This window comes from Zea mays, chromosome 3 (assembly GCF_902167145.1).
Source record: "Zea mays cultivar B73 chromosome 3, Zm-B73-REFERENCE-NAM-5.0, whole genome shotgun sequence".
Taxonomy (NCBI): Eukaryota; Viridiplantae; Streptophyta; class Magnoliopsida; order Poales; family Poaceae; genus Zea; species Zea mays.
The window spans coordinates 93,012,823-93,084,911 of NC_050098.1; the positions used below are offsets into that span (position 1 = coordinate 93,012,823).

General features: G+C 42.7%; 1 pseudogene; it reads right to left on the reverse strand.

Moving 5' to 3' along the window:
• Window positions 1-32,885: 32,885 nt before the first annotated feature.
• Window positions 32,886-59,991, reverse strand: LOC103652100 (cytochrome P450 72A11-like; annotated as a pseudogene).
• Between the last annotated feature and the right edge of the window lie 12,098 nt (window positions 59,992-72,089).

Here is a 72,089-nt window from a genome sequence, read left to right on the forward strand (position 1 = left end):
ATTACCAACTCGTCGGCTTCGGGCAGAGGGACATTATTTTCCCCTCTAGCCCTCACAATTGAGATATCACGGAAGTACCTTCCCCTCATTGCATCAATTTTCCCTTGCTTGATAGTTGATTTCTTGGAGACAACATGGCTTGGTCTCCAGGGCCGATCTTCGACATCCTCATTCCCGCTTTCTACATCAAAGCTTTCACTATCACTGGAACCCTCAGATATCCTAGCTAACATCTCATGTGCAATCTTCTCTGCATTGGTTTTTTCCATAGCTTCATAAAACCTGAACAACACCGGGTCAACAATCTTCTTCTCGTCATCCATTAAGTCGATGGTCCTTGGAATGTCGATGCTTAAAATTCAACTAAACTCGACAAAGCAAGAAAGTTTAAAATGACAAGCACAATGCAAGCAACAGAAATGGCACAAGAAATACTTTCAATGCAAGCTCGTATTTATATTTCCAGCGCCCCACGGTTTGATGGGTCCCGCATGTCAGTGTCATTCGCTATTCTAGTGAAGGGAAGGTGTTTTTTCGTACCTTCGGCTAAAGGCCTTCGTTCACATCGCAGTCTAAATTTGTTGCTAAGAAACAAATCAATACTGCGAGGGGCTATTGGGGGCCTTCGTGTTCTGAAGGTCCTCAAAAAATGTGAATAATCATGTGTCTTCAGTATATGGATTATTACATGGGGGCTTTGGCTTCAGCATAAAGGTCTTCTCTTATGGTAAAGACATACGATGTGAAGATGTAACCCGAAGGTGATAATAATAGTCATCGAAGCTGTAGCTGGAAGAGCTTCGGCTTAATATGATGACGAAGACCAAATATGATGCTGACCAAATAGGGGAAGAAGACTATTTAGTCCTTGATGATTCATGTTATGATTATAAATAGATGTCAGGGACATAAATGTACTTTTACCCAGGCTGCGTCTCGTGCCTATAAATAGATGAACAGTAGCATCGTATTGTTCACGCTGGATTGTATTCACTCTCTCGCATCCTCACCTTCGAGCAGGCCGAAGGTATCAGTGTAATATGAACATTGTTATTATCCGTATGTGTTTTATGGAATGCAAGAATAAATGAATTATTAAGATATAATTATCATACTTATTTCTTCGCATTCCTATTCTAATATCGATATGATGAAGGTATGTCCTTCTTGACCTTCGTCTGAGAAGCATTATACCCGCAAGGAAATAACGCTTCGTAGGACGAAGGTCATTAATGATTAACAATTGTGTTGCCTTGTTCTTGACTCACATCATTTGAGAACAAGTAACCAACACTATTCAACTCTATCCTTCAAGAGTATTCTAAAGATTTCTCGAAGTTGAACCAAATACTCACATGAAATCACAAATCCTATGCTTGCTTGAAACTACTTGTTTGAACAAATGCGAATTTTGAAATTTAACCAAGCCTTCCCTTCTTGCTCAAACAACTCAATATCAACTCTACAACAAAAGTTATTAATGGTCCACGTCAACAAAATGTCGAGAAAATACTCTGATTGCCCTAAAATATAATTTGAAGCTTTATAACGATACAACATTGACCAATGTGGAAATTTAGTTTCCAAACAAGATATGAGGTTAGACCTTTAATAAACTTTGTACAATAGGTGATATACAAGAAATATTACAATTACACCTAGCCTTGATTTAATCTCTAAGTATCTCAAACAGTGTTCTCAAGATGGAATAAAAATCTGAGTTTAGGATTTGAAACCCTTCTAAGTCTGGAATAAGTGTCGATCGGGTTGACATCTCACATTCCCAAATTTTTGTTAAACAACTGAAGTTTCTCTAAATATAAAGGTTGTTAATAACTAATAGAGCCACAACATATAAAAATATAGCTTTCATCCGACCCATTTTGATGAGGTTGACATCCATTCTTTAGGTAAAATTTACCATGTGAAAGCACCAAGTTAGAGGCTAAATATCTCCTAAACCGTGAACCTAATGACCAAATGTAACACCCGAAAAACACATCTTGGTGATTTAGAGAATTCTCTAAAAAGATTTGACATAAAGTGTCTTCTAATAATGATTTCCCCCCTTAATATAAATATATCTCTCTAAAGTAAACTAAAAGTTGGAACAATAAATAAAAGAAACACTTTTAATTTATTTTCCCTTTTATAAACTATATAATTAAAACACTCTTTAAAAATATTTGAATTAAAATGATTCATGACAAAGATTATATACTAACCTCTCCTAAACTATTGAATTTATTTTAAAGATGACTACAATTTAAAAAAGATCCTTTCTTAAAATGTGTTTTGCATAATTAAAGCATTTGCATTATTAAGTGAGTAAAGTAATTAATATAAAGATATTGCATCATTCTGGATTTTGGTTGCGCATTTAAAATTAGAATCTCAAACTCAAAACTGAATTGAAATTTAAAACCTAAAAGTAAATCTGAAATAGAAAAGAAAATGAATAGAAAAGAAAAAAAAAACCTTCCCTCTATGGGCCGACACCACGCCCACAGCCCATCTCGCTTCAGCATTTCACACGCCGGCCCAACTCCATATCCATATCACAACCCGAGCCCTGGGTGTCATGCCGACTGGCGGGACCCGTGTCTCATCCTCTCTACCTGTCTCACACATTAGTTTGTTGGCCGACAAGTGGGCCCTAGAGGCATCTCCCGTTTTCCCCGTTGATTCACGTGCGCTGGGTTTTGATTCACTGACTCATGGGGTCGCCAAGCAGACCCGTCTCCCCCCAACTCCCGAGTTCATCGTTGATTCTTGTAATCGCCAGGATCTGAGATCCTCGCTATCGCTTGCTGAGCGTCCTAGCTCCAGGGTATAAATACCATCGTGTCTCGCCACCTCTCCATCGGGTCTTAGCCATGGACGACGGAGCTGAGGCCCTAAGTACTGAGAACGAAATAGAGGAGGAGCAGTGGCTGCCGCCGTTGTTGAATCATGTTTTCTTCTTCGCTCCGGCCTCGGCGTAGGGTCGTTGGGGCCGTCAGGGCTCGTGGATCCCGTATCATCCTCTGGGGAGCACGAGGATCATCGGTGGGTTCCGAATTTGTCGCCGGGCTTCGTCAAACGCCGCGGATCCGCCGAGCCGCGTGGGTGGGGGCCTCTGCGTCACCGTACTAGGTAAGAACCGTCCCATTTCATTTCGCCTTCATGCCTGCGAGATGTATCACCTTTCAAATTGGAATTTAGGGCACCAGTACTCAGTGTCGAGTTTTCTGGCATGGTTTCCGCCGTCGGCCAATAGGTACCGCTGTTTCCAGCTGATGAGGGAGGAAGACGATCGGTGAGCCAATGGATCCCAGCCGAACGGCAGTGATTAGATCATAACCTACCCTTTCGCCGATTCAATCTTGTCCGTAGATCCCTAATTGGATGGCTTCGAGTAGATCACAAGTTAATAAAATCGTGACTGTTGTGATGGCATCGGGCGGTGAGGAGAGAATACCGCTTCAGGCCCTGTTCGGTTGACAGGGTTTTAAATCCTAAGGGCTTGTTCGGTTCTACCCCAATCCATATGGATTGAGGGGGATTGAGGGGGTTTTAATCCCTAGTAAGTCAAAATTCCTCTCAATCCGTATCAATCCCCTTCAATCCATATGGATTAAAAATAACCGAACAAGCCCTAAAGGGATTCTACCCATGGAGGGATTGAGTGAATCCCTCTCATATCACTCAATCCCTTTATGGATGGATTCCTCTAGGGGTTTAATCCCTCTCCTAAAAAACATGTTCGGTTGTGGTAGAGATAATGAGGGAACAATAATTAGTTGCTACTTTTTTCATGGGCTTCCACTCCAATATAATACTATAAAACTCAGCAATACTAATGCATGGAATAAAAATTCAGCAATTGAGTGAAGAATAATCTTAATATAATGCTATAAAACAATGAGTAATTACATAATATTAGAAAACACAGCCTAATGCATGAAGTATAGGGTGGTTTCCTATACCTCCATGTTTTATTGCTATTGTCTAGCATTTGTAGCTACATCTAACAGCTAAAGATATACCATCAAAATGTTTAAGTGAGCATTGTTCCAAGGCAAAGCATAACCTATTTCAATTGGACATATGGAGCAGGTGAGTCATCTCTTTAAATACCGGATAGAACAATATGACCAAAGAAAATAAATTCAAGAAAATTACAATGTCGCTACATATCCATGTAGACTGAAACTGAATGAAATGTTTCTGGGTGTACATGAAATATTTCTGGGTGTACTCTGATAAGGGTTGGCAATGATCCACGAAAAGATCGATACTTTAGTATCCCAAAGCAACTGAGCCAAAAAAACTAACAATTTTTTGGAACGAAACTGAGAGATCCAAAGATAGAGAGAAATTAATTTTGTGAGACACAAAAACTAGAAATAAATTCAAGTTGGAAGGATTAATCGAGATCCAATAAACAACCAAAAAAACTCCATCGGCTATATCCATGTTCAGTTTCAAGATCCATGTTCACTTTGCTGGATCCATGTGGGTGTTCGTATATCGGAACAACCAACAGCGGTTGCACTAGCACTAGCACAGGGGAATAGTGATGGGTAGGTAGCACAATGGCTGCACTAGCACTAGCACTCGTTCTTGTTGTAGGTTTGGATCTGGGCACGGAATCGAGATCTGAACGCACCATGGACCAACCAGCTGGGACTAGGAGCTCACCATCGGCCAGAGCCGGCCAGCCATGTGGGGAAACTAGCGAGGGCCTTTCTAGTTCATAGTAGACGGAAAGGATTAGAGGAGGACGACGTCCGTACCGGCGAGAAGCAGCCTCCGAAGAGATTGCACAGATCAGCCAACAGTCGTTCTCCTCGCGGACGCCGGTCTATGTGTCGTACGTAGCTGACACCTCCGTGTCGTATGCAGCCGCCGCCTCGCACCGAGCGTATTGCGGATTCTTTCCACGACGCGGAGACGAGGGATGTTTCTCGGCCGGGTTGAGCTGGGAACCGTCGGGGTGGATCAGGATTGAAGCCCGAGCGGGATGAAACGAACACCTATTTCGTTGTGGGCCGGTATCTTTTACAGACCGGGTTGATCCAGGGGGGATTGGGCCTAATCCCGGCCGGGAATGGCTTAAACGAATAAGGCCTCAATGGGTGGCTGATCTAATCTAGACCATCGGGTCGAGATCCAACAGTTCCTCGGAAACCATACCCCTTCGGGGCTTGTTCGGTTCTACCCCAATCCATATGGATTAAGGGGGATTGAGGGGGTTTCAATTCCCAGTAAGGGCTGATTTGGTGATTAGGGATCCTTAGGGGATCCATGGGGGAGGAATCCCCTTGCAATTCAATTTTGAATAGCAAGAGGATTTCTTCCCCTCGGGATACCCGGTCACCAAATCAGCCCTTAAATCAAAATCTTCTTCAATCCGTATCAATCCCCTCCAATCCATATGGATCGAAAATAACCGAACAAGCCCTCACAGTGGCCTTTTCCTTAAAGAGACCCTCAGTTTCTTTAAAACTGACCCGCGGTCCACGTGAGCACAAACAACCTTGCAATCCAGTCCTATTTTCACGAGTTAGCCCCTAAACTCTCAAGAATTAGTGTCCATCATCCAACAGGGATAAAATAAATTGTGAATTGAATATAGAAATTGATTCTTAGCACAAAAGTAAACCTAGAAAGCTTAGATAATCTATGACTTTCTCGTTTTAACTCTGTTTTATTTCGTTCCAATTGTGTTAGCTTAATAATAATATTATCTACACGGTAACCGCACTAGTTGTATCATATCATACATTTTTATAATTAGATATGTTTAGTAGATTAATCTTGTTTAATCTGTTCATAATTAAAATATGACTAAGATATGATCTCTATTTAAGTTATAATGTAGATTAAAGCTTGTTGGGGTCTTCCTCTTCCGAAGGTCCTAAAAACGTGACTAACCATATGTTTTCAGCATAATTATGAATAGTTACAGGAAGCTTCAGCTTTGGGATGAAGAACTTCTCTTATGACGGAATGAAGGGAGATAAAGAGTGGGCGACGAAGCTAAAAGCCAAGGACCTTCGACTTAACATATTGACGAAGCTCAAGCATGAAGATGACTGAAAGGGGCTGAAGACCTTATAGTCCTCAATAATTCATGTTAGGATTATAGGCAGTTACCAATGACATAAATGTAATTTTATCCGGGCTACGTCTCGTGCCTATAAATAGATGAACAGTAACACCGTACTGTTCACGCTGGATTGTAATCGCTCTCGCGTCATTCTTGCCCTCTCACCTTTTGGCAAGCTGAAGGTACCATAGTAATATGAGTATTGTTAATGCTTATTCATGTTTGATGAAGATAATAATAAATGAATCATTGATATAAAACAATTATTATCTTCATTCATTTGTATTCCTTCATTTTCTTATTTATGTTCATGTTTATATGAAAAAATGATGAAGGTGTGTCCTTCATGACCTTCATCTGAAGATCATTATATCCGAGAGGAAATAATGCTTCGAAGGACGAAGGTCTTTAACCATTAACAATTGTGTTGCCTTGTTCTTGATTTATAGCATTTGAGAACAAGTGAACAACATTGGTGCCCACCTCCGGTGAACTCACTTCCACTACCTTCGGAAGAGCATCCATCTTCGACATGCCACCAAAGAAGGCAACGGTGCCAAGGGTTGCCCTGCAACCACTGGACACAAATCAAGATACTCTCTCTCTCTGCGAGAGGCCAGGAACCAAAAGAGAAAGGCCATCAGTCCATCTCTTCAGGAGGAGCAAATTGATCAGGAAATCAGGGACCTAGAGGCCATTCATCAACAAGTGCAAAGGAAAATGGAGAAGATGGCCTGGCTGGCTAACCTTCAGAAGAATGTTGACAAAGCCACTGAAGAAATGTGTCATCTTACTCAAGATGGCCAGGATCGAAGGCCTTAGCACAGGGAGCTTCGTCAGGAGAGCTCATTCAAGAAAGATGAATGGTACGATGACTTCTATGGTGGTAACTTTACTTTTGATGATGCTTCTTCTCTAGCAGCAGAACTACAGGCTATTCCATGGCTAGAATCCTACAAGCCACCCCAGTTGCCCATGTATAATGGGCACTCGGATCCAAAGCAATTCTTGATGAGCTATGAGGCAACAATATCCTCGTATGGAGGTAACGCTGCTGTCATGGCAAAGTCCTTCATCATGGCAGTCTGAAGCGTGGCCCAGACATGGTACTCTTCTCTTTGGCCAGAAACAATTACATCATGGCAGAAGCTCAAGGACATGCTAGTCACCAGTTTCCAAGGTTTTCAGACAAAGCCATTTACTGCTTAGGCCTTGTTTCAATGCACGCAAGACCATGAGGAATATCTTCAGGCGTATGTCCGAAGGTTTTTGCACCTAAGAGCACAAGCGCCCAAAGTGCCCAATGAAATTGTCATTGAGGCCATGATCAAGGGACTTCAGCCAGGACCTACAGCCCAATATTTTGCCAGGAAGCCTCCACAAACCTTGGAGAAGCTCCTTCAGAAGATGGATGAGTACATCTGGGCTGATAATGATTTTCGCCAAAGAAGGGAGGAAGCCTACAGGTTTTCTAAAATGACCAGGGGCTTCAGAGGGAGATTTCATCCCAGGCATGTCCGATCAATTCATAACTCCAATGCCAATGATGAAAGGGCCATCAATGTTCAGCATAGCCATGACAGTTCTTAGTCTTCGAGCATGCAACAGACTTCTTTCAGACCACCAGCTCCGAGAGGCAGAGGAGGAAGAAGTTTCAGTGGAGGAAGGTTCAGCAATCAACCCAGAAAGTTGTACTATCTTTTTTGTGGCGAGGACAAGGGCCACACAACAAGGACATGCCAGGTCACAATTCAGAAGCAGAAGGAAATTGCTGAAGCCGAGGCGCAGCAAAGTCAGCCGAAGCAAGTCCTCCACATTGCTTCATGTTATTCTCCATACATTCTAGAATACGTAGGCAATCGACAACCTATGGCTTCTGTTGCTTTGGCAAGCCATTCCCGAGCTTCCTGGCCTCAGTTGCCACCACCACCGCTGGTCCACAATCAGCAGCCAGAAGGGCACAATCATACTCAGCAACAGCGCGATCTTCAGGAGGAGTCCGAAGCTCGCACAATCAACAGCATTGTGCCTGAATCGAAGCACATTTACTAAAAGGACTACAGTGGCTCGGCCAAGCAACATGTTGATCTAATGTATCTTAACTCTTTCTGCCTTTTATATTTTCTTGAAAGAAAAACAATACATGAGGGATAAATTTTCAACTTGATGTAATAATATTGTCGTTACATCATCGAGTGTGATAGAATTAAGTTCCGAAGCTACAAAGTCATTCCTAAGGGAGCGCAGAGTAAGTTCCAAAGCTCAAAAGTCGTTCCTAAGGGAATGCAGAGCTAAAATACCACCTAAATCAAAGGTGAAGAAGCTCCAAAGTCGTTCCTAAGGGATGCAGAGCTTAAATACCACCTAAATCAGAGGTGAAGAAGCTCCAAAGTCGTTCCTAAGGGAATGCAGAGCATAGCTCTAAAGTCGTTCCTAAAAGGATTCAGAGCTAAAATACCACCTAAGTAAAAGGTGATGAGACTCCAAAGTCGTTCCTAAGGGAATGCAGAGTCTAGATGTGTTTTCGTGTGGGTGCCCATCTTCAACATAAACATCATATCATCACATCATTTCACATAGCATTACATCATATATCATTTCGCATCAGCAAGGAAATTGTGGAGAAGGAAAAATGCTCCTCCGAAAATATTTGATGGATTATGAAACAATGTGTTGAAGCACAAAGTATACCTTCGGCAGACACAATTTTACACAACAAGGAAATCTTCGTCAGCAATGTTATTATACAATAGTCGTGGCAAAGAATGAGGTATTCAATTGATAGAGGGGGCAATTTTTCTTTGTGAAGCATGAAAAGAAGGGAAGGTATTTTTTCGCCGAAGGCTCGAAAGTGGTATGTACACAAATTCCATGCATCACAAAGAAACATAATTACATTAATATACATATAAATATTTGATGTTTGACCCATACACAAATATTACATTTCCTAGTATACAAGAATTTAGTCTTCCTAATTCTTTCGACGACTTCATGTAAAAGTTTGTCGACGACTTCGTCAACAACTTCGTTAGCAATCTTCATAACATCTAAAGCCTCTTTCATAATTGGATCCGACTCAGGGTTGTATGGCTGTAATAAAGAGCATAATAGTGAATTTCAAAAGCTATAAACAAAAATGGGACAAAAAAGTTTTTTAAAAGTATACCTATAATCATTGCGCATTCATCAGCTTCCTTTGCCTCCACTCGGGCATCGTGAGATTTTTTTTCACTCTTTTTTATAGCTTCATCGGCCATCTCATGGTCGCCCTTCATCCAAACAACGGAATAGAACTCCCCGCCCATCAGAGTAGCTTCGGTTGAAGGATCCTTCGTATCATCTATAGAGAAGATGGCTTCTGCCTGGGCTACAGCCTTAACATGTTCACAGCCAGTCTTCTCCAAAACTGCTGCAACCCCTTGGGCACCGGCGAAGGCACAAAAATCCCCACGGTCACTGAGAATTTCTTCAAAAGCTTCGACCTCTTCGCCGATCCATTGAATAACTCCTTCAGGATCGCCTCGGATAAATTTTTGCTCTGACGAGTATGCACCCACCTTTGCAAAGCTATCTTTTAGTTTCCTCGCACAATCCATGGATACTTCGTAGCACTTTTCTCTGGAATCCCGATGTTCTTCAATATTTTTCTGCACCCTTGCTGTTTCCATCTCACTTATTTCTTTTTTCGCTTTCGCAACTTCAAAATCTTCATTCATTTCAGCAAGTTTTTTCTTTAAACCTTCAACCTCAACTTTGTGAGCTTCGGCTTGTGCGTTGAGCTGGGCTTCACTGGTTTTCAGCCTATCCACTAAGGAGAGCAATATTTTGTCTTTTTCAAGAGCTTCATTCCTTAGTAAAATGACTTCTGATTGAAGATTTCCATGTGCTAGCTGGCAGCTTTCATCTTCTGCTTTCTTCTGGGCCTTTAAAGCCTTGCTCAGAATTAAGCCCTACAAAAATAAACAATGAGCACATACTGAAAAGGAAACTGAAAGGGAAATAGGCTTTAAACCTTTTCCTAAATGATTTTGGTGATTGAATGTCCAACACAAACAATTGGACTAATTAGTTTGCTCTAGATTATATGTTCTACAGGTGCCAAAGATTCAACATAAAACCAATAAAAAGAATAAGACAAGAGTCAAAATAAAGGAGCAAAGGGGCAACCGAAGGCACCCCTGGTCTGGCGCACCGGACTGTCCGGTGTGCTACCGGACAGTGAACAGTACCTGTCCGGTGCACCAGGGGACTCAGACTCAATCTCGCCACCTTCGGGAAAGTCCAGGGCCAGCGCGCTATAATTCACCGGACTGTCCGGTGTACACCGGACAGTGTCCGGTGCTCCAACGGAACGCGGCCTCAGGAACTCGGCAGCCTCGGGATTTCACGAAGTCTGCTCCGCTAAAATTCACCGGACTGTCCGGTGTGCACCGGACTGTCCGGTGTGCCAGCGGAGCAACGGTCATTTGCGCCCAACGGTCGACTCTGACAGTAAACAGTGCAGAACAGTACACGCGGCAGAAGTCAGAGCAGAGGATCAGAGAGGCACCGGACTGTCCGGTGTGCACCGGACTGTCCGGTGCCACATGAGGACAAAAGCCTCCAACGGTCGACCAGCTCCAACTCCAACGGATAGGATGACGTGGCTGGGGCACCGGACATGTCCGGTGTGCACCGGACTGTCCGGTGCACCCATCGCCAGCAGACTTCATCAACGGCTAGTTTTTGGATGGTGGCTATAAATACCACCCCAACCGGCCACTTCAAGGCGTGGGAGTTCAAGCAACATTCCAAGTCATCTAGTTGACATACTCAAGCCCTCCCAACCACCTATATTCATTGATACATCCTATACACAAGATTTAGTCCTCTACAACCAACACAAGTGCCACAAAAGAGAGAGCAAGCATTTGAGAGCTACTCAATTGAGTTTAGCCCTAGCGCCTTGTGACATTCATTGAGTGATAGTGTGTGCTACATCTTTGTGTTCATTTGCGCGTGGAGTTTTTGATTCCCATTCGAACTTCCTCCAAAGTGTTGGAGGCTTGTAAAAGCTAGCAAGAGACACCAAAGATTGTGGTGGTCCTTGTGGGATCGAGAGTGATCCTTGAGAAGAAGAAGAGCTCGCCGATCCTTGTGTGATCGGGAGAGAGAGGGAAAGGGTTGAAAAAGACCCGTCCTTAAGTGGACTCCTCAACGGGGACTAGGCCTTCGAGGGCCGAACCTCGGTAAAACAAATCACCCGTGTTCATTGTGCTTTTGCTTGTGATTTGTTTGCTTTCCCTTACTCTAAGTTCTCTTGCACTATTCTTTGCTCATATCATTTGGTATTGCTTCAAGTTAAAATCTCATTTAAGTGAAGCAACACTCCGCAAGAAAAGAACTTGAGTTAGTGCTCTTTTTCATCTAAGCTTTCTTGCTTTGTTATCATAGAATTATTAGTTGTATTGATTTATCACTTCCGCATTATTTGAAAGCTATACTCTTTACTAGCAAGAACTTAGTTTTTATACTCCAATAATTGTTCATCTTGTTCTAACCACTAATCAAAGGATCTAGTTGGGGGATAAAGTTTTAATTTTCAGGTTTCGCCTATCCACCCCCCCCTCTAGGCGACTTTCAATTGGTATCGGAGCTAGGCACTTCATCTTGAGTCTAACAACTCGAAGTGATGGCTCGTAGAAGATCCCAAAAGAACAAGAAGACCCAGGAGAACAAGGAGGTAACTCTTGAGATATTACTTTCCGATTGTTCTAATTATGTTTCTTGGTCTACTAGAGTGATAAATGCCTTTAGAGCGGTAGACCCACAATTAGAACAAATTTTGGACAAGAGTATTATTCCTCCTAACTATGCTAGGGAAAATGCCTCCGAAGAAGATTTAAGATGTATACGCTTAAACTATCTAGCTTATGACATCTTAAGTAAATCCCTTAGCAAAGAAGATTATCATGCCTTCATAATAAAATATGACAAACCCATTTGTGATGTACATGATATTTGGATTAGAATTAAAAGCAAATTTAATAAGTCCAAACATAATAGTTCATTTTGTGCTTCTACTTCCCTTGGTATTTGTGATACTAACCCTTGCAAGGAAGAAGAAGAAAATGAACGATGGAGACCAAACGATGAATCCACCTCTCCAAAAAGTTTGTCTTCCCATTTCGATTCCCACATATGTTGTGTGGCTAATGAAAATGATGGCGGAAGCACAAATGAGGATGAGGAGGAAGAAAGAAGCTTTGTGCATCTCTACGCTCGCCTAAGCCAAGAAGATAAGGCGGTCATGCTCAAACTTCTAGAAAGAGCGAGAGAGCAAAGCGAAGCTCGTCAAAGGCTAGAAGATATTCTCTCCATAAAGATGCAACACTTTGACGAGTTGACTAAAGAACATGAGGAGCTAAAGTGCTCTCATGTTGATTTGGTCCAAAGGTATGAAACTATTTCAATTGAGCAAAATAACGCTTCACATTGTATCGCTCAATTAGTAAATAGGAATACCTTGCTTAAGGACCAAGTGGAAAAGCTAAAAATTGAAAATCTAGCTTTTCAAGAAAAATATGATATGCTCCTAAGCTCTCATGAAAATCTTAGAGATGATCATATCATATTAAACATTGCTCATGAGGTTGTGATAGAAAATTTAAAATCCCAACAACCTCACTCATGCACATGTATTCAAATTGATACTATATTACCATGTGCTAATGCTTGTTGTTTGTCAACAAGCAAATCTTCCTTTGAGCCAGAATTTGCAGGAACAAATGATGATTCATATCAAAAGCTCAAAGAAGAAAATGAGAGGCTAAAGAAGAGCTTGACACAACTAAAAGGGAAATGCATTGCCCAACCTTCTCAAGATAACCGTGATCACATGGTGAAGAAGCTTGAGACAGAAAAAACCGCGGCATGCACTACATCCCTTGAAGAAAATGTCAAGAATTTGAGGATTGCCATAAGGAGGAAACAAAAGATAAAATTCAACACCTCCTCCAAAAGCCTCAACCACGCCTCCACAAAAGGTAACATCCAAGGTAATGATCAAGCCACACTTCACATTAAGAGGTGTAGTGAATGCTTTGAAGTGGGGCACTTGATTAGGTCATGTCCCTATATTAATGGCTTGATTATTGACAAGGATGATAGACTTTGTTTTAAATGCTCCAAGAAGGGACACTTACTTAGATCTTGTCCCCATTTAAAACAAAGAGGCATAGGGTTAGAAAAGAAAATTTTTACTAACCATGTAGCAAGCAACAAACAAGGAAAGAAGAAATCCTCAAAACTTGGAAAACGCCTATGCTACACATGCCGAAAGAAGGGACATCAATGCAAAGATTGTCCCATTGGTAAAAATCCCACTCCTAACTTGTCATTTGATTCATATATAACTAGGCAACCCAAGATTACAACTTGTGCTAGAAAGGTAACGAGTTTACCAAGCGCTAGCACAAAGGACACTTGGGTTCCTAGATCCTTGTTTACTAACCTTAATGGACCCATCAAGCGATGGGTACCAAAATGTGCTTGACAAGATTTGTAGGAGAAGGAGATGGTATGAACCTTTGGGGTGCTTGAGGGAGTTAATTCAATTCTTATCAACTCAAGCTATCAATCTTCGAATGATCTACATATCCAAGATTGACCCAAGGTCACTTCAATTTATTGTATTCAAAACTCATATCATCTCGGGAAGATATTAATGTTGTAGGAAATAAAGAATCATCATCAAAGCCTACAACATGGAGGAAAGTCGAGGGATGGTAACATTTATATTCTTAAGTGCAATTATCTTAATGTTTCATGTGCCTTGTGTAGTCACATAGAAATAGAAAGCACTTAAGCATATGTTTTAAAGTTATGTCATCATTCTTTGAAGAAATTCCTCTCATATGGTAGATTGTGTATTTATCAAATTCTAAATTATGACAATCTACATGTTTTTAAATTATTGCAAGTTCTCATGGCATGTTTCTACATTAATTATTCTATTATTGCCATGTTCTAGATATAGAGAGATACTTCATGTTCTTAAAAGAATAAGGTGTCATGTAAGGAATTCAAATACTTAGGACACTTATAAAAGGAAAATTCTCTCTATAGCTAGAAAAGTGAGACTAATGTTTTTATCTAAGTAATTTAAGTAGTCTCACTTGTAGAGATAAAATTCTCTATGGAAATGCGTAATCCATCATGACAAGGAAAATCAATCCAATAATTTATGGTGTATCTCTTATTGCTCAATTGGATATGATTCTTCTACATTTATCACTCTCCATGTAATAAATTAGATTTATTCCCTTAAGTCTCAAGAATTTAACCATGCTTGTTTTATGAGTTTAAAACTAGGCATACTTCATGGAATAATCTAGTTCATATTATAAAGTTTCCATGCTGTAATAATTCACCTTTTCATTCCCTATCAAAATGATTACTAAATGGAAACTAGTGCTTGTGTTGCTAACGTATCTCTTGAGCTTACTTATAAATATGCATAGAAGGGAAAGTACACAAGCCTCATGGGTTGATCTTCACCCAAAAGAAGAAAGGTAAAAGCAAAGGTATGGGAACTCATCTTCTTAATTAAGTTTAGTTCCCATCTCAATGGGTATCTAATCTAAATTATCATATTCTACCCTTGTGAGGAATAGATTCGCTATTGGACCGAAATTAACTAAGTGTGCATTCAAATATCATTTTCTTAATGCTCATGTCCATTAGAATCTATTTAATGCCTTTGCGATATTTATATGTTATCATATTGATTTGCTTCCAAGTGATGATTAACTAACTTCAATATGATAAAGTAAAATCTCCAATGATTATTAAAATGCTTAAAAGGTGCTCACTCATTTTTCTCAAAAGAAATGCACTAATATTAAGGATTTTACTTCATGTCTGTGTGACTTGTGGATGATGAATTTTTGTATGCTAATTATCTAAAGTAATCATCTTTCACCATATACTCCCTTGCGCTATTAACATGTCTCTTGAGTATTTTCAATAAGTTTGGAAGGAAAAAGAGACAAATATAACGGGAGGACACTCAAATGAAAAAGAAAGAACATCAAGGACAACAACACCTACTTGGACAATAAGGTCTTCAACGATCAATGGTGTGGTTGTAAGCATTCTAAATCCTTTTTCATTATGAGGTTACCAGGCTTAAGTTATTTGTTGCAAAATTTATGAGCCTTGATCAAAATGTATAATGCTTCCCCCTTTATGTCCTTAAAAGAAAATGCATCGAAATCAATTCTTTCAATTACCTGATGCATATCTTTAGGGGGAGTCCATTCTTATATTTTGATTATGTTGAGACTATTGCTTTATCTTAGTAATTTCATATAGTCTCTTGCTTGAGAATAATGTTTCTCATATAGTATGCTACTTCACATCAATCAAACTTGTTAAAGTAATATCGCTTTTATCAAGGATTGTTACTTTCATTTCTAAAAGTAGCATGCTTATTGGATTCTCCTATTTTTAAGCTTGAAAGTTTAATGTCCTTGTTGCTCTCTTGATCGCATATTGGTTGATCATTAAACAACTTCGAGTATCACTTATGTTTCTTAGTGCCTCACGTAATTTCAATTTGATCTCAATTGGTAATTTTAATTGACATCTATCTTGATATGCACTAAGGAAAAAGGAGAATTCATGATTCATTTATGCAACTTGTGATCCATATGATATATGCTAACAATAACTTGAAAAAGATCACTAGTTGTATAACTCTCTCTTGTGCAAAGTATTTCCATATATTGTCATTGAGTATAGGTCTTAAGCAACTAAGACTAAGGACAAAGCACAATGAAGAGAGCGTCTCTATGAGAAGGTACAAAAGGGTAAAACCACTTCCTTTCATTTAAACTTGTACCTAAATCTTCCTCTTATATACACTCTTTGCATATCTTGTATAAAAGGAAGAGAAAGCATGACCTTTGCATTTATCCCTGCTTCATACCTAGTTTAACCTCTTAAAATTTCACACATGCATTATTGCATCTTTGCTAAAACTAGATGAAGTGGTTCTATTGTCAAAGAGCTTAAAGCTTAACCTTGTAACGAGGATAAGCTACCTTTGTTCCAAAGGTGGATGGTCCTTAAGTCTCTTTGAAATCTTTAAAGGAAAATGCTTAAAATGTTTGCAACATGCTTTCATAAGTGCATAAACTGTCTTGAGCATCACTCATATACTATGACACAATGCACTTCACTTTCTCTATGATATAGACTTGCTCTCATTAACCTAATTATGTGCCCTTGGCATTTAAGGCCAAAATATGTATTCCTCTCAAGGCACATATTTAGGGGGAGAAATCTATATTGTATAGAACTATGATCATGCTTAATTGACATATCTCTTGATCATATCTCTTTCATTTTGGTACAAATGCATATATCCTATTATTCCCGTACCATGACTACGACTAATATGTTTCCAAGTATATTTCTATGCTAAGTCGTAGATTGAAAGGGAAATGGAGTCTTCGGCGAAAACAAAGGCTTCCACTCCGTATATCATACTTCGCCATCACTCCAAGCAACTCTCTATTCTTTGGGGGAGAAATGAGCATCAAAGAAAAGGACTTCATCTCTGGAAGAGAGTAAGAGCCCAAAGCTAAAAGACCGGACTTCGCCTTTGGTATAATCTTAACTTATTTATTTATGCCCAAAGGGGAAGATAGCACTTCAAGGGCTCTAATGATTCCGTTTTTGGCGATTCATGCCAAAAAGGGGGAGAAATGAGCCCAAAGCAAAAGGACCGCACCACCACCTAATTCAAAAACTTAGTGCTTTCCAAAAGTATTTATCATTTGGTATCCTATTGTGTTCAAAAAGGAGAAAGGAGTATTTCAAAAATGGTATATCAAAACCCTCTTGAACACTAAGAGGTGGATCGCTTTTAGGGGGAGTTTTGTTAAGTCAAAAGAAAAGCATTTGAAACAGGGGGAGAAAATTTAGAATCTTGAAAATGCTTTACAAACTCTTGTTCATTTACCTTTGACTATTTGCAAAAGATCTTTGAAATGGATTTACAAAAAGAATTTGCAAAAACAAAACATGTGGTGCAAGCGTGGTCCAAAATACTAAATAAAATAAAGAAAGAAAGCATCCGTGCATATTTTATGAATATTGGTTTAATTCCAAGTAATCTTTGCACCTATTCTATGCAAACTAGTTCAATTATTCTCTTATATATTTGCTTTGGTTTGTGTTGGCATCAATCACCAAAAAGGGGGAGATTGAAAGGGAAATAGGCTTTAAACCTTTTCCTAAATGATTTTGGTGATTGAATGTCCAACACAAACAATTGGACTAATTAGTTTGCTCTAGATTATATGTTCTACAGGTGCCAAAGATTCAACATAAAACCAATAAAAAGAATAAGACAAGAGTCAAAATAAAGGAGCAAAGGGGCAACCGAAGGCACCCCTGGTCTGGCGCACCGGACTGTCCGGTGTGCCACCGGACAGTGAACAGTACCTGTCCGGTGCACCAGGGGACTCAGACTCAATCTCGCCACCTTCGGGAAAGTCCAGGGCCAGCGCGCTATAATTCACCGGACTGTCCGGTGTACACCGGACAGTGTCCGGTGCTCCAACGGAACGCGGCCTCAGGAACTCGGCAGCCTCGGGATTTCACGAAGTCTGCTCCGCTAAAATTCACCGGACTGTCCGGTGTGCACCGGACTGTCCGGTGTGCCAGCGGAGCAACGGTCATTTGCGCCCAACGGTCGACTCTGACAGTAAACAGTGCAGAACAGTACACGCGGCAGAAGTCAGAGCAGAGGATCAGAGAGGCACCGGACTGTCCGGTGTGCACCGGACTGTCCGGTGCCACATGAGGACAAAAGCCTCCAACGGTCGACCAGCTCCAACTCCAACGGATAGGATGACGTGGCTGGGGCACCGGACATGTCCGGTGTGCACCGGACTGTCCGGTGCACCCATCGCCAGCAGACTTCATCAACGGCTAGTTTTTGGATGGTGGCTATAAATACCACCCCAACCGGCCACTTCAAGGCGTGGGAGTTCAAGCAACATTCCAAGTCATCTAGTTGACATACTCAAGCCCTCCCAACCACCTATATTCATTGATACATCCTATACACAAGATTTAGTCCTCTACAACCAACACAAGTGCCACAAAAGAGAGAGCAAGCATTTGAGAGCTACTCAATTGAGTTTAGCCCTAGCGCCTTGTGACATTCATTGAGTGATAGTGTGTGCTACATCTTTGTGTTCATTTGCGCGTGGAGTTTTTGACTCCCATTCGAACTTCCTCCAAAGTGTTGGAGGCTTGTAAAAGCTAGCAAGAGACACCAAAGATTGTGGTGGTCCTTGTGGGATCGAGAGTGATCCTTGAGAAGAAGAAGAGCTCGCCGATCCTTGTGTGATCGGGAGAGAGAGGGAAAGGGTTGAAAAAGACCCGTCCTTAAGTGGACTCCTCAACGGGGACTAGGCCTTCGAGGGCCGAACCTCGGTAAAACAAATCACCCGTGTTCATTGTGCTTTTGCTTGTGATTTGTTTGCTTTCCCTTACTCTAAGTTCTCTTGCACTATTCTTTGCTCATATCATTTGGTATTGCTTCAAGTTAAAATCTCATTTAAGTGAAGCAACACTCCTCAAGAAAAGAACTTGAGTTAGTGCTCTTTTTCATCTAAGCTTTCTTGCTTTGTTATCATAGAATTATTAGTTGTATTGATTTATCACTTCCGCATTATTTGAAAGCTATACTCTTTACTAGCAAGAACTTAGTTTTTATACTCCAATAATTGTTCATCTTGTTCTAACCACTAATCAAAGGATCTAGTTGGGGGATAAAGTTTTAATTTTCAGGTTTCGCCTATCCACCCCCCCCCTCTAGGCGACTTTCAGAAACTACAAAAATAATCTGCTTTTTATCAAGTTAAAGCGTTCCCACCTTCAGACTGTTATAGGCAAGGCTATCTGCGAGTTGTTCCTTCGTCATTACAGACAAACCTAACTCAAGCTTCGGATATCCTATATTGTCTGCCATCTCCCGACAGACATGAATCTCTTTATTGTCAGTCAGACAATAAAGGAAGTCATCTTCATCATCCCCACCATACACCAAGGACCCTCGAGGGTACTGCAAATCCCTGGCGTAATGCTGCGCTTCGGCAATTTGCTCTTTTGATATTTTTTCCCTGAAGCAGGGGACTCGGATTCTTCGGTAGCCCTCTCTTTATCTAACAGTAACGGTGTTTTCGCGGCATCCAAAGGTCTTGTTTCAGCACCCTTTTCAACAGCCTCCAAAGGTTTTGCTTCGGCGGGAGCCGAGGGCCCAACCTCAGCTGCATCCTGTGTCATGCTAGCTTCAGCAGATCTCTTTGTATTCACACCTTCCACACTAGGTGCTTCGGCAGAAGCAGGAGTTAACGCCTTTGTGGATTCCATAACAGCGTCTAGTACGCTAGCCATTCTTCTTCTCTTCGAAGTTACTGAAACAATTTTTGCTATCTTTGGCACCTATGTCTCTTGAAACGGACTCAAAACATTTAATTGTCCCGCTGCTATCTTCGGTTTTGGCTCTTCGGCCGATTCCATCCTAGCTTCGGCAGGAGCGGGGTGACTTGACTCAACAGCAGAAGACCCTTCAGCAGGCCTCAGCTCTTCCACTGTTTCAGCACGCTTAGGACGATGTGTCAAAACCTTAACCTTCGTTGGCTTCAGCGTATTAGAGATCGCCGAAGCAGCATCTCTTCTCTTCTTCCCTTGCTTTCGTGAAGGGTAGAAGTAATCTGGGTGTTGGGACCATGCTTCGTCGCCGAAGGTCCTGCAGACCGAAGGTATCATTCATGAAGCTTTGATAATACAACATATCCGAAGGTGAAGGGACGAACCGACTTAAAGATAGAATGACCTTTTAGTCCATAAAGGTCTGAGTCGATGTTGTAAACTTTTATGAGGGGCATGATTGTAATTCCTCACAGGTTGTGTCCTGTGCCTATAAATAGTGAACAGTATTCCTTTACTGTTCACGCATTCTTGCAATTGCAATCGCATCACTCGGAAATTATTCTTTGCCAAGGCAGAGGTATAAATGTATCTAACATTTGAATACATCAAGCTTGCATAATATGAGAATGATGTTGTTTATTTATAATTTACTTGTCGTTAATGCTTCATATCTCGATTATTTTATACAATCTCTGAGAGTTCAATTACGAAGATTCAACCTTCGTAATTGTACCGTCTTTAACCTTCGTCCGAAGTTCATTAAATCCTTAAGGAAATAATGCTTCAGCGGACGAAGGGCATTAACATTTAACATTTTATGTTGCCTTGTTCTTAATTCATAGCATTTGAGAACGAGTCCCCAACACTGGGTATACAAAACCAATGACATCAAAAACCCTATTCAGCCTCTTCTTGCCTCGACCTCTGAAGGCTGCAGTCATAGCATCATCTTCGGCCCTTGAGTAAGCACCAAGTAATTCATCGCAGGTTGCTTCGATGACATCTAGCCAGTCATCGTTTCGCTCATCAAATTGGCTTCTATATTTGAATGTATACTTCAAATAGACTAGGCCACCTTCGCTAGACCCAGCAGCAGCCTCCTTCGGCATCTCCCAACCACTTCCGAGTGGCCACACTTTGTAAGCAATATGTTCCTAGACTGTGTCCTTGGTGCCTATGTAGGTGCATACCGTGTTAAAAGCAGCTTGGCACGCTTGCACATCGTTTCCAAGGGCAAGGGATAGTCTCCTAATGCCGAAGTGAGACCATATAGGACGTTGGATAATCCCCTTGATGTCTTCCCTTTCAACCAGATCATTCTTCACATAAAACCATTCTTGCATCCAGGCCCCTGGCCATCTCTTGCGAAATGTTGGAACTGGATTACTTACTTCAGAACGGGTTACGAAGCCATAACAACCAAAGTTGTTGTGATATTGTTCTTTTCCGGTGGCCTTGGTCTCATAAGACAATTCATGCATATTGCAGAAGCATTTCACATTTGGTTCTTGTCCTTGGCTCCTCATGGCCCAAATATAGATTCCCATCTTGATGATGGCTTCAGGAGTAAGCTGATGAAGGTAGATCACAAAGGTTTTCAGCACTTCAACCATCATCTTATCCAGAGGAAATCGAAGCCCAACTTTCATGAAGCTTCTATAGACGACCACCTCGTCAGTTTCTGGTAGAGGGACGTTATTCGCTCCTCCAGCCCTCACAATAGAAATGTCACGAAAGTACCTTCCCCTCATTGCATCAATTTGTCCCCGCTTCATCATCGATTTCCCGAAGACAACATGGCTTGGCCTCCAGGGCCGATCTTTGGCACCCTCATTCTCACTTTCTGCATCAAAATCTTCACTGTCACTGGAACCCTAAGATATTCCAGCTAATGGCTCATGTGCAATCTTTTCTGCAGAAGGTGTTTTTTCGGACCTTCGTCTAAAGGCCTTTGTCCACGGCGCAGTCTAAATTTATTACAAGGAAACAAATTAATACTGCGAGGGGCTACTGTTGGGGGCCTTCCTCTTTTGAAGGTCCTCAAAAACGTGACTAACCATATGTTTTCAGCATAATTATGAATAGTTACAGGAAGCTTCGGCTTTGGGATGAAGAACTTCTCTTATGACAGAATGAAGGGAGATAAAGAGTGGGCGACGAAACTAAAAGCCAAGGACTTTCGACTTAACATATTGACGAAGCTCAATCATGAAGATGACTGAAAGGGGCTAAAGACCTTATAGTCCTCAATAATTCATGTTAGGATTATAAGCAGTTACCAGGGACATAAATGTACTTTTAACCGGGCTGCGTCCCGTGCTTATAAATAGATGAACAGTAACACCATATTGTTCACACTGGATTGTAATCGTTCTCGCGCCATTCTCGCCATCTCACCTTTTGGCAAGCCGAAGGTACCATTGTAATATGAATATTGTTAATGCTTATTCATGTTTGATGAAGATAACAATAAATGAATCATTGATATAAAACAATTATTATCTTTATTCATTTGTATTTCTTTATTTTCTTATTTATGTTCATGTTTATATGATAAAATGATGAAGGTGTGTCCTTCTTCATGACCTTTGTCTGAAGATCATTATATCCGAGAGGAAATAATGCTTCGAAGGACGAAGGTCTTTAACCATTAACAATTGTGTTGCTGAAAGGGAATTAGGCTTACACCTTTTTCCTAATTGATTTTGGTGGTTGAATTGCCCAACACAAACAATTGGACTAACTAGTTTGCTCTAGTCTGTAAGTTTTTACAAAAAGCCAATAAAAAGCCAATAACAATTGTGTTGCTGAAAGGTTCACAAAAAGCCAATAAAAAGACCAAGAAAGGGTTCAAACAAAGAGAGCAAAAGACATCCCAAAAGGCACCCTGGTCTGGCGCACCGGACTGTCCGGTGCACCAGGGCACTCAACGCTGAACTTGCCACCTTCGGGAAAATAGGAGGCCGCTCCGCTATAATTCACCGGACTGTCCGGTGAAGCACCGGACAGTGTCTGGTGTCACACCGGACTGTCCGGTGTACCAGCGGAGCAACGGCTACTTCGCGCGCAACGGTCGACTGCAACACATTTAATGCGCGCGCAGACGACAGAGCACGCGCAGTTGGCGCACCGGACAGTCTACAGGACCTGTCCGGTGCACCACCGGACAGCCCCAAGGCCCCACAAGTCAGAGCTCCAACGGTCGAACCCCAACGGCTGGCTGACGTGGCTGGCGCACCGTACAGTGTCCGGTGGCGCACCGGACTGTCCGGTGCGCCATGCGACAACAGCCTTCTAACGGCCATATTTTGGTGGTTGGGGCTATAAATACCCCAACCACCCCACATTCAATGGCATCCAAGTTTTCCATCTTCAACGCATTACAAGAGCTATAACATTCAATTCTAGACACTCCAAAGAGATCAAATCCTCTCCCAAGTCCAAAGACAACTCCAATTAATAGTGGCTAGTGAGAGAGTGATATTTGTGTTCATTTGAGCTCTTGCGCTTGGATTGCTTCTTTTCTTTCTCATTCTTCTTGTGATCAAACTCAATTGTAACCAAGGCAAGGGACACCAATTATGTGGTGGTCCTTGCGGGAACTTTGTGTTCCGTTTCATTGAGAAGAGAAGCTCACTCGGTCTAAGTGACCGTTTGAGAGAGGGAAAGGGTTGAAAGAGACCCGGTCTTTGTGATCACCTCAACGGGGAGTAGGTTTGCAAGAACCGAACCTCGGTAAAACAAATCATCGTGTCTCGCTCTTTATTTGCTCACGATTTGTTTTGCGCCCTCTCTCTCGGTCTCATTCTTATTTCTAACGCTAACCCGGCTTGTAGATTGTGCTTAAGTTTATAAATTTCAGATTCGCCCTATTCACCCCCCCTCTAGGCGACTTTCAATTGGTATCAGAGCCCGGTGCTTCATTAGAGCCTAACCGCTCGAAGTGATGTCGGGAGCATTCGCCAAGAGGGATCCCGGGACCGGTGACAAGTCCGCAAGCTCGGGAAGAACACACTCAAGGGAGTCCGACCACAAGCACAAGGAGGAATCCTCTTCCTCCATCAAGTCCCATCGGATGGGTGACAAGAAGAAGAAGATGAGGAAGGTGGTCTACTACGAGACCGACTCTTCGTCACCCTCCACCTCCGGCTCGGAAACGGCCTCCACCACTTCAAAGCGCCATGAGCGCAAGAAGTATAGTAAGATGCCCCTTCGCTATCCTCGCATTTCTAGACGCACTTCATTACTCTCCGTTCCATTAGGCAAACCACCTATGTTTGAAGGTGAAGATTATTCTATGTGGAGTCATAAAATGAGGCATCACCTAACCTCACTCCACAAAAGCATATGGGATATTGTTGAGTATGGAGTGCAGGTACCAAAGAAGGGAGACAAGGATTACGACTCGGAGGAGGTCGAACAAATCCAACACTTCAATTCCCAAGCCACAACTATACTCCTCGCCTCTCTAAGTCGAGAGGAGTATAATAAGGTGCAAGGGTTGAAGAGCGCAAAGGAGATTTGGGACGTGCTAAAGACCGCGCACGAAGGAGACGAGGTGACCAAGATCACCAAGCGGGAGACGATCGAGGGGGAGCTCGGTCGCTTCCGGCTTCGCCAAGGGGAGGAGCCACAAGATATGTACAACCGGCTCAAGACCTTGGTGAACCAAGTGTGCAACCTCGGGAGCAAAAAATGGGATGACCATGAAATGGTTAAGGTTATTCTTAGATCACTTGTGTTCCTTAACCCTACGCAAGTTCAATTATTTCGTGGGAATCCTAGATATACACTAATGTCTCCCGAGGAAGTAATAGGGAATTTTGTGAGCTTTGAGTTGATGATCAAAGGCTCAAAGAAAATCGTCGAGCTAGATGGCCCCTCCGTGCCCGAAGCGCAACCGGTTGCATTTAAGGCAACGGAGGAGAAAAAGGAGGAGTCTACATCAAGTAGACAACCCATCGACGCCTCTAAACTCGACAACGAGGAGATGGCGCTCATCATCAAGAGTTTCCGCCAAATCCTCAAGCAAAGAAGGGGGAAAGATTACAAGCCCCACCCCAAGAAAGTTTGCTACTAGTGTGGTAAGCCCGGTCACTTTATAGCAAAATGTCCATTATCAAGTGACAGTGACAGGGGCGACGACAAGAAGGGCAAGAGGAGAGAAAAGAAGAGGTACTACAAGAAGAAAGGCGGCGATGCCCATGTGTGCCGCGAGTGGGACTCCGACGAGAGTTCCTCCGACGAGGACGCCGCCAACATCGCCATCACCAAGGGACTCCTCTTCCCCAACGTCGGCCACAAGTGCCTCATGGCAAAAGACGCTAAAAGGAAGAAGGTAAAATCAAGATCCTCCACTAAATATGCTTCCTCTAGTGATGAAGATAATTCTAGTGAAAATGAGGAGGATAACTTGCGCATCCTTTTTGCCAACCTAAACATGCAACAAAAAGAAAAGTTAAATGAATTAATTAGTGCTATTCATGAGAAGGATGAACTCTTGGACACCCAAGAGGACTTCCTAATTAAGGAAAATAAGAAGCATGTTAAGGTTAAAAATGCTTACGCTCTAGAAGTAGAAAAATGTGAAAAACTATCTAGTGAGCTAAGCACTTGCCATGATACTATTGTCAACCTTAGAAATGAAAATGCTAAATTAATTGCTAAGGTTGATTCAAATGTTTGTGGTGATTCAATTTCCAATCTTAGAGATGATAATGCGAATTTGCTTGCTAGGATTGAAAAATTGAATGATTCTCTTGTTAGCCTTAGAGATGAGAATGAAAAATTGATTGCTAAGGCTAAAGAATTAGATGTTTGCAATGCTTTCATTTCTAACCTTAGAAGTGAAAATGACATATTACATGCTAAGGTTGTTGAATTAAAATCTTGCAAACCCTCTACATCTACCATTGAGCACGTTTCCATTTGCACTAGATGTAGAGACATTAATGTTGATGCTATTCATGATCACCTAGCTTTAATTAAGAAACAAAATGATCACATAGCTCAACTTAATGCTAAGATTAATGAGCATGACTTAGAGAATGAAAAATTTAAATTTGCTAGAAGCATGCTCTATAGTGGGAGACGCCATGGCATCAAGGATGGCATTGGCTTCCAAAAGGGGGACAATATCAAACTTAATGCCCCTCCTAAAAGATTATCTAACTTTGTTAAGGGCAAGGCTCCCATGCCTCAGGATAACGAGGGTTACATTTTGTACCCTGTCGGTTATCCCGAGAGCAAAATTAGGAGAATTCATTCCAGGAAGTCTCACTTTGGCCCTAATCATGCTTTTATGTATAAGGGTGAGACATCTAGTTCTAGGCAATCAACCCATGCTAGATTGCCTAAAAAGAAAACTCCTGCTGCATCAAATGTTCATAACATTTCATTTAAAACTTTTGATGCATCTTATGTGCTAACCAACAAATCAGGCAAGATAGTTACCAAGTATGTTGGGGGCAAACACAAGGGATCAAAGACTTGTGTTTGGGTACCCAAAGTTCTTGTATCTAATGTCAAAGGACCCAAAACCATTTAGGTACCTAAAATCAAGAACTAAATTTGTTTTGTAGGTTTATGCATCCGGGGGCTCAAGTTGGATCATCGACAGCGGGTGCACAAACCACATGACAGGGGAGAAGAAGATGTTCTCCTCCTATGAGAAAAACCAAGATCCCCAACGAGCTATCACATTCGGGGATGGAAATCAAGGTTTGGTCAAAGGATTGGGTAAAATTGCTATATCACCTGACCACTCCATTTCCAATGTTTTTCTTGTAGATTCTTTAGATTATAACTTGCTTTCAGTTTCACAATTATGTAAAATGGGCTACAATTGTCTTTTTACGGATATAGGTGTTACTGTCTTTAGAAGGAGTGATGATTTAGTAGCATTTAAGGGAGTGTTAGAGGGTCAGCTATACTTGGTAGATTTTGATAGAGCTGAACTCGACACTTGCTTAATTGCTAAGACTAACATGGGCTGGCTCTGGCATCGCCGACTAGCACATGTTGGAATGAAGAATCTTCACAAGCTTCTAAAGGGAGAACACATTCTGGGACTAACAAATGTTCATTTTGAGAAAGACAGGATTTGTAGCGCATGTCAGGCAGGGAAGCAAGTTGGTGTTCATCATCCACACAAGAACATCATGACAACTGACAGGCCACTAGAACTCCTACACATGGATCTATTCGGCCCGATTGCTTACATAAGCATCGGCGGGAGTAAGTACTGTCTAGTTATTGTGGATGATTATTCTCGTTTCACTTGGGTGTTCTTTTTGCAGGAAAAATCTCATACCCAAGAAACCTTAAAGGGATTCTTGAGACGGGCTCAAAACGAGTTCGGCTTAAGGATCAAGAAGATTAGAAGCGACAACGGGACGGAGTTCAAGAACTCTCAAATTGAAGGCTTCCTTGAGGAGGAGGGCATCAAGCATGAGTTCTCTTCTCCCTACATGCCACAACAAAATGGTGTAGTGGAGAGGAAGAATCGAACTCTATTGGACATGGCAAGAACCAAGCTTGATGAGTACAAGACTTCGGATCGGTTTTGGGCAGAGGCGGTCAACACCGCTTGCTACGCCATCAACCGGTTGTATCTACACCGAATCCTCAAGAAGACATCTTATGAACTCCTAACCGGTAAAAAGCCCAATGTTTCATATTTTAGTCTTTGGTAGCAAATGCTTTATCCTTGTTAAAAGAGGTAGAAAATCCAAATTTGCTCCTAAGGCTGTAAAAGGCTTTTTACTAGGATATGATTCAAACACAAGGGCATATAGAGTCTTTAACAAGTCCTCAGGACTAATTGAAGTCTCTTGTGACATTGTGTTCGATGAGACTAACGGCTCTCAAGTAGAGCAAGTTGATCTTGATGAGTTAGGTGATGAAGAGGCTCCGTGCGTCGCACTAAGGAACATGTCCATTGGGGATGTGTGTCCTAAGGAATCCGAAGAGCCACCACATACACAAGATCAACCATCTTCCTCAATGCAAGCATCTCCACCAACTCAAGATGAGGATGAGGCTCAAAATGATGAAGGAGTAGATCAAGAAGTTGAGCCACCTTAAGAGGAGAGCAATGATCAAGGGGGAGATGCCCATGATCAAGATGAGGAAGAAGAACCAGCTCCAAGACCGCCACACCCAATAGTCCACCAAGCAATCCAACGAGATCACCCCGTGAACACCATCCTCGGCGATATTCAAAAGGGGGTAACTACTCGATCTCGTGTTGCTCATTTTTGTGAACACTACTCTTTTGTTTCCTCTATTGAGCCACACAGGATAGAGGAAGCTCTTCAAAATTCGGATTGGGTGGTGGCGATGCAAGAGGAGCTCAACAACTTCACTAGGAATGAGGTATGGCATTTGGTTCCACGTCCTAATCAAAATGTTGTAGGAACCAAGTGGGTCTTCCACAACAAGCAAGATGAGCATGGTGTGGTGACAAGGAACAAAGCCCGACTTGTGGCCAAAGGATATTCACAAGTCAAAGGTTTGGATTTCAGTGAAACCTATGCACCCGTAGCTAGGCTAGAATCAATTCGCATTTTACTTGCCTATGCTACTTACCATGGCTTCAAGCTTTATCAAATGGACGTGAAAAGTGCCTTACTCAATGTACCAATCAAGGAGGAGGTCTATGTTGAGCAACCTCCCGGCTTTGAAGATAGTGAGTATCCTAATCACATTTATAAACTCTCTAAGGCGCTTTATGGGCTCAAGCAAGCCCCAAGAGCATGGTATGAATGCCTAAGAGATTTTCTTATCACTAATGGCTTCAAAGTCGGAAAGGCCGATCCTACTTTATTTACTAAAACTCTTGACAATGATTTGTTTGTATGCCAAATTTATGTTGATGATATTATATTTGGGTCTACTAACGAATCTACATGTGAGGAATTTAGTAGGATCATGACACAGAAATTCGAGATGTCAATGTTGGGGGAGTTGAAGTACTTCTTGGGATTTCAAGTGAAGCAACTCCAAGAGGGCACCTTCATTAGCCAAACAAAGTATATTCAAGACATTCTAAACAAGTTTGGAATGAAGGATGCCAAGCCCATCAAGACACCCATGGGAACCAATGGGCATCTCGACCTCGACACACGAGGTAAATCCGTCGATCAAAAGGTATACCAGTCGATGATAGACTCTTTACTCTATTTATGTGCTTCACGACCGGATATAATGCTTTCCGTATGCATGTGTGCAAGATTCCAAGCCGACCCTAAGGAAGCTCACCTTACGGCCGTAAAACGAATCTTGAGATGTTTAGTTTATACTCCTAAGTTTGGGCTTTGGTACCCTCGGGGATCCACATTTGATTTGATTGGTTATTCGGATGCCGATTGGGCAGGGTGTAAAATTAATAGAAAGAGCACATCGGGGAATTGCTAGTTCTTGGGAAGGTCTCTGGTGTCTTGGGCTTCAAAGAAGCAAAATTCCGTAGCTCTTTCCACCACCGAAGCCGAGTATATTGCCGCAGGCCATTGTTGCGCGCAATTGCTTTGGATGAGGCAAACCCTTAGGGACTATGGTTACAAATTAACCAAAGTTCCTCTTCTATGTGATATTGAGAGTGCAATCCGCATGGCGGATAATCCCGTTGAGCATAGCCGCACTAAACATATAGCCATTCGGTATCATTTCTTAAGGGATCACCAACAAAAGGGAGATATCGAGATTGCATATATTAACACTAAGGAACTATTAGCCGATATCTTTACCAAGCCACTAGATGAACAAACTTTTAACAAACTTAGGCATGAGTTAAATATTCTTGATTCTAGGAATTTTTTTTGATGTTTTGCACACATAGCTCATAAGTATACCTTTGATCATGTCTCTTTTATATGCTATGACTAATGTGTTTTCAAGTGTATTTCAAACCAAGTCATAGCTTGAAAGGGAATTGGAGTCTTCGGCGAAGACAAAGGCTTCCACTCCACTCCATCAAATTACTCATCCTTCGCCGTCGCTCCGAGCAACTCTCCATCTTTGGTATAATCTTCACTCATACTTTATTCGCTAAAGGAGCAGAAAGTAGTTATAGAAAGGGCTTATATTTCACTCAAGTATCCGTTTTTGGCGATTCATGCCAAAAGGGGAGAAAGTATTAGCCCAAAGCAAAAGGACCGCACCACCACCAATTTTCAAAATTTGAGTTAAGAAAAAGTTTTAAAATGATGAATTTTTCAATTGATATCTTATTGTATTCAAAAGGGAGAGAAAATAGTATTTTCAAAATTGGTATCTTAAAACCCTCTTGAACACTAAGAGAAGGATTTTATTAGGGGGGGGTTTGTTTAGTCAAAGGAAAAGCATTTGAAACAGGGGGAGAAAATTTCAAATCTTGAAAATGCTTCTCAAAATCTTATTCATTTACCTTTGACTATTTGCAAAAAGGCTTTGAAAAGAATTTACAAAAGAATTTGCAAAAGCAAAACGTGTGGTGCAAGCGTGGTCCAAAATGTTAAAAATATAAAGAAACAATCCATGCATATCTTAAGAGAATATTTATTCAATTCTAAGTAACCTTTGCACTTACATTATGCAAACTAGTTCAATTATGCACTTCTATACTTGCTTTGGTTTATGTTGGCATCAATCACCAAAAAGGGGGAGATTGAAAGGGAATTAGGCTTACACATTTTTCCTAATTGATTTTGGTGGTTGAATTGCCCAACACAAACAATTGGACTAACTAGTTTGCTTTAGTCTGTAAGTTTTTACAGGTGCCAAAGGTTCACAAAAAGCCAATAAAAAGACCAAGAAAGGGTTCAAACAAAGAGAGCAAAAGACATCCCAAAAGGCACCCTGCTCTGGCGCACTGGACTGTCCGGTGTGCCACCGGACAATGTCCGGTGCACCAGGGCACTCAACGCTGAACTTGCCACCTTTGGGAAAATGGGAGGCCGCTCCGCTATAATTCATCGGACTGTCCGGTGAAGCACCGGACAGTGTCCGGTGTCACACCGGACTGTCCGGTGTACCAGCGGAGCAACTACTATTTCGCGCGCAACGGTCGACTACAACGCATTTAATGCGCGCATGCACGCGCAGAGGACAGAGCACGCGCAGTTGGCGCACCAGACAGTCTACAGGACCTGTCCGGTGCACCACCGGACAGCCCCAAGGCCCCACAAGTCAGAGCTCCAACGGTCGAACCCCAACGGCTGTCTGACATGGCTGGCGCACCGTACAGTGTCCGGTGGCGCACCGGACTGTCCGGTGCGCCATGCGACAGCAGCCTTCTAACGGCCATATTTTGGTGGTTGGGGCTATAAATACCCCAACCACCCCACATTCAATGGCATCCAAGTTTTCCATCTTCAACACATTACAAGAGCTATAACATTCAATTCTAGACACTCCAAAGAGATCAAATCCTCTCCCATGTCCAAAGACAACTCCAATTAATAGTGGCTAGTGAGAGAGTGATATTTGTGTTCATTTGAGCTCTTGCGCTTGGATTGCTTCTTTTCTTTCTCATTCTTCTTGTGATCAAACTCAATTGTAACCAAGGCAAGAGGCACCAATTGTGTGGTGGTCCTTGCGGGAACTTTGTGTTCCGTTTCATTGAGAAGAGAAGCTCACTCGGTCTAAGTGACCGTTTGAGAGAGGGAAATGGTTGAAAGAGACCCGGTCTTTGTGATCACCTCAACGGGGAGTAGGTTTGCAAGAACCGAACCTCGATAAAAAACAAATCATCGTGTCTCGCTCTTTATTTGCTCACGATTTGTTTTGCGCCCTCTCTCTCGGACTCATTCTTATTTCTAACGCTAACCCGGCTTGTAGATTGTGCTTAAGTTTATAAATTTCAGATTCGCCCTATTCACCCCCCTCTAGGCGACTTTCAGTTGCCTTGTTCTTGATTTATAGCATTTGAGAACAAGTGAACAACAAAGCTGATTAATTATTTATTTAGATTATTTTTCTCACACAATTTATAAAATCAACATAAGACCTAGTTTTAATTGTTTAAGCACGTAGTCTTCCGAAAACCATATCTATTCAAACATAACTTCGATTTTAGGGATTCTCCAACCTACGGTCTTGTAGCGGCGCGTAGAATATAATTCTTCTTTGTATGTGTTCTTCTTCTTCTCGAACCTATGGTTTGTGACATTTATCTCTATACAATTGGTCATTGTATGTGTTGTTTTTCTTTGACGCACATATGAGATGCACTCGGGTTTACCCCGTAAATCCAGATTAAGGATGTCAATCGGGCGGGTAGTACACGGATATATAGTTCGTGAATCCATACCCGCTAGACAAAACTCAACCCATACATGTACTCATAAACATTCGTGGGTATGGATCTATATCCATACCCGTACCCGCCGGGTATCCGCTATCCAGTGGATACCCGTTACCCGCCCGCCCACTACAATTTTAGCATTTAAAACCAAGCAACAATTTTATCACATTTCGAAATAATTGTCTTTCCAGTATCATCAAATGATAATTTCAGTACCAAACAACATGTTATGGATAAAAATTGAAAAATAAGAATTTATGATAATATATTAAATCCGGATGGCCCACATGTTAGATATCCATTGGGTAACGGGTATGGATACCGGATATCCATGCCTACGAAAAAATATATTCGCGGATACCTTATTATATCTATAACTGTACTCATAGATACTAAATTCCCACCATACCCATATCTAATGGATAATTACCCGCGGATATTTACCCATACCCGTACCCATTGTCATCCCTAATCCGGAGGTGACACCGAACATCCTCAATCAATTATGAAAAGCATTGCGCGGGAAACAACGTTGCTATACAGTACAAAGTGCGATTCCAAACAGAAAATACTAAGTTTTGCCGTCCAAAACAGTCACTTCGACACCCGCCACGTGTTCGTTACTTCGTCTCTATGGAAGGCAAGCTCTCCTAGTCACCACCTTACCCACCAATGTCTAAAGCTCACCAGCCCTTTATATCCCTCCCCAATAGCTCGCCCCTCCCAGTCATCTCCCCCACGGTCCTCGCCGGCCCAGGACCGATCGCCCCAGCAGCTTGTCCCAGACCCTTGTTTCCAGTGGTGCTCGACGCTGCCCTTTCCTCACTGCGCCATGACCGTCGCGGCTACACACCATCGACTAGCAGCACCTTGCTATCCTCCTCTCCCTCTCCTTCTCTTCTCCACTCTCCCTCGGCAAGCTCCGTGCGCACTGCTCACCGAGTACCTCCTTCCATGGCCACGCTCAAGCCGTCGTCCACGTCGTACGTGCTTATCCACCATCGTGCAGCACCCAGGTTCGCGCCTCTGCGCACATCTCTCTTCCTCACCCCACGCTGGCTCACGACCAAGCTGCCTGGGTCGCGCTCGTCCCCTCCCGAGCATGCCGCCGGCACCCTCGCCTCGTCCCCAGAGCTCCGGCCGAGACGGCCGTCCGCTGGCCAGTTCGTCCCTGTGTTCCTCCGGAGGAAGAAGTGAGCTGTTGTATTCTCTCGTTACCCTCTCTGACATGTGGGTCCATGTGATGATTTCAATTTGTACACAAAAACACAGATTTTTCCAAGTCTTCCAAAATTCATATCTCAAGTTTGGTAGTTTCTAAAGTCACGAAACTTATTTTGTTGGTTTCCTTATAAAATGTTCTACCTACTGAATCTATATAAGTTGGCATGTTTTATTATAAATTTTTGGCTGTATAAATTTATTTTGGAAAGAGGTTTAGAAAATAACTTAACTTGCTTTTCTGCATATTTTTAATTTGAGACTTGTTTGGTTAGTTTTCTGGTATCATTATCTAGCTAATTAAACTATAAAGCCATATATTATTTGTTGTGTTCTTGTATATTAGTTAAATCATGTTAAATAGGAAAAAGATGATTAATTTGCTTGTTACTTTTTGGATCTGTAGCTCTAGTGCTCGAAATGGTTTGAAATGTTTACAGTAGACTTTTTGGGTGGTGCTTGGTTACTGGTAAAAAGGTCATGATTTATGGTACATATAACACTAGTGATTTAACTTGTTTGATGCATATTAAGTAGTTTTAAATGGTTTATAAATAATATATGGTTGAAACAAATGGAAAATGATATTCCACTGTTCTTGCATGATATTATAGTAGCCTATGAAAATTTAATATGGTTATGCATTCACAGAAAATAACTAGGTAAGTGCCCGTGCATTGTAACGGGAATATATAATAATACGATAACTTATGTACAAATATGTCCATATGTTGCTACGGGAGTTAAAAATTAGTATAAAACTATGATACAAAATGACAAACATCAATATTTTCTCCTTTTCTAAGCTGTTAAGACATTCTTGACTTTTCTACATATACGATCAGTAACAAAAGTAGTATTCAGCAGCAGCATAGAAGGAGCATCTCGGTCAATGCTTTTTCAGCCTAGTGTTATCACGGTCTATGACGCGTGGGTGTAAAATGGGAGAGCTCAAAGGAGAAGCACAGAGCATGGTGCATACTGTCATCTTGGCTTCCAGCAACGCAAAGCTCTGGCCATGCAGATCTTGGGCCCCCCCTCCGAACGGAAAGAAAGCAGTCTGATGCCTGGTTGCGTTGGAGATGCCATTGTCAAACCTTTCTGGATCTTCCCCCAAATGTTGGGATCACTGTGAATGAAGATGACAGGCAGAAAGAGGTCCACTCCTGCAAGATATTTAATTCCAATGAGCTCCATTTTCTTATAAGTTCTTCTGGTTAGAAAGGTTGCCGGTGGGTACAACCTAAGGGCCTCATGGAGAATCATGGTTACCTGCAAATATATAACAGATGACCAAATTGTTGCTTCAATTATATGGTATGGAAAACACTGGATTATTTACTCTTCCTCAAGTAATGTTCCTGTTTAACACTTAGCGGCATTTCTATCCATATCATCCTTTTAGCATATTCAGACTCAGAAAGCGATAACATGTGGCATATATATAATGTATCACTGAGATTTAACCACGACTACCTTTTAGATTTAAACCCACAGTTGTGCACCAGAATCACATTATGAGATTTATGTTAATTAGCTATTATTGAATTGAATAAAAACAAATCATTTCTATTTAGTTATTTATTTTTTACTTAGTCTCCATTAATTCGATAAAAATGGATACTACACATCCCTTTAATAATTCACAATTTTGGAATCTTGAAATAAAGCCTGACCTTGGTTTTGCACTTACGGCTCAAGCTATCAAAATCTGGTCTGGTTCTTCCAAAGTGGCTCAAAACTTCTTCGCTTGCTCCCTCTTGCCATTCTGGGTGCATGCTTAGCACAACAAGTGAAGTAAGTAGGACTGATGTTGTCTCCATGCCTGCAAAGAAAAATAGCTTCCATTCCTCGATCACATCTTCTGTTGTCAATCCTAGGCTTGCATCTCCATTTGATTGCCTTGTGTTTGACTCTAGTAATAAGCCTAGAAAGTCATCGTTATTTGTTTATCTGTTTTTTGTATTCTTCTCTCTTCCCAATTATTTCAGGGAGAATTTTGCGAACCTCTAGAAAGGTTGCTCTCATCTGTCTGTTGTTTTTGGTGGACAAGAACCTTGTAATACCCAAAAGTGTAAACCATGATAATAAGGGTTGATCCCCTTGAAATTTTTATTCTCTATCTATTATAGAATGTGAACAACCACATTTAAAGTTATTAATAAACTAATGACACTTAAATAAACTATGCCTCATATTGGAGTTTTGTTTGTTTGTGCATTTGATAATAATAAAAATAGTATTAATAAAAATATAGTGAAGATTTGAGGATTTGGAATGAACCCCAAATTGAAATTCAGGAAAATTTGGAAAATAGAACAGAGAGCGAGAAATATTAGTCAATACAAAATAAATTTATAAATAAATAAATTCATCTCACAATGGCATGTTCGAATCATACCTCCAAAAGTTAGAGTACAAATTCGCCATAAAATTTGAATTCAAAATTTGAAATTCAAAATAAAAAGAAACAAAACAGAAATCAGAAAAGAAAAAGAAAAAGAAAAAGAAAAGAGAAATAAAACCCCTAACTCAGCCCAGAACTCCACTTTTGGCCCACTCGGGAAATCCATCGCGCCAGCCCAACAGGAATCCCGCGGCCTCTCCCTTCACTATCGATCCGGGCCCACGGGTCAGTCACTCTCCATTCTCTTAACCCGTGCACCTTAGCTTAGCCCTTCGACATTGACAGGTGGGGTCCCTAGGACAGTCGCTGGTCATCCAGCGGTGCCGTGTCTGTTGTGTCGCTTACGTGTGGGTCCGGCGCGTTAGGTCATGCTTCCCTATCGTGTAGCCATGCCGTTGCGACATTGCCACGGTCGTGGCCGGGGAGCACGGGATTGGACCCATCCGCGCGCTCGGGGATAAAAGTCGATCCTAGGGCCTATCGCGAACCCCCCTAGACTCAATACCTCTAAGCTTCTGATGCCATCGTCGTCAAACTGTGAGGGAGAGATTGAGTGCGTGGCTGCCGCCGTGGCTAAGCGCTTGCACCGCCACTCTTGGACCAACAAGTGGTCTGGGCGACTTCCCTGGTGACGTGGATCGCAGTCGTGGGAAATTGGGGCCGGTGGTGCTAGGAGGCCCAGTGAATTCCTCACCGCACGTCTGTCGCACCGCGTAGTCGGCCGATCCAGACACCCTAATAATTGGTATGAAGCCTCAGAATAAGTTCGTTACCTACTTCTCGTTGTGTAGTAACCGTCACGGTGAGGAATCGTGCGCCGGGGGCGAGAATCATGCGCTCGCGGGCGATGGCGCGACGCGGATTGGGCGGCGCCGCCGCGTTTGGGCACCAGACGGGGTAAAATCTGTGCTAGTCGTTGGATCGAAAGGGTGCGGTCAGGATTAGATCAAAGAATACCGATTCGCTAGATTAGATCGGGGTCATCGATCCGATGATCAAGGGTTTAGATTAGAGTAGGGCTTGGTTGTTTGCCGTTCGTCGATATTGGATCTGACGACCGGGGCGATTGGGAGAGTGATATGCATGCACAGATCTAATCTGGTCCGTCGGGCCTAGATCGAACGATCTGATTGCCCCGTACCCCTTTGGCCAGGAAATTTTGTTAAAGAGACCCCGCAGAAGATAGAAATCAACCACGGTCCTCTCGATTGTAGTCTGTGTCTAGGGCATTTTGCAAGTTTAACCCCGAGCTATCTGTTATTAGTGAGCGCAGTCCATACCTTTAATAAAACCTGTGAAAATTATTTAGAAAATGATTTCTAATACAAAATTAATTGCAGAAACTTGATTAATTCCTAGAAAATTCATTTTAGCTCCTTTTTTAGTTCATTCCATTTCCTATAATTTGTATTAATATTGTCTATCACTTGGTAACACTGTTTTAACATGAAACCCATATTAAATTTGATCACTTAATTAATCTTGTACCAAACACATAAATACTTTGGAAAATCATATCTTAAAATCGGTAACTCCGAATTTAGTGATTCTTGTTTCTACAATCTCGTTACGATGTGTAAATTATTATTATGTATTTTGTATACATGTTTGGTGTGATGTTAATTTCTCCCTTGTACTATGCTTGTTTATATTGTGGCGAGTAGAAGAGCCAGTGGCCGAGGATTCCAGTGTTCAGCAGGTAGAAGTTGCTGAGCAGGAGCTCATTGAAGGCAAGTTGTGCCCATGACCACTTTTATTTACCCAATAATGTTCTTTATAATCAGTTATTCATGCATAGGCTTAATTTTGATGGGACCCAATAGGTCACCATAGTCTCGTTATTTTTTCACCTTGTTTACCCCTGAATTTTTGAGTAGTCATTGCTATTGCTATACATGGTTTTGGGATTAACATTACATTGTGATTATGTTCACTACAGGAAACGCCTAAATTTTCGTGGGCCAAAAATCCACGAAAATAAGCCTAAACCGACGAAAATAGCCGCCGAAAATAAGTTCGACGAAAATAGGCACCTATTTTCGTCGACTTTCTTAAGGCCGATGAAAATCAATGGTCTAGCTAACGGTGGAGAAGGTCAAGTCGGAAGAACACCTATGTACAAAAAATATTATTGTCAGTAAAAAATTCGGCAGCACCTCCTCTATAAACTGATGTTTCTAAAACCTGCAAATAAACGACAACACGATGGTTGCCAACACAGAAAACTACACGATAGCTACATAATAAACAATATGCTGACCAGTATATGCTAAACAATATGCTACAAGTATATGCTAACTATATACTCACTAACTTTCCTTCATCAAATATACTAACAATTTCCTAACTATATAATCACTATATGGTTAGTTTAACATAATGCTATGTTAAACAATATACTTTACCATGTGCTAAGTAACTAAAAAATTTAAAATTTTACCTGTCGGACTAGGAGGCGAGGCGGAGCTCGGTGCGGTGGAGAGAGCCGGTGCCCGAGGCTCTCGGGCCGAGGGCGGTGGTGGGGGCGAGGCTGCCACACAGTGGGGGCCGTGTCGCCGGAGCTGCACGGGCGAGCGGTGCCCCTTTGAGGAGCCAGGGCGCAATGGGGCGGGCGCCGCCAGAGCTGCAGGGGGCCGGGGCGCGATGGGCGCGAGGCAAGGGCGGCGCGGCGGGCGCGCGGCGGCGACGGCGGGCGCGCAGCGGGCGAGGGCGCGTGAGGACGGGCGGCGTTGCGGCGAGGGAGGACGGGGGGCGGGCTACGACGGCGGCGCGGCGACGGAGGTCGGGCGGGCGGCGGCGCGAAGAGAGACTGCCGAGCGAGAGAGAGAAACTGCGCGCTGGGCCGATTAACGGGCCTCTATTTTCGTCGGCCTCAGTGAGGCCGACGAAAATAGTGGTCAGTTAATGCCTTATTTTCGTCGCCCGGGAGAAGGCCGACGAAAATAATTGACTTATGTTCGTCGGCCTGGCTATGACCGACGAAAATAAACCTCATTTTCGTCGGTCTCGGGGCCCACGAAAATATCGTTCCTATTTTCGTGGGCAGGCCGACGAAAATAGGTACTGGCCCACGAAAATAAGGTGTATTTTCGTCGGTTCCGAAGACCGACGAAAATAACTATGTATTTTCGTGGGCCGACCGACGAAAATATCTAGGCCCACGAAAATTTAGGCGTTTCCTGTAGTGGTTCCAATTATTTATTATTATTCTATTTCTGTTCATGATAAATCTACTATTTTAATTGGAACATGGAGCTTAACTTGAGAAACACGTGCCACCACAAGGGTAGAATGGGACGCCCTTTGCTCACTAACTAGGAAAGCTAGTGGAGGACTACCTTACCTGAAAGGGGCAAGGGCAGTAGGGGAGTTGGCGTGTAGGGAGTTCCCGGGTTGATTTTGCTGCAATGGCGGCCAGACGGGGGATTCCTGCATTGCTCTTCCTGGAAACTGTAGCGGGTTTTCTGAAGCTAGTGGAACTTTGTAAAGGCCTCGTAGTGTTGCCCTGCCTCGCTTCCTTGGTAGAGGTGTATGGGGCCCGTACAACCCCGTGGCAGATGGGTAACATGACTTGTGGGTACATGGTACAACCTATGCAGAGTGTAAAACTGGTATACTAGTCGTGCTCGCGGTCATGAGCAGCTCTGGACTGTCACATGATTAAATTATGGAATTAAATTCAATTTGTCATTTGCATTGCATGGGATTTATTATTAATTTTGATCTATTATTATTATGGTTTGGTATTTACTTACATTTAGTAACTGCTAATAAAATTGGACCAACTTATTAAAAGCAATGCTCAGCTTTAACCCTATTGTTGATCAGCCTTACACTTCACATGAACTCCCACCTTTGGTGAGTTCATGCACATTATTCCCCACAACTTGTTGAGCTATGATCTTTTGTGAGCTCACACTTGCGATATATAAACCCCCACAGGAGAAGAACAGGTGGTCCAGGAGGAGCCTTATAATGAAAGGTATGAGTTGATCTAGGTGGCGTCTCCCGGTCAACTTTATGGTGCCATGGATGGACATTTAGTTCGCTTTACATTTATCATTTATTTTTGTAAGGCTTTCGCTATGTAATAATGACATTTATGATATTTGTGACATTTATCTCTATACACTTTGTCATTATATATGTTGTTCTTCTTTGGCGCACATATGAGAAGCACCCAGCTTTATCCCTTAAATCCGAGCGTGACAGAAGTGGTATCAAAGGAAATGTTGACTGTAGGACGAATCCTAGATAGAACTAGACAAAACCCTTACCTACTTACCTTACTCTGATTCTTTCTATACTTATCTTGATCCTGTCTCACCTTCTACTGTTCTACTCTGATTACTCTTATCTTTTCTATTATAAGACAAGATGGATTTCACACCTTGGAATCCTACGTTTATGACCCGTTTTAAAGAGATAGGAGACCTAAGACAAAAATTAAAATTATTTTCTCTATTTCAAATGTTGTTTGATTGTTCTGATGATAAATGCCTGATTTGCTTCTTTGATTGATTGAAATAGTATAGTCGAGCATCTTAGCATGTACCACCATAAGGTAATGTATTAGCTTTAGTAGGTGACACACTAATCTACTTAGCTAATAAAACCCCTAAAGTAACATGCCTCGTAATTACTCGACTTGTCTACAATTCTTTCTTACCATCCATTTCTAACCCAGATGGTCAATACCAGGAAGGGAGGCGGAATTGATCTACCTGCCAACCCATTCAACCGGAGGGTGCTTAGACAACAGCAAGTCGAGATGAATCCTCCGAATCCTCCACCAGCTGGAACTGATCTAGTGGTTGCAGCTCAGATGCAGATGCTGCAATAGATGGCGAATACGATGCAAGATATGCAGGCGCAGATGAGATAGGAGCGTCAGGAGATGCGCCAAGAGTGGCAGGAGATGAGGGAGGAAATGTGACAAGAAAGGATGGTGCGACAGCTACAAGCACCATTGCCTCCACCGCCACTACCAGTTCCACCCTGGGACAAGCACCGGGAGTCCATGAGCCACAAGCCACCAACGTTCGCCAGCTCTCTAGATCCTCTGCACGCTGATGATTGGCTGAAGTCCGTGTAGAAGATGTTGATTATTGCACAGTGCTCCGACCGGGAGAAGGTTCTTTATGCTTCTGGTCGTCTTACTGGTCATGCTGCTGATTGGTGGGATTCTTACACCGCAGCCCATGATGCTGTTGATACTATCACTTGGGTAGAATTTGCTACTCAGTTAAGAAACTATCACATCCCTGCTGGACTAATGAAGATAAAGAAGAAGGAGTTTATGTCGCTAAAGCAGGGCACCATGTCAGTCAGCAAGTACCGCGACATATTTATTCAACTCTCAAGATATGCACCAGATGAAGTGGTTGAGGATGAAAGGAAATAGGAACACTTCAGTGAAGGACTTAATGGACCACTGCAGTATGCTCTAGTGGCTCACACCTTTTCGTCATTCCAGAGACTGCTTGACAAGGCCCTAGCTATTGAACACGAGCGTGTTCAGCTAGGGGATATGAAGAGGAAGGCTATCACCTAGGGATAGGGGAGCAGTAGCGTTCGTCCTCGCTATGTTCCACCCCAGGGTACACCGGCTCATACTGGAGGAGGTCAGCGCCTAGCTCAGTTCACACCACAGGGAACTCCACAGACTCGTCAGGCTGCCCCCACTAGCACACCGACGAGGTTCTCAGGATAGAGTGCAGTTACCACATGCTACAAGTGCGGTAAGACCAGACATTATGCTAATGTATGCCTATAGAGGATTGCTAGTACACCCATCCAAAACAAGCAACAGACTCCAGAATCTGGCAAGGGATTCAACATTGCCAGGGTTAATCAAGTTAGTGCTGATGCTACTGCTGATGGAGCTGACATCGCAATTGGTATGTTTTATATTAATGCAATTCATGCAGCAATTTTATTTGATTTTGGTGCTACACATTCCTTTATTTCTGCACAATATGCCATCACAAATGAATTACCACTTCAAACTATGAAAACAACACTGGTAGTAGTTACACCTAAAGGGCCTGTTGAAGCAAATTATATGACCAACAGATTAACTTTGACAATTATGGGAAGAGAATTCTGGGCTACCCTATAGTATTAGAAGAAAGCAGTAAAGACCTGATCCTTGGTATGTCATGGTTAAGGAAGGCCAAAGAAGTTATACGTTGTGTTAGGGGAACGGTAGAACTCAGCAACTCTAAAGGAGAAAGATTTGAAGTTGAGATCAATGTAACTGCCTCTACTAGACCCGTCGTATTTCTAGTAGATGGGAAGTTTGTAGGCAACAACATCCGTGTGGTTAGAGATTTTCCCGATGTCTTACCAGAGGAGTTACCTGGGATGCCACCAGATAGGGAAGTTGAGTTTGTCATTGATCTCTTACCTGGGACCGCTCCTATTTCAAAAAGGCCAAACATGATGTCCATAGAAGAACTTAAGGAACAGTTAACGGAGTTACAGGAGGCTGGGTACATTCGTCCGAGTTCCTCACCTTAGGGAGCACCGGTTCTGTTTGTACAGAAGAAGGATGGATCCCAGAGGATGTGTGTGGATTATAGATCTCTTAATGATGTCACTTTTAAGAACATGTATGCTTTACCTCGCATTGAAGATTTATTTGATGAAATGAGAGGCGCCAGAGTGTTCTCCAAGATTGATCTCCGATCGGGCTATCACCAAATGAAGATTAGGCCATCTTGTAACACCCCAGTATTTCCCAGAAGTTCTTCTCAGTGTTAACTCAAGAACCCTTATTTCATGTGAATCAAATTGAGCAAAAGACACCAAAAACTTGAGAGCAAAAGTTCAACTAATTCTTTTGTCCTAAGACTCATGCCTAAATCATTTCATGCATTCAAAATGGGAAAATATTTAAACCCTAGAACAACCCTAATTAGGCCATTTGAGTAGAAAGGAAGCAATTGGTAAAAAAGACCATGAAAAACATGGAATCATAGCTTAGGCCAATTATAAAAGTTGAAATACACTAATTAAGCTACAACAATTGTTGTAAAAGTTTGGCCAAAATAGTTGATTAAAATCTTTAAAAAGGCCATCCAAGTGGAAGCTCCCTAGGGAAAATCTGAAATTCAGATTGCTGAATTTCAGCCTTCACCTAGAACTTGAGCACGTTCGCCTTGATCCCTAGCTCAAATCCTTAAGTCCCCATTGACAAAATTGTTCTAAACTAACCCCTCTATGACGTGTGTGAAGATGGCATCGAGATTCGTGCCCTAGACACGTCAAATCTGGGATTTCCTCTCGGAGTTCAGCAGTGAGACAAACCAAAATTCATCCCTCCATATCTTTTGATCCAGTTAGCAAAACCCATAAGCCTCCACACACAAACGACAAAGGAATGTCAGGGGAAGAGATCTCTCAATGGGATCATGGCCATAATCGCGAAGATTTGGAGCCAATCCGTGCTTGAACTTGACCTCTCTCTGCGCTGCCTCGTGCTCGACACCGTGCCCAGGCGCCAGAGCGCGCACTGGAGCTCGCCCGCGCACACCCTGAGCGCGTGTCAGAGCCACCCCTCGGTCGTGCTCGCCAACGGCTTTAAGACCACCCCCAGACGCTCCTTACCTCACTCCAAACTCACCTTCGCTGGCCAGACACCATCCTTAGATCTGGCGAGCTCTGCGCCACCTGCCCGAGCCACTCGAGCACCGGCCACCATGGCCAACCATTAACAAAAATACTGAACCCCATGCTTCATGCATTAATTTTTAGAGTTTTGAATTAAATAGGGAAACTGTCCAAACCTTATTAATATAAAGAAAAATAGATATGCTTCTGTACTAGGCTTAAGAAAATTTGTAGAGATACATACCCAACTTGTGCACTGTTTAAAAATACTAAGCACCCCAATATACAAGATTAACTCAAGTTTTGCTATTAAAAACTATATCTGTCCAAAACTTAGAAAAGTAAGAAAGGTAGGGGAAAATAATAAACAGAGAAGAAACATATTTTTCCTAGTATACTTAAGTGATGAGGAACCTAGGAAAAATACAGAGAACCCTAGTCCAGAGCTAATCCAAGGTTAAATATTTATTAGGCACCAAGCAACCAAGGAAAACCATAATTAAAAATATAAGGACCATATCAAAAATGGTAAGAAAAATTCAGTAGACTCCTAACTACTAGGACACCACTACAAAAAAATAATAGACACCCCAACCCATCATAATGAGTGGGTTGAACAATTAAAACTTGATTTTGGCCCATGTTCTAATTAAACCATAAGGAAGCCTAAAATTGTGCAACAGTAGGCAAATAAAATTTATACCCAACTATTGATGGAGTAGACCACCAGAGAAAAATGCAAAACCTATTCAAAAATATAAGATAACACCCATTACCCCCTACCCCATGAAAAAGACCATATAATCCAAGAATTTCTACCCCCTCTTCCCTTAAGCAAAAGGCTGCCAAATTCTAGAATGATTACTCTTGCACAAAGAAGAAGATAGGAAAAATTAGGAATCTATTGTTTGACATTTTTCAAGTATAGTGGTAGTAGAAAGCACCCCTTTGGCCAAAAACTTTAGAAAATCACAGTAAAATAACCAATTAGTATTAGTGGCTAAAATTTGGTACAAAGTCATGATTTTACACCTAAATGCCAACAAAAATAAGCCTTAGGGAGTAATCCACTGTTAGAGGAGAGTTGTAGTTTAAAGCACCCCCTTTGCCCTAAGAATTGATAATTTTGTGCAGAGAGAATCCTTAACTTTTTAAGCCCCAATTTTTGAGACAGAGAGTTATACACCAATGAGAAGCCACTGTAATTTTTGCAAAATTTTAAGAAATTTATAAAACTAGATTCTAATTCAAACCCACCTTAAAACATAAGAGAGAAGATAAAGAAGAGAGAAAATTTTGAAGAATAATGAATCTCACCCCAATGAACTCAGCTAGGAATTATAATAAACTTTCACTAAAACATAAAAAGGAAATCAGTGGAACACTAAAATAATCTGACCATTTAACCTAACCAAACTTGACCCTAAATTGGCTAAGTGTACCACTAGAATCCCCGTAGTAAGATTGAAACTTTACTTCATCAATGTAATCACTCCTATTACTACCACACTGCATATCATGCCATACTTGTATCTTACTCATTGCATTCATTAGATTGCAACCTCGCTGACGGAGAGTACGTGCTCATTCACGAGCAAGGAGCTGTCCATGAGGAAGACCAGGAGCCAGCTCCCGAGCCTGTCACATAAGATCTCCCCGCAGCCCCAACATTTCAAGGCAAACCCCTGTTTTATGCATAACTAGTTTATATATGCTACTTTACTACACATAATGTTTGTAGGCTTGTAGTGTGCACTTAAGTGTAGGAGTTGCTTGAAACCCATAGCTGCATAAACTCAGGATTCCTTTTTGAGATGGATACTAGTATGCTAGGTCGAGTAGATGCTTTGCTAATTAGGATCTCGGTAGAAGTTGAGTGATTTTTCTAGCACTCGCGCGAGGTCAGGAATTGATTGTATTCATCTTGATAACGGGATCTATGATGGTCTATGGACTTGAATCCACGGTAGATGCCTTGTCCATGAGACAGGAAAAAGGAAATAATGATTAATGTGTGGATACCTGAGTCAAGCATTTGAACGTACTAAACACTTGTCGGGAAATATGGTAACCGGTAAACCTAGTACCTGAGTGAAGCCGGGCGCGGACTTTCCTCCTCACTTGTTCTGAGACTAGGTCTTCCATGCTAGCTATGGTGGGTACAAGTGCGGTCACTGCACGGCGGCAACCGGGGTTAGTGGAGCATTGTATGCCAAGGCGGTGAGCCCTAGCCACGAACGGGGAATCAATGGGGACAGTTGACGTGTGTGGGGACGGAGTGCCCCTACATTTCGTGTGTTTAGGTTTACCTTGCAAGGTTTAAAAACTCGATTCGAATCGTCTGCTTCTTGTAGCTAATGAGACTGCTTGACCCCTTATACTACATTGAGTAAGAAGTGAAATGAGGTTTACTTAAGATAACATGTTGATTGTACTAAGTGATTGTTACCATGTATGCTTAGAAGGAGCAAACATAGCTAAGATTAATGATACTAGAACTGGAAAAGCTAAAATTGATTTTAGACTCAGATGACTTCACAGATGACTTCACATCTGATCCTCTTCCACAGATGACTTCACCCACCCCCGTCAATGGAGGAGACACTCATTTTAGTAACGATTTCCTTTCTCACGAGGGTTTTCCTTCCATCTTGTGGGAGGTGCTCAACTCCGCCGGCTACCCTATGCCCCCTTTGTACACGGTGCAGCTGTACGAGGAGCATCGGGTGCCACATTGCCGAGTCTAGCTGATGTTGGAGGCACACCCCCTTCAGCCGGGTTGGCATTCCCTTGACTCCGAGACTATTGGATTCAGGACAGACGACACCACCGAGGCAGCAGCTATGAAGACTCTGACGTCTTTTTGCGGCTACCATCCTCTAGAGATGGTAATGCACCCATTGGGACTCTTCCCCGCTGAGAAGAGGGATGACCCCCATGTGGTGCAACCGTGTGAGCCATGTGAAGGACGTGTGGGCTATGTATTTGTTGGGGACCTTCTTCTCCACCGAAAGCCCTCTAAGCAAAAACACCTTTAGCAAAATGACATGCAAACAGGCGTGACATGAAGCCGTATGCCGAAGCTATAATCAAAAGAGCTTCGACATGATGATACGCTTGAGACGAAGGGTGGCATCGACTTAAAGAGGAAAAGACCGCATAGTCCTTGATAGTTCGTATCATGAGTATGAATAGTTGTCAAGGACATAAATGTAATTTTGTCCGGGCTGCGTCCCATGCCTATAAATAGATGAACAGTACCCCCGTATTGTTCACGCTGACCTGTAATCACTCCCACATCATTCTTGGGTTCTTAAATTCTGTCAAGCCGAAGGTACAAATGTAATTCAATGTCATTGATGTTTGTTCATGATCATATAATGAGAATATAGATAATCTAATGATTTGATATGATTATTCATGTTCTCTATATGTCTTATATGTTCCTGCTTTTTATTACATATTGAGATGATGAAGGTTTGCCCTTCAAAACCTTCGTTTGAAGATCATTATATCCTAAAGGAGATAATGCTTCGAAGGACGAAGGTCTTTAATCATTAACATTTGTGTTGCCTTGTTCTTAACTCATAGCATTTGAGAACAAGTGACCAAAAGTATCCCGACTTAGTTGGGAGGATCACTGTTTAGTGCATGAGCGCACTGTACCGCCTACAGGCCCTGCAGAGCGACGCTATGGCACATCTTGCTAACCTCGCTCAGACCACTAAGCTCACCCTCGATAGCCGAGAGGACTTCGTGGTTGACCTGTCCTCAGAGTTGATGGAAAAGGACCTACAGGTGGAATGGTTGAGCCAGCGCATCGCCACCCTGGAGCAGCAGGTGGAGATCCAGGACAACACCATTGATGTCCTAGAAAACTAGCTCCACGATGTGCAGCAAGAGCTTGAGGAAGCTAACGACCACCTGGACATGCACCACCTGGAGATGGAGGCCAACGAGGCCGGAAGCAAGGGAGAGGAGGCTCCTGAGGAGTTAGGACCAGCCCCTAGTACCAATGCGACTGCCTTCGAGATGCCCCCTTCGCTCGTATCCAGTGTCGCTTCCACTACTCAGGGTTGATGGGTCATTTTGACGCTTTAGGAGGATAGAAACCCACGCGAGCTTAGTTGACGTCAGATTTTGGACAAGGCTTACGGGTTCCTTCCCCTAAATTGATGTAACCCATGAGAACTTTTGCGAACAATGAAGTGATTGTAATCAGGTTATCCTTGTTCGAATTGATGTTATGTTATGGCATTTTCTTTCCGTATGATATAAAGCATATTGTTCGGAATTATGAATCGGGATAACAATGGCGGCAATCTCTGTTTTCAGATGGTAGCTAGGCTGTGTCGCGGGCAGAACGAGCAAGTTCCCCTGCCACCTCCTCTAGCTCCCACGGTGCAGGAGCTGATGGCTCAGCAGAACAAAATTCTGCGATAGCTATTGTAGCGCCAGCCCCACCCTCAGCATCATGGTGGAGGCCAGCCGCAGCGACCTCCAGCCGCGGCAACCTACCAGGTGTTCTTGAGCACGCAACCGCCTTTGTTCACCAAGGCAGAGGATCTGTTGGACGCCGACGTGTGGCTACGCGTTGTGGAGTCCAAGTTTCCCCTCCTCACAGGAGACTGCCCTGATGACACCAAGGCTCGCTTCGCCGCGTAGCAGCTTCGCGGACTCGCTCGGACATGGTGGGACCATTTCTGCGCCATGCTACCTGCTAATCATGAAGTTTATTGGGAGGAATTCAAGACTGCCTTCAGGGGACACCACATTCCAGCTAGGATTCTTGACCGCAAGTTGAATGAATTCCTGGCACTCAATCAAGGGACCCGCACTGTGTTGCAGTATGCCTAGGCCTTCAACGACCTGTGCCAGTACGTGGGGTATCATGCTGGCTCTGATGAAAAGAAGAGAGACCGCTTCCGCAGGGGTCTCAACACCAAGCTGCGTGAGCGCCTCAACACTGTCCGGGCTGATAGCTTCAATGAGTTGGTCAACCTGACTGTATCACAGGAGGACTGTATTGTAGCTCACCAGGCAGAGAAGAAGAGAAAGGCACCAATGTCAGGACCCTCCGCTCCACCCCAGAGGTTCCGGATTGTTTCCAACAATCAGAGCAGAGGATTCCAGCAACAGGCAGGCAGATGGGTGATCAGGCCACCTCAGCAGCAGCAAGCACCCAACCGCTTTCTAGCTCCCGCTCCAAGGAACAATCAACCCCAGCAGCAGCATTCCGCTAGGGAAATGGGAACAAGTGCTTCACTTGTGGCAATATGGGCCATTATGCCAAGAATTGCCCAAGGAATCAGCAGATGCAGATGCCAGCACCAAATCAAGACAGAGGAAGAAAGCAGAAGGTGTAAGTCAGGCAAGGGAAGCTCAACTTCACTACTTTGGAGGAGTTACCTGAGGGAGTCCCCATCATGACTGGTATCTTTTTAGTTTTTAATCAACCTGCATTAATTCTATTTGATTCTGGTGCATCTCATAACTTCATTAGCCAGAAGTTCAGTGTTAAATGTGAACTGCCTTTCTATCATACAAAAGGGTCTTTCGTGATAGCAACGCCTAGGGGCAAAATTGCAACGAACCAATTAAACCGAAATGTGCATATCTCAATGGGAAGTAAAATCTTCAAAACCACACTCCTGACTTTGGGATTAGAGAGTATGGACATCATCCTCAGAGTTGACTGGATGACTCCACACCGAGTGGTGTTGGATGTAGCTACCAGAGCTCTGGAAATCCGTTCTCCTACCTTCGGAGACCTTGCATTGTATCTACCCAGCCAAGATTCTACTCGATCATGTGCATTTGCTATGATAGAGTTACCCTTGAAGAAGATTCCAGTGATGTGTGAGTATGCAGATGTTTTTCCTGATGAATTGCCAGGAATGCCACTAGACCGAAATATTGAATTCGCCATCGAGTTGCAACCGGGAACGACACCTATTTCCAAGAGGCCTTACCGGATGCCACCCGCTGAATTGGCAGAATTGAAGAAGCAATTGCAAGAATTGTTGGACAAGGGTTTCATCCGCCCAAGTACTTCGCCTTGGGGATGTCCAGCCTTGTTTGTGAAGAAGAAAGGTGAAAGCTTGAGGCTATGTATAGATTACCGCCCACTCAATGTGGTGACTATCAAAAACAAGTATCATTTGCCTCGTATTGATGTTCTTTTCAATCAATTGGTCAGAGCCAAAGTGTTTTCTAAAATAGACCTTCGCTCCGGCTATCATCAGATCAAGATACGAGCAAGTGATATTCCGAAGACTGCCTTCTCAACCAGATATGGGATGTATGAGTATTTGGTGATGTCATTTGGGCTGACTAATGCGCCAGCATACTTCATGTATCTGATGAATTCTATCTTCATGCCTGAATTGGACAAGTTCATGGTGGTTTTCATCGATGATATCTTGGTGTACTCAAAGAATGAAGAAGAGCACGACGGTCATTTGCATATAGTGCTCCAGTGTGTGAGAGCACCGTCGTTATGCCAAGCTGTCAAAATGTGATTTTTGGCTAAAGGAAATCAAATTCTTGGGTCACACTATCTCTCAGGCAGGCATAACTGTTGATCCGGATAAGGTGCAAGAAGTGATGAACTGGAAGCCGCCAACAACTGTCCATCAGATTCAAAGTTTTCTGGGATTGGCCGGTTATTATCGAAGATTCATTCTAGACTTCTCTCAAATTGCAAAGCCCATGACTAAATTGTTGAAGAAAGGAGCCAAGTTTGATTGGGGTCAGAAGTGCGAAGATGCTTTCCACACCTTGAGGCAGCATCTAACCAGAGCACTGGTGTTAGCGCAACCCGACAACGGCAAGCCATTTGATGTATACTGTGATGCCTCTGGCATTGGACTGGGTTGTGTTTTGATGCAAGACAACCGGGTCATTGCCTATGCATCCAGGCAACTCAGGCCTCACGAGCAAAATTATCCCACCCATGACTTGTAATTAGCAGCCGTGGTTCATGCATTGAAGATGTGGAGACACTATTTGATGGAACCCACTGCAACATCTTTTCAGATCATAAGAGCCTCAAGTATATCTTTACTTAGGCTGATCTTAACATGAGGCAGAGAAGATGGCTATAGCTGATCAAGGACTACGACCTGGAGGTACACTACCACCCAGGGAAAGCCAATGTGGTAGCTGATGCCTTGAGTCAGAAGTCGCAATGCAACTGTGTTATGATGGATTCTCACATCAACGCCCTATGTGATGAGTTGCGCAAAATGAAGATTGAAGTGATTCCTTCTGGTGCTTTGTCTCACATTTCTGTTGAGCCAACTTTGCGAGACCAGATAATCATGGCCCAACTCAGTGACAAGGGAGTGCAAATTATTAAGGAGAACCTCCATCGGAAGACAGAGAAGTACAAGTGTTTCTGCCAAGATGGGAAGGGTATATTGTGGTTTGGAAGCAGATTGGTGGTTCCTAAAAATAAGGATCTCAAGAAGAAAATCTTGGATGAGGCACATCTCTCCAAATTTTCCATGCATCCAGGAAGCACCAAAATGTACCATGATCTGAAGCCCTCGTATTGGTGGACCAGAATGAAGAGGGAGATAGCCCAATATGTATCGGAATGTGACACCTGTCAGAGGACAAAGGCAAGCCACTTGAAATCAGCTGGTGCCTTGCAACCCCTGTCAATACCTTCATGGAAATGGGATGACATCCGCATGGATTTTATTGTGGGTCTGCCCAACACATCTTGACATCATGATTCAATTTGGGTCATCGTGGACCGATTGACAAAAGTGGCACATTTTCTTCCAGTGCACACCACCGATAAGGCTCAAAAGTATGCAGAGATGTACATTTACTTAAAGGGGAAAAGGCTATCTAGTCCTCGTTGGATTGTCCTTAAGTCAATAGTAAACAAAAAGGGCATGAATGTAATTTTACACAGGCTACGCCCTGTGCCTATAAATAGATGAACAATACCCCCGTACTGTTCACGCTGGCTTGTATTCGCTTGTGCGTCACACTTGGACTTTTATCTTGTGTCAAGCCGAAGGTACAAATGTAATTCAATATTGTTCTTATTCATCAATGATGATTTAATAAAGTTATGTCAATATCATTATATGATTATCCATGTTATTTCACATGTTTCATATGCTTCGTCTTTCATTAACATATATTGTGATGTTGAAGGTACATCCTTCTAACCTTCGTTCGAAGATCGTTATATCCTAAGGGAAATAATGCTTCGAAGGACGAAGGGCATTAACCATTAACCTCTTTTCGTGTTGCCTTGTTCTTAATTCATAGCATTTGAGAACAAGTCCCCAACAACCATAATTTCAAAAAAATTCGAAATAAAGTTTTTAGTTGACGATTTTTCATATTGGTATCTACAAAATGGCAATCTCTTCAATTGATATCTTTAAAGGTAGATTTTCAAAATTGATACAATCCAACTCTTTAAAAGTTCATCTTTAATTTGGTATCTATTTTAAAACCCTCTAGAAAGCTAAGAGGAGAATTTCATTCAGGCGGAGTTTTATTTAGTCAAAGGAAAAGCATTTGAAATAGGGGGAGAAATTTCAAAATCTTGAAAATGCTTCTTGCAATCTTACTCATACACCTTTGACTACTTGCAAAAGACACTGAATAGATTTTCCAAAAGGATTTGCAAAAACAAAACAAGTGGTGCAAATGTGGTCCAAAATGTTAAAGAAAAGAAAAGCAATCCATTCATATCTAGTAAGATTATCAATTGGTTTAATTCCAAGTAACCTATGCACTTACCATATGCAAACTAGTTCATTTCTGCAATTTATATATTTGCTTTGGTTTGTCTTGGCTTCAATCACCAAAAAGGGGGAGATTGAAAGGGAAATAGGGTTAACCTTTTCCTACAATTAATTTTGGTGGTTGAATGTCCAACACAAATATATGGACTAACTAGTTTGCTCTAGAATACATGTTCTATAGGTGCAAAAGGTTCAACACAAACCAATAAATATTCAAGTTAGGGACCCAATTCAAAAGGAGCAAAAAGGACTTGAGTGTGCTGTGGTCTGGCACACCGGACTGTCCAGTGCACCAGGGCCGTACAGGGTCCAACCAGCCACTCTCGGGAAAACTCGGGCGCGCTCCGCTATAATTCACCGAACAGTCTGGTGTGCCAGCGGGCAACGGCTATCCAGCGTGCAACGGTCGACTCTGACAGCGCTACAGTGCCGCGGCAGAAGTTAGAGCAGAAGTCAGAGGGGCACCGGACTGTCCGGTGCACCACCAGACTGTCCGATGCCACAAGAAGACAAAGGCGCCAACGATCAACTGCTCCAAAACTCTAACGGTTGGGTGACGTGGCGGCGCACCGAACCGTCCGGTGTGCCCATCGACAGCAGCCTCCCCAACGACTACTTTGGTGGTTGAGAGCTATAAATACCCCCAACCACCACAACTCTAAGCATCCAAGATTTCTGAACATCACATTCAATAGAAGAGCTCTAGCATTCACTCCTAGACACAATTCAAAAGATCAAAGCCTCTCCAAGTCCCAAATTCATCTCAAATACTTAGTGACTTGTGAGAGAGTGATTTCGTGTTCTTTTGAGCTCTTGCCTCTTGGATTGCCTTTCTTCTTTCTCATTCTTGTTCTCAAGTGACTTGTAATCAAAGAAAGAGATACCTAAGAGTGTGGTGGTCCTTGCGAGGTCTTAGTGACTCGATTGATTAAGAGAAAGGCTCAGTCGGTCTAAGTGACCGTTTGAGAGAGGGAAAAGGTTGAAATAGACCCGGTCTTTGTGACATCCTCAACGGGGACTAGGTTCTTTGCAACCGAACCTAGGTAAAACAAATCTATGTGTTCAATCACTTGATGTCCATTTGATTTGTTTTTCCCTCTCTCCCGAACTTGATTTTAGTTCTAACGCTAACCCCGGCTTGTAGTGTGTGTTTAAATTTGTAAATTTCAGATTACGCCTATTCACCCCCCCTCTAGGCGACTTTCACTTTCTCAACCCGATATGGTTTATATGAATTCACAGTTATGTCATTTGGACTAACTAATGCACCAGCCTATTTTATGAATCTGATGAATAAGGTGTTCATGTATCTTGACATATTTGTTGTGGTATTTATCGACTACATTCTCGTTTATTCCAAGAATGATAGTGATCATGAGGAACATCTGCGGATGGTGCTACAAAAGCTATGGGATAATAGACTCTATGCCAAGTTTAGCAAGTGCGAGTTCTGGATTGACGAAGTGCCATTCCTTGGACACATCATCTCTAATGGTGATATATTAGTGGATCCTGCTAAAGTCAGGGAGATAGTGGCATGGAGCATACCCAATACAGTTACGGAGATCCTGAGTTTCCTGGGACTTATAGGCTACTATCGGCGATTTATTGAAGGGTTCTCCAAGATTGCTAAGCCTATGACCTTGCTGCTAGAGAAGGGAAAGGAGTTTAAATGGACATGGGAATGTCAAGCTAGTTTCAATCAACTGAAGTTAAGATTGATGTCACCCCCAGTGCTGATTTTGCCGGATCTGCAAAAGGAATTTGATATCTATTGTGATGCGTGCGGCCAAGGCTTGGGATGTGTTCTTATGCAAGAAGGACACGTGATCGCCTACGCATCTCGTCAGTTGCGGAAACATGAGTTGAACTATCCCACTCATGACTTAGAACTGGTAGCCATAGTGCATGCGCTGAAGATATGGAGACATTATATTTGGGAACTAAATGCCAAGTCTACACTGACAACAAGAGCTTAAAGTATATCATCACTCAAAAGGATCCCAACCTTAGGCAACGCCGTTGGTTGGAGCTCATCAAGGATTATGATTTGGAGATTCATTTTCATCCGGGCAAGGCAAATCTGGTTGCAGATGCCTTGAGTCGAAAGGAGCACGTCCATGCAGTTATTGTAGCTCAGATACCTGATGAGTTAGTAGAAGATTTTCGAAGACTCAACCTGAGAATAGTTGCACACACTGAAGGAGTCAATATGAAGTGGAACATACCTTGGAGCAAGAAATCCTCAAGGGTCAGATTGGTGATGCTAAAATCCATGAAATCGAAGATTTTATTACTGAAGGTAGAGGTCCAAAATTTATGGAGGATGAGCAAGGCATAATATGGTTCAAGAACCGGATATGTGTTCCTGAGATTGACAGCCTCCGTGAGACTATACTGAAAGAAGCTCATGACTTTGATTACTCTATCCATCCTGGTCGCACTAAGATGTATCAGGATCTGATGCAGAAGTACTGGTGGTATGGGCTGAAAAGAGATGTTGCTGCACACGTGGTTGTGTGTGATGTGTGTCAAAGATTCAAAGCTGAACACCAAAGACTAGCTGGACTACTGCACCCGCTAAAGGTACCCAAATGGAAGTGGGAAGAAATTGGCATGAATTTCATTACTCGGTTACCTTGCACCTCGAAGGGTTATGACTCGATATGGGTGATTGTGGATAGACTGACCAAAGTGGCTCATTTCATTCCGGTCAAGATTACGTATAAAGGATGTCAATTGGCAGAGATATATATGGCTCGAATTGTGTGTTTACACAGTGTACTGAAGAAGATCGTTTCTGATAGAGGCTCACAATTTACCTCAAAATTTTGGAAAAGCTTTCATGAGAATACGGATACGAAGTTGAGCTTCAGTTCGGCCTACCATCCTCAAACTGATTGCTAGACTGAAAGGACTAATCAAGTACTAGAGGATATGTTGAGAGCTTGTGCCCCTCCAGCATGGAGGCAGTTGGGACAAGAGTTTACCATATGCTGAGTTCTCTTACAATAATAGTTACCAGGTCAGTCTGAAGATGTCACCATTTGAAGCTTTATATGGCAGAAAGTGCAGGACTCCTCTATATTACGATCATACTAGAGAAAGATAGTTCTTTGGGCCTGAGATTATTCAAGAGGCAGAAGAACAAGCCCGTATAATCCGGGAGAACTTGAGGCTAGCACAGACCAGGCAAAAGAGCTATGCTGATAATCGAAGAAGACCACTGGAGTTTGAGGAGGGTGACCATGTGTACCACAAGGTGTCACCACTTCGTGGAATTAGAAGATTCAAAGTAAAAGGAAAGTTATCCCCTCACTTTATTGGACCTTTCAAAATCTTTAGGCGAGTTGGGGAGATGGCCTACCAACTCGAGCTACCTGATCATCTATCTGATGTGCACGATGTATTCCACGTGTCTCAACTTAAGAATTGTATCCGTGTCCCTGAGGAACAACTACCAATGGAAGAACTCAGTGTTCAGGGTGATCTGACTTATATGGAGTATCCTATCAAGATTATTGACACCTTGGCTCGAGTTACAAGAAATAAAGTGATCAAGATGTGCAAAGTGCAATGGAGCCACCATGGTGAAGATGAGGCTACTTGGGAGAGAGAAGAAGAGCTTCAAATTGAATTTCCCCACCTCTTTCCTAGTCCTTCCTAATCTCGAGGACGAGATTCTTTTCAAGGGGGGTAGGATTTGTAATATCCAAAAGTGTAAACCATGATGATAAGAGTTGATCCCCTTGAAAGTTTTGTTCTCTATCAATTATAGCATGTGAACAACCACATTTAAAGTTATTAATAAACTAATGACACTAAAATAAACTATGCATCATATTGGAGTTTTGTTTGTTTGTGCATTTGATAATAATAACAATAGTATTAATAAAAATATAGTGAAGATTTGAGGATTTGGAATGAACCCCAAATTGAAATTTTGGAAATTTTGGAAAATAGAAAAGAGAGAGAGAAACATTAGTCAATACAAAATAAATTTATAAATAAATAAATTCATCTCACAATGGCATGTTTGAATCATACCTCCAAAAGTTAAGTACAAATTTGCCACAAAATTTGAATTCAAAATTTAGAATTCAAAATAAAAAGAAAACAAAACAGAAATTAGAAAAGAAAAGGAAAACCCCTGACTGGGCCGAGAACTCCACTTTTGGCCCACTCGGGAAACCCATCGCGCCAGCCCAACAGGAATCCCGCGGCCTCTCCCTTCGCTGTCGATCCGGGCCCACGGGTCAGTCACTCTCCATTCTCTTAACCCGTGCACCTCCGCTCGACCCTTCGAGGTTGACAGGTGGGGTCCCTAGAATAGTCGCTAGTCATCCCGCGGTCCTGCGTCTATGGTGTCGCTTATGTGTGGGTCCGGCGTGTCAGGTCATGCTTCCCTATCGTGCGGCCATGCCGTTGCGACATTGCCGCGGCCGTGGCCGGAGAGCTCGGAATTGGACCCGTCCGCGCGCTCATTGATAAAAGCTGATCCTAGGGCCTACTGCGAACCCCCTGGACTCAATACCTCTAATCTTTCACCACCATCCTTCTCAAACCGTGAGGGAGAGATTGAGTGGGTGGCCGCCGCCGTGGCTAAGCGCTTGCATCGCCACTCCTGGGCCAACAAGTGGTATGGGCGACTTCCCTGGTGACGTGGATCGCGATCGTGGGAAATTGGTGCCGGGAGGCCTAGTGAATTCCTCGCCGGAATCCGTCGTTCGCCGCACAGCGTGGTCGGCCGATCCAGACACCGTAATAATTGGTATGTAGCCTCGGACTAAGTTCGTTACCTACTTCTCGTTGCGTAGTAACCGTCGCGGTGAGGAATCATGTGCTGGGGGCGAGAATCATGCGTTCGCCGGCGATGGCGTGGTGCGTATTGGGCGGTGCCGCCGCGTTTGGGCGCATACGGGGGAAAACCTTTGCCAGTCGTTGGATCGAAAGGTGCGGTCAGGATTAGATCAAAGAATATCAATTCGCTAGATTAGATCGGGGTCGTCGATCCGATGACAAAGGGTTTAGATTAGAGTAGGGCGTGGTTGTTTGTCGTCCATCGATATAGGATCTGACGGCTGGGGCAATTGGGAGAGTCATATGCCCGCGCGAATCAATTCTGGTCCGTCGGGCCGAGATCGAACGACCAGATTGCTCCCGTACCCCTTCGGCCAAGAAATTTTGTTAAAGAGACCCCGCAGAAGATAGAAATCAACCCGTGGTCCTCTCGACTGTAGTCTGAGTCTAGGGCATTTTGCAAGTTTAACCCCGAGCTATCTGTTATTAGTGAGCGTAGTAAATACCTTTAATAAAACTAGAGAAAATAATTTAGAAAATGATTTCTAATACAAAATTAATTGCAGAAACTTGATTAATTCCTAGAAAATTCATTTTAGCTTCTTTTTTTAGTTCATTCTATTTCATATAATTTTGTATTAATATTGTCTATCACTTGGTAACACTGTTTTAACATGAAACCCATATTAAATTTGATTACTTAATTAATCTTGTACCAAACACATAAATACTTCAGAAAATCATATCTTAAAATCTGTAACTACGAATTTAGTGAATTTTGTTTCTGCAATCTCGTTACGATGCGTAAATTATTATTATGTATTTTGTATACATGTTGGGTGTGATATTAATTTCTCCCTTGTACCATGCTTGTTTGTATTGTGGCGAGTAGAAGAGCCAGTGGCCAAGGATTCCGGTGTTCAGCAGGTAGAAGTTGCTGAGCAGGAGCTTATTAAAGGCAAATTGTGCCCTTGACCACTTTTATTTACCCAATAATGTTCTTTATAATCATTTATTCATGCATAGGCTTAATTTTGATGGGACACAATAGGTCACCCTAGTCTGGTTATCATTTCACCTTGTTTACCCCTGAATTTTTGGGTAGTCATTGTTATTGCTATACATGGTATTGGGATTAACATTACATTATGTTTATGTTCTAATTATTTATTATTGTTCTATTTCTGTTCATGATAAGACTACTATTTTAATTGTAACATTGAGCTTAACTTGAGAAACATGTGCCACCATAAGGGTGGAATGGGACTCCCTTGGCTGACTAACTAGGAAAGTTAGTGGAGGACTACCTTACCCGATAGGGGTAAGGGAAGCAGGGGAGTAGGCGTGTAGGAAGGTTCACGGGTTGATTTTGCTGCGATGGCGGTGAGACGAGGGATTCCTGCATTGCTCCTCCTAAAAACTTTAGCGGGTTTTCTGAAACTAGTGGAACTTTGTACAGGTCTCATAGTATTACCCTGTCTCGCTTCCTTGGTAGAGGTGTATGGGGCCCGTACAACCCCGTGGCAGATGAGTAACATGACTTGTGGGTATAGGGTACAACCTCTACAGAGTGTAAAACTGGTATACTAGCCGTAATCGCGGTCAATAGCAGCTCAGGTCTCTCGCATGATTAAATTATGGAATTAAATTCAATTTTTCATTTGCATTGCATGTGATTTATTATTAATTTTGATCTATTATTATTATAGTTTGGTATTTACTAACATTTAGTAACTGCTAATAAAATTAGACCAACTTATTAAAAGCAATGCTTAGCTTTAACCCTATTGTTGATCAGCCTTACACTTCACATGAACTCACACCTTTGGTGAGTTCATGCACATTATTCCTTACGACTTGTTGAGCTATGATCTTTTGTGAGCTCACACTTGTGATATATAAACCCCCCATAGGAGAAGAATAGGTGGTCCAGGAGAAGTCGTACAATGAGTACGAGTTGATCTAGGTGGTATCTCCCAGTCAGCTTTATGGCGCAATGGATGGACATTTAGTTCGCTTTACATTTATCATTTACTTTTGTAAGACTTTCGCTATGTACTAATGATATTTAGGATATTTGTGACATTTATCTCTATACACTTTGTCATTATATGTGTTGTTGTTCTTTGGCGCACATATGAGACGCACCCGACTTTATCCCTTAAATCCGGGTGTGACAAACCTGCATATGCTCAATAGTGTTATCACGTAAGGTTTGCATTCTGCTATGCTGATATCTTTATAAAAATATTTTCGCACTAAAAACGCCAACAATTCTAAAAAAGGTTCTTTTATGACAAATTATAACTACAAAAACATGAAGAGGGCTAAGGAGTAATTGATAAAAAAATCTTCATGCATTCAAACGCTTCGATATGCAATTGCACATGAATAAAACATTGTTTCTGTTTAGTAGAGGAAAACGTAACAAACCAATAGTCTGGGATAAATATTGACTGAACGGACTGAATAAGGCGTTCAGCTAGTTCTCCTTGCATATCGAAAATTCTCCTCCCTTCTTGATAGTTGCTCCCAAATGTAGTTCTTGAGATAACATCTCCAGGAAGGTTCTGGAACTCAGGCCAGACATCTATCTCAGAAGATCCCTCAAAAGGATTGAATTCTCCCATCTAGTAATCATTTCAACACAACAAGTAGAAAATATTGGCAGCATTCCCTATGAATAAAACAACACTCGTAGTCTATTTAGGGAACTTGTATCCAACATACACCACAAATGCAATGTAAAATGGTAAAAATGCATTTATAGAACAATGAGCTAAAAATACATTTATTTTTTCATGGTGAAATGCAGGGTTAAGAATGCTCCTATGCTTTGCCCATTTTTCACCATCATGATTTACAAGCCCATTGGCTAGCAACCTCCCAATGTGGCTACTCCTTAGTTTGCCAAAGTTAAACTTATTAGACAACACCTCTTTCACTAACTCCGGGTCAGGAATCAAAACCCTTGGTGTTTCCCTGCAGTTTGCCAACTCTGCCTTTTTTATGTATTGCCTTTAAATTATTTTCGTGCTATATGTATTGCTTTTTTAAAATGTTACCCATGCGGCGACCGATGTCCACGGGTAGCTCACCAATGAGGCTGTTCTCGTACTATCATACAGATCGAGGTACTCGAGCAAGCACAACAGTAGAGCGAGGTCAGGAACACGCTAGAGATGCTATTGTTGGAGACGTCGAGGTGGGTCAATGCCGAGAGGCCGCCGTCGCCGTCCAGGAAGGGGCCCGCGATGCCGCCGCTGCCGAGCATTAGGTTCGTGACACGCCCGGCCATGTCGCACCCGACGAATGTCCAGGCGCAGAGCGCGCCCAGGGACGAGGTGTTCCACCCTGCTCGCTCTTGATCTAGAGCAGTTGTTTCTTGTCGTCCATTGGCTGCGACTGTGTGGCCGCTCGGCGCACGCGACAGGAGGGGAGCAACGCGAGCAACAGGAGAAAGCAGAGGTGCATGCGGGTATGCGGGCCGCCGTGGCAAAATGTTCAAACAACCAACAGATATCAAATTATATCAATATTAAATAGAAGAAAACATATGCATTATTGTACCTTATGCAACCAGGAAAATCAATAGTTTTCAACCAAATACAACATCTGTAGACCACAGTAGCTTCAATATGCATGCCCAAAGAATATAAGCATACATACTGCACAACCTGAACAAGTAACCCCTCAAGCAGCTTTGTCGAAGAGCCTCATTCATATTCATAAATGTTTGATCAAAACCTTGCTCCTTATTCCTTCGCTTGTTTCCACTTAGATTCCTCCTGCCACTGCATTTATTAAGGTTAGGGGTAGCCTCTCAAATCGACCACCATAACTTAGAACTGACAATCCAAGATACTGGAGCATCTTAAGGGTTAACTGAGCACCAGATGGAAGAACCTGCAAAAAAAGTGCCGGCAGTGAGATGCTTGGTGATAGCCACTTCAAAGTTGTAGGCAGGTGAAAGCAGAGTCCATATCTGATCATGAGTTCATGATGCTACGCCTTTCTTGACGCAACCGATCACCACATCATTTCTGAGAAGATCTTTATCTAGCATAGCATGACAGCTGGACGGGCATTTTGGTTGTTTGAGCTGTGTGCCATGCTATTGGTGATGGCAAACCAAATAATGTGCTGGCTCAACAAAAAAAAAGTATCACTATCATTTCCAACCCATTTTAGTTTCAGCTTGTAGAGCGCGTATCATATCATCGTATTCGTACCAGGAAAGATTGCCAGTAATCGCACATACTAAGACAAAAAACAGTCCAAATGATTTGAAGTTCTCGAGAGCTAGCGACGCACCCGACGACCCAGAAGGCGTTCCCGTCGATGTGCCTTGACTGCACCTCGTCCTCGATGTTCTTGAACACGATCTCGACGTTCTCCCTGTAGCTGGCCCCAATGACCGACGTCCGCAAGTGGGCCGCGCCGTAGGTGGGGCTGTTGGCGATGGTGCCCACCGAGAAGATGTTGTCGATCCTAGGGTCGGGGCCCGGGGGTGTCACAACCCAACCAAGTTATTCGGCCCACGTACACCAATCTTTTCCATCAAGGCCTCAGATAGATATGTAAGTGGATCAGATAACTTACCTGGGGTGCTGAGTTTCGATGAACTCGTTCATTTCCAAGAAACATTCACCTATAGTTGCAAATATTACAATAACCAGACATGAACATAAACTTTAACCATAGGAGTTGAGTGAAAGACTTTACAATAAGATATTATACATTAGCAAACCTTTAAGTTTACAAGCCAATAAGTGTATACTATCACATGCCCACGGTACGTTCAAGTGCTAACTTATTACAACACCTAGGAAGAAACCTTCTTCCCGTAGCACACACATAATAAACATAAGTAAAAGTCTGGAGTATGAGTTTAACAAAACTCAAAAGTGTTAATAGTTTCTCCTACAACAACAATGGGAATAAAACCTTGAGTATTAAATTACTCAGCAAGACTGACCCGACTAAAGAAAAAGACTCTCAAGGACATGCTATTTTGTTGGGAATCAGGTAAAGTTTACCAAATCTCAAAGACTCAGTTTTTGCAGAAAAAGCTTACTAGTAGTGAATCCTTATGCCAAACTTTTACTTCACAAGTTAATTTCCTTTCCTGAATCTAGATTTGCCTAATCTAGAGCATTCACTTGTTCTACACTAGCTTCATTTTAGGAGATTTAGTTTCACTTGTTATCTACGAAGCTGGGCAGTGATCCAGTCTTCGGCGATCCGAATCGATTAATACTCAGCTGAGGATCTCCAACCACATGACATATGTAGCACTTAACCCTTGCATATGTCAACTCGCCACCGGGTTTCTCAAGACCAGAACGGGTTCACGCGACCCGAGAGCACATTATCCCACCATCCAGCCACTTGCCAGGTGGGCACACGTTACTCCTGCCATCTCTCCACTCCTAGTGTGTGCGAGCTGTTCTAGTATTGGTCCGGCCAAGGCTAAGCTTACCCATGCGAAGCATGTGGCCAGTTAAAGGATCCTAGATCAGCAAGCCTACTTTCATTGCGGTCCTTAATCGACACAGACAGACGACCTTTCCTGCTCAACGTCTGGTTTAAAATTATTATTTCCTTCCAGAAACCATGTACCAGACAGAGGTACCATACTTGAATGATGAATTCATCACTGCATATGACGCTCTCACCATTTCAAGTCCTTTTTCATAAAACAAACCCATACCCAGTGTTACACATCATTCTTTTAAAAAGAAACATGTTTTAATCCTCTAGGCAGGGCTAAGCATCATAAGTTCTCATTATAAAATAGGTATCAAGGAGGATAATCAAATTCCAAGGAATGGTGATGCATCAATTGTTTATTCACACAACTCTTATCACCTAATGCAGCATATAAGTGATAAAAATTTTAAAAACACAAGGAGGGGGGCAAATGCACCGGGGCTTGCCTTGGTGAGGACGAGAGTCAGGCTCTTCTACAAGGATATTGCAGTTAGCAGCAAACCCTATTGGGGCACCTTCTAGAGGACCTTCAAAGATACCTTTAGTTGGAGAAACTTCAAAGTTGGAGAAACTTCAGATGGAGGAGCTGGCTCCTCTTCCACTTCCACTTCAATTTCTTCTTCTAGGTGCTCTACAAGTAAATTAGAAGTATATGAATGCTCATGTAATGATATGCTATGCACACTCTCATTTAGAGAGAGGTGAAAAGCTCACATACTCTTAGTTAAGCATATGACAATTATACTCATGTTTCTGGGTAATATAGTCTTTATCTAAAGGGATCATATTGAACTTACTTTAGAAAATTCAGAGAACCATCCAAGTTCTAGTTGGCCAATTTGTTGTTTAACACTAGGTATGACTCGAGTTTGATTTAACCCTAATTTAGTACCAAAGGTTAATGTTTTAAATACATATACTTATCTAGTTTCTGGTTCTCTAGATAAATCAACCTTAAACAGACTCAAACTTTTACCAGGAGCTATTTTAAGGGTATATAATTTTTATACAAATTTTTATGATTTTTGGACCTACGGTTTTATTTCTAGAATTCTTTTAAGCTTCCCATGGGTACTTTTAAATAACTAAAAATTTACTTGTTACACAAAAAATTATGGGAATAATTTTATTAGGAATTAAATAATTTTGTGGATTCTATAAAATTGGTTTGGTAAATTTTTCATTTTTCTGCTATTTTTAATGGTTTTTCTTATTCAGTTTACTAATTAATAAAGAAAAACCATAAATAGTAACTAGGCCAAAACTGGCCCGAGGAAGCCAAGCACGGCAAGATCTCACGCCCGCGCACGAGGCCTGCGCCCCGCGTTTTACTTTTGCACTCGGGACCCCACTGTTTTAGGTAGTGTTTGGTTGAGGAGCCAAGTAGAACGGAGTCGTTCCATCCCTGATTCTAGGAACGGAGCCACTCTGTTCTGTGTTTGGTAATCTGGAACGGAGCGGCTCTGTTTTTTGTTTGGTTGTAGAGTGAACGGAGCGGAGCGTGACTGTGAGAGCGGGATAGGAACGGAGCGGCTCCGTCCGGTTGATTTTTTGGAGCGGAATGGTTCCGGATCTGAGGAGAATATTCCCTAATTGGAGCCATTCCGTTCTAGTTCCTTTGTAACCAAACAGCAACAAAACTGGGACAGAACGGTTCCATTCTACTTGGCTCTTCAACCAAACACTACCTTAGTTAAACTAATAATATGAGTCCCGAGCACTATACTTACTAACATCAGCATCGACATCCCTCTTCTTCCTCCTATTCACGGTTCTCCGTCCACGACGGTGAATACCTCCCCGCCGGCCAACCCTTGACTGGACTAGCCGTTGGAGACCCTCTCCGGTGAAACCGAGCATACCTACGCGATCCCTGAGACTTACCTTCTAATTCTCCTAAGTTAATCGACCTCAAATCACCTAGAGCCTTACTAGCTACGTCGACGGCGGAGCTAGGGGCGATTCCAGGGAGGGGCACAGGGGGGCAACGTCCCCCCTAGTCCTTCCCAAATTCCATAGGAGCTACTACTTTTTTAGCTAATCACCATGTAAATAATATAAAATACCTCTTAATAGCCCCCCCCCTCAATCTGATTTACCCCCTCAAACTCAAATTCTGGCTTCGCCCCTGGGCGGAGCAACGAGCTCCGGTGAAGTGGGACAAGGTGTCAAGCACGGTAGCGTTTAATCACAGGTCACGACTAGTACCAGTAATCCATCAAGTATACGGTGCTCACCTAATTTCGCCCGGAGGAGCTACGCTTTGGCCGGTCGACGTGGATAGTGCCCTTGGCGGTGTTCACCAGATGACACCATGACGTTCCGGGTAATCCTGTGCGGTAGACCATACCCTATAGATTACAAAACATGAACCAAGTGCATGGTATTCACCTAAGGAACTGCTGGCCACGGGGAACGGAGACGAGAGACTAAGGTGGTCACCACTACCAGTCTACCAGCTCCTGCTCGGTGTTCTGGCCTTCTCGGTTAAACAGAGGGGTGAACAAGGTTTGAGGGCTTAGCCAAGACGTATGTGAAGGATGTGGCACAGTGGAGAGGGTATAGTGTCGACTAAAGCTCAGTGGAGTTCAGTTTGTATTCTTATATGCCAAAACAATGACATAACTCCTGCAGTCTGGTTGTGGCTCCTTCGAGATCCTATGCCGTGGATAAAAGAGGGCCAACATGTTCCGCTTATTCTTTGCATGGTCACCACATTGATGTCAAACACAGTAAACACTGAATACTCCTTCACTGCATGTTGGATAGCACTAAGAACAGTGAAGCATTTGAGTCACCTCTAGATAAGTTTCTTATGGCCTCACTTTACCTTCGGTATAATGGAGCTATGGCAGGTGAAAGCCCCCCCCCCCCCCCCCCCCCCCCCTCGAGCTAAATTTATTTCTACCAAAACCCTCTTGGAAATGCCTAGAAGCTCAAGTGACGGAAGATCTTTTACTGAAGATATTTTTGGCTCCCTCTGATCTGCTTCAGTTCCACCGCAGAACCAACTTCATCATTTCTTTTCTCCATTTTCTAAACAAGGACAAACCTATATCCCTCAAGCAACTTTGTTCCTTAACTATAAGTCAATAAGTTTACTATAGCTTTCCAGGGTCAAGGATATAAGAATCATAAACTATAGGCCCACAAAGTTGACTAAAATTCGCAGGATCCATATTCAGTTATATAGAAGTGAACATGAACCACTCAGCCTGACAGGGTACTTCGAGGCAGATTTATCTTCACTTTTTGTGTTGGATCAAACCCAACTCACTTAAGGGTATTTGTTCATTTATAGATGATCTTCAAATTTTCTATAAAGATCTCAGTCCAACAACATGTAGAACAGGCACCACACAGCTCCCAAGTTGAGCCAATTTATGAAAATCAGCCCATGGCACTATTCATCATCTGAAACTTTGAGGGCTTGACAGCCCATCTTTAGGCGCCAGATACTCCACTTTTTATGTAGTACTAAGTCCATCACTCTTAAACAAACTTGTGCTCTAATAGATACTCTACAACTTTTCTGTAACGAGTATGGCTTAATACTCCACTGATTATCCAAAAAAGAACTCCAAAGTTGGATCAATCACACCCATTTCAGTGGGCTGAAATGGGACCATGTCTGAATCCAGATTTAAAAACAATAAACATTTAGACCACTGTTACTGCCACTTTCACATGGTTTTTGGGGTAGGATCCTTTATCAAACTTGCACACCAACACGAGGTCTTCCTCTTTGTTTCAATACTCATGGCCTAGAACTATATGGATCAGCCATTAAAGAGCTCTCAAAACTGCTTCAGATTATAAAACTAGCAAGGCTGAAATGCCTAGTCTGATTTTCAGACTGAACATTCCATCTTTAGGCCCCCTTTTCTACCAATTTCTGTACAGTTCTTGGGCTCAATCCTTTAATAAAACTTGAACTATTATAATAACTCTTCAAATTTGTTGTAGTGACTAATGGCAAAATCCCCATAGATTAAGCAATGGGAAGGCTTAAACCTGGCCTGATCACACTGTTTTCAGACTTAACCATATAAGTGCCTTTGGGACCTTTTTGCAAATTTACTCCAATTTGATCCACAAAACTTGGAAATCACCTAATATTAAAATTGCTTAGTTTTTGTTACTCTACCACTTTTATATATGCACTTTGGTCCAAAAGTGCATAAAAATTAAAGTCACCTTATAGAGCACTAATTAGGGTTTCTAATAGGGTTTTAAGTGTTCTAGGGTTTAAGTGGCACTTAAACTCTCTAAGTTTAACCTTTCTTGAACCTCTTTACTAATCTTTGAGATCATATCCTAGTTCTCATCTTACACACCATCATGCTTCACATCCTTGGAGAAATACTCTATTCTAGGATCAAAAACCTCTTTAATCAAGTCAAGTCATCACATCACAAGTTTGTTTTGAATTTTTTTTACCTAGTGGATGCACTCTAGGTGTAGCATTCATAATGAAACACCAATGCAAATGATGTCATGCCAAATTTTTAGCTCTGGTAACACCAGGGGTGTTACAGGGGGTGTCCGGGCTCACGTGCGACACACCGTTCACTGGGTAGCGCCACTTCTTGCTGATAGTCGCCGCCGATTTGGCAAGCCGGATGGTCTGGGCCACCAGCACCAGGACATAGTGGTACGACCCCTGTGGGTTCGGCCTCAGTCCGGTCGCCGTCAAGCTCCATCCTATTGGAGCGAGCCTGGTTGGGTGATCAGCCGACCTGGACGGTGGGCCCAGGAGGGAAGCCCGGCACCCTGCTGTCGGTTGAGCTAGCGTAGCGTAGGACGGTCGTGGTGGAGATGGTATTGCTGGTGAAGCGTGTGGAGACAACGATGGTGTAGTCAAAGCCGGGTTGGCCGAGGTGCGCGTCTAGGGATGAGAAGCGTATCCAAGGGGGCACATTGTGGGAGGCTGCGGTGTCGTATGCGAGCTGCGCGCGTCGTCGGGCTAGCAGGAGCTGATCTGAGGGCATCGCGGGTGGTGGCGTTTGCGATGCCAAGGGGCGATGCACTTTGTGAGCTGCACACGTCGTCGGGTCAGGGACGCCACACGAGAAGCGGATCTAGGGGCGGTGGTTCCATATGCGAGCTGCGTGTGTCGTTGAGGGAGGCGCCACGCGAGAAGCAGACCAGGTTGGGGGCATGGAGAGGAAACTGTTGTGGCAGACTGAGGCACGCGAGCACCACAGAGGTGGGGGGACGACGGTGCCGGGGTGGGTGAGGGGCGGTGGTTGCTGCGCACACGAGCGCAGCCGAAGGTGGTGGGGTGAGGGAGGGGTAAGTATCACAGGGTGGGCAGACGATATATGATCCGACGACCAAGGAGCGGCAGAACCGACGTACACAGATCCTATGGTCAGGGAGAGGCAGAACCAGGAGAAGGCAGTCTACCCTTACTGTTGGTCACTTGTTCTCGAATGCTATAGATTAAGAACAATGCAACACAATTGTTAATAATTAAAGACCTTCGTCCTTCAAAGCATTATTACCTTTCAGATATAATGATCTTTAGACGAAGGTTATGAAGGACATACCTTCATCATCTCAGTATATAAGTGTAAATATGAATATAAATATAAATAAGAATGTGAAAGAACATTAAAGAATGGAAGATAATGATCAGATCCTCACAATTTATTTATATTTATATTCACATATAAGAATCAACATTATTAATATTTATAATACAATGGTACCTTCGGTTCGTCAGAAAGGTGGGAATGCAAAGATGACGCGAGAGAGAGAGCGAGAGATAACAATCCATCGTGAACTGTACGGTGTTACTGTTCAACTATTTATAGGCACGGGACGCAGCCCGGATAAAATTACATTTATGCCCTCTAACATTCACTCTTAATCATAATACAAGTTATCATGGACTAAGTAGTCTTTTCCCCCTTAGGTCGGTTTCGTCCTTCATCTTTGCTATCATACCAAGCCGAAGGTTCTTTAGCCATAGCTTCGGCGTCAGTCCATGTCACCTTTGGGTTGTATCTTCATATCGCACATGCCTCTTCATAAGAAATCCTTCATCCTAAAGCCGAAGCCTCCTGTAACCGTCCATGTTATACTAAAAATATATGGTTAGTCATGTTTTTGAGGACCTTCGTAAGAGGAAGGCCCCCAACAGTAGCCCCTCACAATATTAATTTATTTCTTTGTAACAAATTCAGACTGCGACGTGAACGAAGGCCTTTAGCCAAAGGTCCAAAAAACACCTTCCCTTCGCTAGAATAGCGAAAGACACTGACATGTAGGACCCACCAAATTGTGAGGCTCCAGGCTTATAAATAGGGACTCGCATTTGCTGCGCCATTTTAGCTGCTTACACTGTGCTCGTCATTCTAAATTTTCTTGCTCGTCCGAGTTTTGATTAAATTTTTAGCTTTAGCATTTCGATGAGACTTGATGGCTGGCGAGAAGAAGACCGACGACCCAACTCTTTCCGGGTTTTACAAAGCTATGGAAGAGACCAACGCAGAAAAGATTTCCCATGAGACACTTGCTGGAATATCTGAAAGTTCCTATGATGATGAAGATTTTGACATAGAGAGTGGGAACGAAGGTGCCGAAGATCGGCCCTAGCGACCGAGTCATACTATCTTTGGGAAATCTACCATCAAACAGAGTCAAATTGATGCAACAAAGGCAAGGTTTTTCCACGATATTTCTATTGTGAGGGCTGGTGGAGACAGCAATGCCCCTTTGCCCGAAGCTGACGAAGTAGTCGTTTACAGAAGCTTCATGAAAGCGGGACTTCGGTTCCCTTTAGATAAATTGCTAGTTGTAGTTTTGAAGACTTTTGAAATATTCCTTCATCAACTCACCCCCGAGGCTATCATGAGAATGGGGATTTTTACTTGGGCCATGAGGAGCCAGGGGTTAAAACCAAATGCAAGATTCTTTTGCAATATTCATGAACTGCCATACGAGACAAAGGACACTGGCAAAGAACAATATCACAATAATTTTGGTTGCTACAGCTTCGTGCCTCGCTCTGGTGTGAGCTATCCAGTTCCAACGTTTTTGAAGAGGTGGCCAGGGGCCTAGATGCAAGAGTGGTATTATGTGAAAAACGACCTGGTCGAAAGAGAAGACATTAAGGGTACCATTCAACACCCTATCTGGTCTCGCTTCGGCATCAGGAGACCGTCTTCTGACCTTGGGAATGAAGTAGAAGCGTGCCAAGCTACGTATTACACAATTTGCACATATATTGGCACCAGGGACTTAGTCCAGGAGCATATTGCTTACAGAGTGTGGCCTCTCGCAAGAGGCTGGGAGATGCCGATCGAAGTTGCTTCTGGATCCAGCCAGGATGGTTTAGTTTACCTGAAGTACACCGTCAGGTACAGAAATCAATTCGATGAGCCGAATGATGACTGGCTAGATTACATTGAGGCAACTAGCGATGAGTTGCTAGGTGCCTACACGAGGGCCGAGGATGATGCCATGACAGTGGCCTTCGGAGGGCGAGGCAAGAAGAGATTAAACAGAGTTTTTTATGTAATTGGTTTTGCGTACCCAGACTATTGGTATCCCTCGCGAAAGTAGGGAAAGAAAAGAAAGTCTGCTGCTTCAGCTATCACTACCACACCGAAGGGAGAAAAGGTTAAAGTTTTGACGCACCGGCCTAGGTATATTGAAACGACCAAAGTGCTGAAACTTGCTGAAGGGCCTTCTTCTGCTGTTGAGCCAGACTACCCCACTCTTGTTGAAGCCAAGGGAGAATCGGCCGAAGTGCCGAAACCGATGGTAATAGCTGAACAGGAGAAAACCGAGGCGGCCGAAGTGCCAAAGTGTTCTGCCGAAGCTCAGGAGAAAATAGCCGAAGAACCAGAATTAAGGAAGTCGGCAGAGCAACCGAAAACCTTGAGCCCGCCACAAGAGCCGGAGCTATCGAAGGTGTCCAAAATTCCTGCAATAACTCCAAAAAGAAGGAGAATGGCCAGCGTACAAGACGCTGTTATAGAATCTTCAAAAGTACAAACCCCTGCTTCAGCGCCTGATAGAAAGGGTGAAATCCCAAAGGAATCTAACGAAGCTGGCATGACACTAGATACTACCGAAGCAGGACCGTAAGTCCCTGCCGAAGCAAGATCTTCGGTGGCTGCTAAAGAAGGTATCGAAGCAAGACCTTCGGAAGCTACCGAAGCAGCATTAATGTTGGAAAAGGAAGGTGCTGCTGAAGAATCTGAATCTCCCGCCCCCGGAACGCCTGCCGAAGAATTGTAATTCATAGTGTGACATGCTTCGGGGAAAAGTTATCAAAGGAACAGATTGCCGAAGCGGAACATTATGCGAGGGATCTGAAGTACCCTCGAGGGTCCTTGATATATAACGGCACTGATGAAGACGACTTTTTATATTGCCTTCCGGATAATAAGGAGATATCTGTCTGCCGGGAGATGGAAGACAGTATAGGATATCCGAAGCTTGAGTTCGGTCTGTCTGCAATGTCGAAGGATCAGCTTGCGGATAGCCTTGCTTATAACAGTCTGAAGGTGAGAATGTTTTATAAACAGAATATTTTTGTATCTTTTATTATTATTGTGTGCTAATCCTTCATTTTTTGTAGGGCTTAATCCTGAGTAAGGCTTTAAGGGCACAAAAACTCACAGAAGATGAAAGCTGCCAAATAGCCCTTGGGAACCTTCGGTCTGAAGTCATTACACTAAGGAACGAAGCCTTTGAAAATGATAAAATACTGCTTTCCTTAGTGGATAGGCTGAAGAGCAGTGAAGCGAAACTTAATGCACAATCCGAAGCTCACAAAGCCGAAGTCGAAGACTTAAAGAAAAAGCTTGCCAAAATGAATGAAGATTTTGAAGTTGCAAAGGCAAAGCAACAAATAAGTGAATGGAGAAGTTCAAGATTGCAAAAAATGTGGAGGAGCTTCGTGAATCCAAAGAGAAATGTTATGAAAAATCCTTGGATTGCGCAAAGAAACTGAAAGACAGTTTTGCAAAGGTGGGTGCATACTCATCGGAGCAAAAATTTATTCGAGGCGATCCCGAAGGAGTCATTCAATGGATCGGCGAAGAAGTTGAAGCTTTTGAAGAAATACTTCGCGACCGTGGGGACTTTTGTGCCTTCGCCAGTGCCTAAGGGGTTGCAGCAGTTGTGGAGAAAACTGGTTGTGAACATGTTAAAGCTGCAGCATAGGCAGAAGTTGTCTTCTCCATAGACGATACAAAGGAACCTTCAGCCGAAGCTACTTTGATGGGTGGGAAATTTTATTCCGATGTTTGGATGAAAGGCGGCCGTGAGATAGCCGACGAAGCAATAAAGGAAAATGAAAAAGAATCCCATGATGCCCGAGTAGAGGCAAAGGAAGCTGAAGAAGTTGCTGAACGTGCATTGATTTTAGGTACTTCTAAATGCCCTTTTCCTTTATTATTCATTTCTAGCTTCGAACCCTAATTATCATATAATTTGCTACAACCGGACTTTCGCCACCAGCGGAGCCATTCAATCCTGAGGCTGACCCTGTCATGAAAGAAGCTCTGGATGTGATGAAGGTCGCCAATACAATAGTTGACGAAGTTGTTGATGGTCTACTGAATGAAGCTGCCGAAAGAATACTAAAAGAAGACTAGATTCTTGTTAGCTAGGAAATGTAATATTTATGCATGGGTCAAACATCAGATATTTATATATGTATGAATGTACTGAGTTTCTTTGCGATTTATGAAATTTGTGTACATAACATTTTTGAGCCTTCGGCGAAAAAACACCTTCCCTTCTTTTCATGCTTCGCAAAGAATTAAAACTTCTATGCCACAACTGTTGTTCAATATCGCTGTTGACGAAGATTTCCTTGGTGTGTAAATTTATGTCTACCGAAGGTATACTTCGTGCTTCAACACATTGTTTCGTAATCCA